The sequence below is a fragment of the Medicago sativa genome, chromosome 5 (assembly GCF_051527215.1).
Source record: "Medicago sativa cultivar Bolivia chromosome 5, Bolivia_mono, whole genome shotgun sequence".
Classification (NCBI taxonomy): domain Eukaryota; kingdom Viridiplantae; phylum Streptophyta; class Magnoliopsida; order Fabales; family Fabaceae; genus Medicago; species Medicago sativa.
This window is the reverse complement of record NC_140753.1, coordinates 67,644,232-67,716,320: the sequence shown is the minus strand read 5'-3', so window position 1 is coordinate 67,716,320 and position 72,089 is coordinate 67,644,232. Positions and strand designations below refer to the sequence as shown.

The window sequence follows — 72,089 nt, the reverse complement described above, 5'->3', positions numbered from 1 at the left end:
TGTAGAGCCAAGTTGTGGCGTTTCCCTGCTTCGGGGAGCTCATCGTCACCGAACCCCAAGTTGTTGCAGGCAGTAATATTACTCACTATCCCATCAAACTGATCCACAGAGACCTCGTGGTCAACATAAGCTTGCTCGAGTATCTTCATTAACACTTTCCTATGAGCCTCAGAGCTCATGAGCAGAGACAGGATGGATATCTTTGAAGGAGTTTGTAGCAGCTGGTCAACAATCTTATAGTCACTTTTCTTGATAAGTCTCAGGATTTCGTCCAGATTGGACTCTTCAATAGATTGGCCTGCTGGGCCGGTGTTCTTGTCAACAGGGGGAGCAACTGGTGGAGTTACCGTGGTAATAGGTGTCACCACCTTCTTTTGAAACAAGGGTGGACGGACTTTTCCACTTCTCAGAGTTGTAACTTCACTAGCAACATTATCAACTGTAGCTGGGGATACGAGAGGCACCTCCACTCCGTTCTCAATCATGGTTGCATTGTATTTGTAGGGAATTGCTTTGGTAGAGGTATAAGATACCGGACCAGGTAGCCTGATCACCAAAGGCTCAACATTCTTTACCTGAGATACACTTTCAACAGGAGAGTCATGGAACACTGGCAAAATCACACATACATCACTGGCAATCAAGTACTTGTCATCCATCAAGCTCTGGATATCATTTTGCACCACACAACAGCCCATAGGATTCCGAAGACATTCTGAACAATTATCATGATCATGTTTGAACAGAGAAGCCTGGCAAAGTTTGACATGTAATGGCACCAAAGGAGTAACGACATTGCGGACATCCAACATGGGATCCTCTTGAGGAACGGGAACCCTTTCAAAGGCCTCAATCATATTAACAGCAGCATGGTTCGGAAGCGGATTATCAAGGACATGAGGAACACTGTTCTCAAAAGTCAACCGTCCCTTTTCTATCAGATCCTTCACAATATATTTCAGAGCAAAACAAGCTTCAATATCATGGCCTTGAGCACCCTGATGGAATTCACATGTTAGGTCCTGACGGAACCTGGGAGGCAATGGATTAGGCGGAGGCTTGCCTGGTCTAGTGACGCAGTGCCCCTTAGCAAGTAGAGTTGGGAGCAGCTCACCATAAAGCATTGGTATTGTTGGAAAAGAAGGTTTGGGTCGGGGACCCTGTTGTTGCTGCCGTTGCTGTTGAGCAGGAGGTTGTTGTTGCGCTGGCTGAGGAATAGCATTGACGGGCATTGGTGGTTGACCCGGTGGCAGAGGATATTGCTGGTAGAATGGTGGGAAGAAAGGGTGTTGAGAGTATTGCATGTAGTGGTAAGGCAGAGGTAGTTGCATGGCTGCTGCAGACGGGTTACCAGACACCATCCCCACGTCAGATTCTTTCCTCTTGTGATGTCCGTTACCGTACTTCTTTGGTGCACTGTTTGAAGATTCACCTTTTTCTAGGACAATAATACCATCTCGGACAGCCTCTTCAAGACGGGTTCCCATTGTAACCATATCAGAGAAGTTGTTAGGAGCAGAGATTATCATTCTCTCCTTATATTCCTTCTTCAGAGTGTTCAGGAATGTCTGTGTTAACTCTTCCTCATCAAGTCGAGGAGAAACACGGGCAGCTGCCCCTCTCCACCTCTGAGCATATTCTCGGAAGGTTTCATCTGATTTCTGAGATAGGGCTTTAAGAGAGTCCCTGTTTGGCCTTAGACGGGTATTGAATTCATATTGACCTTCAAAAGCAGCAGCGAGTTCCTCAAAGGTATGAATGTTATCTTTGCTCAGACTAGTGTACCAATCTGCTGCATCATCTGTCAAGCTACTCTGAAAGCAGTGGATCATCAGTGCGTCATTGTCGGCATAGTTAGCCATCTTTCTGACATACCGGATAACATGGTTATGTGGGCAAGAAGTCCCATTGTACTTGTCAAATTCTGGCTCTTTGAATTTCTTAGGAACCTCAAATCGGGATACCAAGCATAGATCACGAGCTTTAGTAGGAGCACCATTGTTTCCCCGGCTAGCCTTGACCTCACGGAGTTCTCCAGCCAACTCCCTCAACTGTTTCTTCATAGCTTCCATTGCGGGATCTTGTCCACGCGGAGTATCAACATCAATCACCTGTTGCACAGTGTGTACAATAGGGTCGGTAACAACAGTGGTTACCTGAGGCATAGCAGTAGACACAGGAATCTGTCCTTGACCAGCAAAACCAGAGACACCAGCAGCAGTATTAGGAGAATAGAATGGTGGGAGTCCATAAGGACGGCCGTTGGGCATAACAAAACGAGCATCAGTAGCCACAGTAGATAGCGGGATAGAGGGAATCACCTCAGCAGTAACTGGAATAGAAGTGGCTGGTTGTTCCTGTGCAGCCATCATGGTGGACATAGCGTCATGAGCCTTAGCCAGATCTTCTTTCATAGCAGCCAATTCGGCCCGGAGCAGAGCATTCTCTTCTTCAAAGTTAGCCATCATCCTTCTCTTGTGAAATCTTGTTTGATGAATTCTGTCTGGTTGGTAGACTTTGCGAACACGAGCCACTTTTCAGACTGCGGCGGACAAAACCAGGAGGCAATGAGCACGAGAGAAGTTTTTTGTAGCCAATGAATGCATATGATGCATGAAATGTGTTAATGCATATGCAAAAAAAACTCTTTTTAGGTTATCGAAGGGTTTTAGACAAATTATAAACTTGTAAACATTACTAAACAACAATTAACATAAACGGGAAACACACAACCAACATATGGTTTTACAAGACAATAACAACAGAAAATGGCAATCCTCAAGCATAGGAAGTGGAATCATCGTCCTCAGAGTCGGACTCATAGCTGCAGTATCGTGCATAGAAGTCACGGGCCCCCCTAGCTCTCTTGGAGTCCCTCATAAGCAGTCTATCTTTCTCCTCAATCTCTCTCTTAGCTTTAGCTAACTCTTTCTTCAGTGTCAAGACCTCATGAGTCTGCTGCTCACCCTTTCCATCCAAAGTCATGATCAAGTTCTCAGCCTCATAGTATCTAGCTCTCCACTGATGCTTCTCCCGACTCTCCATAGCTAGATGCTCCTGATACATCTCCTGGGTAGGTGGGAGTAGAGGCAAGGGCCTGGTAGGAATAGATGCAGACACATATCTCATAGAGGGGTAAGGCGTACCAGCCTCCTCAGCTCGGCTTATCACCCACTGTGTATAGGCCTCATGAGCGATACCGGACCTCACACCCATATGCTTTACCTCTTTCTTCCGAAGCTTGGTCCAAGCTTGCATGAAGTCTTCTCTAATTCCGGTGGGAGCATTGGAGTAGTGAAAGAAGTAAGGAGCTGTAGCAAGATTGATGGGTTTATCTTTCATCGGGAAACCAAATTGTCGCAAAGCAAGCTCCGGGTTATAGTTGATTCCACCCCGGGTACCAAGAAGAGGTACATTAAGAAACTTTCCACCACCGAAGATGATTTCCTTGACCCTAGAAGCGGGAGTGAGTCAAACCACTTCATTAGGAGTGAGAGCCATAATCCTTTGTGAAATAGACCAATTCCTCGGATTGTCGTGGAAAGACTGCGGAAGGTGCGAAATAAACCACCTATAGAGGAGAGGCACACAACAAAGAATGTATCCACGACCTTTGCTGGAACGATCGTGAATAGCATGGTATGTGTCAGCTAGTAAAGTAGGAACCGGATTCTTGGAGTGGAAGATCATAATAGCATTCATGTCCACGAAGCCATCAAGATTCGGAAAGAGAATAAGCCCATAGATGAGAAGTGCAAGAATAGCCTCAAGAGTGTCCTGACAAGTGGTATTGAGGTTGGCTTTCCCAAGAAGATACTCTGAAGTGAACCCTCGGATATGTGCCTTAGTGACAAGATTCTTGGAGACATCGGTGGTCTTGAGATAGAGATCCTTAGCAATAACCAATGGAGGAAGAGGATCTTCAGGTCCTGAGAAAGGTATCCCCTTAGCAATAGATAAACCCATCAAGGAAGAATAAGCCTCTAGAGTAGGTACCAACTGAAAGTCTGGAAAAGTGAAGCACCGATACCCTGGATCATAGAATTGCACTAGAGTGTGCACAAGCTTCTCATCCACACTAGTCTGGAGAATAGGAAGTAAAGCCCCGTAACGGCGTCGGAAACCAGTCGGATCCTCAATCTTGAGTGCCAAATCCCTCAAACTTGCCAAATCCACTTCCTTGAACTTGTAGGACTTAGTCATCTTCATGCCTACAATGTTTACAAATTCAACTTGTCTAAGCCCTTCGATAACAATGCATGACAAAAAGTTTATGCATGTATGCATGTATGCATGATTATGTTCAAGTTCGGAGAAAACATGGTGGGTTTGGAGTTCAAAGTCGAGGAGTCATGGGTGGACACGGCGTCCGGTGAAGCTAGGGTTTTAGGATAATAGTAACCGGGTTCTAAAAAGGTTCCCAAGTTGCAACCTCTCCGACGTATCTCACGGTGTCACGAGACAACCCTCGCTCCATGATTATACGTGGAAGGTCTAACTTGAGTGTAGTATCGCGTGACAACTAAAACTCGAGACGACACTCGGTTTAGCCTCCGCACTACGTCCTAGAAAATGGCCATGGATGGGTTTGGTTATCTACGGTTCATAGCGTCATAGAACAATTAGAAGCAAAGTGCCTAAACGCGACGTACACGCGCCGACAACATCACCTCCAAAATGCCTCAGCTATGTGGGATTGATCGCATAATCCAAAACACGAGGCAACCCCCGGAATGAATTGTCGATTATATCCCTCCTAAATCCTAAGTTCACTCAGCCCGGGTGCAGGACTTTTGATATTCTCACCCCACACGTTTGCAAGAATTTAAACATTTATTCACATAAGAAAGCAAGTAAAGGAAGCAAGTAAAAACACAAGCGCAAGCGTGGAAATAAAGACTAGGCGTAACTCTCGAATCTCCCCAGTGAAGTCGCCAGCTGTTTTATCTTGGTTTTCGGGTGTCAAACATTGATTACGTTTGAACCTTTTAAACCGGTGATATCTTATTTTTTCTTGGGAAGGGAAAAAGTAAGCAAAACCCTTGAGAATCGAGGTCCGGGAGTTGTTTTCGCTACGGGAAGGTGTTAGGCACCCATAACGACTATAGTAACCTATAGGAACCGTCTTTAATTTCTACGCGCGCGCTTTATTTTTAAATGCTATTTTGAAAGATGTTATTGAACCTAAGAGTTATTAAATGAAGAATTGGAGGGAGAAGAATGTTTTTGGATTTTTATTTTAGTTGAATTGAAGGAATTTTGTTCCTTGCCTACGTACCCGTTTAAGGGATCAAATCCACCGTAGTTCTCTCTCAAAAAATGTTTTTTGTTTTTGTTGGTTGATTTTAAGTTTGAAAATGGAGTTTGAAGAATAGAAGGAGGCCTCAAGGGCATGAGATTGGAAAATAGTGAGGTTGAATTAGTGAATTGCAAAAGAAGTCAAAGTTTGATTATTTTCATTGAAATTTGATTAAGAAAATGGAAAAGAAAATACAATGGGATATTGGATCCCAAGGTTTATTTGGGAAAGGTTTGAGTGAAGTTGTTCACATTTGTTTGGAAAATTGGTTTTTTCTAAGTATAAGTCCTAGGCATTCATCTAAACATACAATCCTAAGCATACATCTAAACATGCATATTCTAGCTATATAGTGGTGTGTGTGCATGTGTCGGTGCTTGTGTCGGTGTACATTATTAGAGTCCATTGTCCTTTACATCACACCCTAGATACATTCTATGGCCTCTTTGCCAAGAAATTAAAAGCATGAAAGAATATTACAAAATTTTCTAAGTGTTTACATTCTAACTTTTGGTACAAATTAAGTTGCAAGAAAGAAAATAGAGATGAAAATGGGATGCAATGATGATGCTTATGGTGAATATGAAATATGAAAGGAAAATGGTTAGTAGCATAAGGCAAATATCAAAGAAGTGAAGTAAGAGAAATATTAGAGTGTAAAAGGTAGAAAATAAGTGCAAACATGGCTAAAATTTGTTCATAAAATGCAAGAACCAAGTGACTTATAATTCTCACATTCCAATTACATTTTGAAGGTTTAGAAACAAGCTTTGGAATGGGAATTAAGGCTACATGATTTGCTTGACATTTTAAAACAAATTTGGAGCATATTTACATTATTTAACTACTTAATGACTTGTAAGCTAAGTAACCTACCAAAATTCACAATTATGCAACAAAATTAAACACAAACAGTAGCTAAAACCTTATGAAATCAAGTGGCATAGGTCACTAAAATTTAACAAGCAATTTGGATTGAAATCAAGCAAAAGTTTCACTTATTTTTTAGCCTAAAATATGACAAGAATAGCAAGAAAATTAATACTTTGTTTTTTGACCAATTTTAACATATGAAAATTATCACAAAATGCTACAAAAATATCAAGAAATCTACATGAATTTTTTAGGAATTTTTTAAAGGGTTTTTTGGACTAAAAATGACAAGACAATGATTAATTCTAACAAAAAACAAGGAAAAAGCTACATATATTTTTTAACAAAATTTATCATGCAAAAATGTCATAAAAACATCAAGAACATCATCAAGAACCTATGGAGAGTTAATTGGAATTTTTTTTAAGATTTTTGAACATGCAGGGGGTATGAACAGCAGAAATTAGCAAGAAGCATGCAGAGATGGGGGGCGCAAAGAGCAGCATATGCACAGACATGGGAATTGGGCTTAAAACCAAATGAATGGACCGGGTAGGGGTAGGAAACGGGTTGGTCCATGGGGTGAACCGGTTCAGTGGCCTATATAAGGCCATGAACCGGTTTTTCCCTCATTTCTAACCCTAACTTCTCTCTCTACATTGTGGTTTAGTGAGAGAAGCTCTCACCCAACCTTCATCTTCAACCTCATGACTTTCTGGAAAAATATGAACACCGATGAAGTTTCCGGCGACGGTTAGGTTTCCGGTGACGGAACCACCGTGCCGGAACTCCATACTTGACTATTTTCGAAAGCTTTTTACACCGATGTGTTCGTTTTTCCTTCCTGAGTTTGAAGATCTACTTCGTTTTTTCTAAAACTCATTGAATCTTTGTAGATCTACAATTCGAACTTACGGTTTCAAGCTTTTCAAATCTTTTCGAAATCTCTTGAAATGAGGCTCTAATCTGGACTATTTCCTCTACTGATTATGAACATGAACTCGTATTTGTAAAATAAACCGTGAATCTTCGTGGATTTGTACTTTAGGGTTTCGGTTTCAAGTTTTTTGAACTTCTTTCAACCTTTTTCAACTGAATGAGTCTCAAGGCTTATTAATCCACTGGATTCACCGTTTATTTTTTGTTTATGGACCTTTGATGAAGATTTGAGGTGAAACGAAAAGGTCTTTTCGAAGTTACCTGGATTTTTTAGTGGAGATTCGAACACAGATTCTTGAGAAAGCTTTTGAGTTTTCTGATGCTTCTTGCCGTTCCAGAATTCACTTCGTTCTTTCTTCTTCTCTTCGCGCTATCCAGACTTCGTGATCGTGCTTGAATTCGTCACTGTAGGTGATGGATTCGCACTAGAATTGCGAAGCACAGTTCAATGATGAGAATCCAGCAATGGATTCACTGAGAATCGTAACGAAATCCATAAGTCTGCCTCGAATTGTTGATTCAGGAAAATTAGGGTTCCTATGTGATTTTGTGCATTCTTGCGTTCCCTGTGAAATTGAAACTGTTTTGAGGACTGTGAGGATTCTGTGGGATTGAATTGCGTGTGAATTGAAGGATTTGATGGAGGATTGAAGAGATTAGGGTTCGGAGAAGATGAATTTCATGCGAAGTTCTTGATGAACTTCGAAGATTTTCTTCAGATTTCTGAATCTTGATCTTAACTGACAAGAGAGAGAAAATTGTGATGTGTTTGTGTGAGTTGGCACTGAATGAATGGGTCTGTTGGCATTGACTGAGATGACTGGGCTTTATAGCTGACACTTGTGCAATTTGGACAAATAAAAAAATGACATGTGGCATAACTTTGTAACAAACTCTTGGACAAGTGGACAAATGAGGAACTGACATGTGTACAGACCTGATGACTTGGAAAAAAGGACCAAAAATGCAATTTTTAGAAGTTTAGGACTAAAAAATAAAAATAAAAATAAAAATGAATTAAAAAAATGATAATTGGAAAACAACGTAAAGTGAAACGACTAAAATTGACAAAACGGACTAAAACGAACAAATGGCCTAAATGAGGTACTTTAAAGTACCTCTCTGCCGAAATTTCGTGTGAAATGACTAAAATGCCCCTAGGGCTAAAAACGACTGAAAAAGACTCAGATGCAGATTAAAATGGATTTTTAACAAGGGATTGAGACAAAAGCCTATTTAAACCAATTTGAAAGTCCCATAGACAATTTTTGAGATTTAAACAGTGACTTGACACTTGAAATGACTAAAATGCCCCTAGGGGCAAAACTGGCATAAAAATGACTTCTCATGCAAATTTTGAAATGGATTTTGACATCGAATGAAACAGGGACTTATTTTAACCAAATGGAAAGACTCAAACAAATTTTTACAAAACTGAAAGTAATTTTGACATAGGAAATGACTAAAATGCCCTTACATGTAAATTTTGCAAATAACATTGAAATAAAATGCAAGGAAAGATGCAATTGATCAGAGATAGTTCAAATGACTTGAAATGCAAGAAAAGAAGAAATTGATTAGTATTTTTAGGTCCAAAATTAGGGTATAACAATAAACATTTTCTTACCTTTCATCCTAGCCATGGAGTGGACCATCTCTTGAGCCACAATGATGTTATGATGAATGCTACGCCCCGGAATAAATCTATATTGATATGGGGAGATAATACTATTCAAACAAGGTTTAATCCTGTTAACAATAACTTTAGATATAATTTTGTAATCCACATTACAAAGAGAAATAGGCATAAATTGGGAAACAAATTCAGGTTTATCAATTTTAGGAATCATAACAATCAAGGTAATATTAATAAAAGAGATAAGAGAAGGATTAACCCAAACCTGGTTTACATACTCAAAAGGGAACTAGCCACAGTCTCCTAACATTGTTGGAAAAAAAATGCAGGATAACCATCTTCTCCAGGAGATTTATGGGGACCCATCTCAAAAAGAGCTTTCTTGCATTCTAAAATTTGGATAGGGGCGCTCAAATGATCATGTTGATTTTCAAGAGAATTTGGATAAGTATTCCAAGCAACAACATGTTCTCGGTCAACCTTTCTTCTGTGAATAGATCAATATAGAACTGGCGAACAAAAGCTTTCAAGCTCTCAAGCTCGTCAACCCAATTTCCAGTACCATCTCTCAAGGACAAGATCTTATTCTTTCTTCTTCTAATTATTTTTTTTAGAATGATAATATTTAGTGTTTCGATCACCATCAGTAATCCATTGATTGCGCAACTTCTGGAACCATAAACACTCTTCTTGATAAAGCGTAATCTCCAATTGACCCTGGAGATCTTTCTCTAAATTATCCAAAAATTTACTATACCCATAATGCAGACTATTTTGAATACCATTTAACCTGGCTAAGAGCTCTTTCTTCCGCTTGAAAATATTTCCAAAGGTATCCTGATTCCAGTACTTTAATTGAGTAGTGAAGTTGGAAAGTTTGTGGATCAAATCAGGGTTAACGTTCCAATTCTTTGCCACTAGTCTACTAAAATGAGCATGAGTAACCCACACAAACTCAAACCTGAAAGGACAAACTCCTCCACTGTAAGGCACACCCTCAGAAAGAATCACTAAAGGGTGATGGTCTGATTGAACTCTGGGAATGACCTTGGCGAAACCTTCATGGAATTTAAGACGCCAAGCCACATTGCAAAGAACACGATCAAGCCACCTTGGCGAAACATTCATGGAATTCAAGACGCCCATTCCACTTTGGCCCTCTCCATGTAAACTTTGTTCCTATAGTGTGAACCTCTAACAAATTACAGTTATTAATCCAATTAGAAAAATTTGAGCATCTTCTGACATCCACTGGCGCACCCTTTTTTTTTTCATCACTACATGCAATCTCATTGAAATCACCCATCATTATCCAGGGCTCTTGAATACTACTAGCAATGTCATGCAACTTAATCCATGTATCACGTCTCTCATTCTCCTGTGGACTAGCATATACCACTGTAAGTAACCAAGGATCCATGTCCCTCTCTTGCACCCGAGCATGAAGAAAGTGAAAATCCTCTTGAATAACAGTCACCTGCAAGTTCGCCTTGTTCCAAAGCAACCATATCCCTCCGGAGAAACCTCTAGCTTCAGAAAGTAAATAATTTTTGAAACCCAAGCTCTTAATAGTTCTCCGAGCAATCATACCACTACAACGAGGCTCTTGTAGCTCTTAATAGCTCTTTCTGGTTGGTTTTTTTATTGATAGAAAAAATATATTTAAATATGCATTTCATCTATTGATTCATGATTTTAACCCACTAATCTACTTACTATATATAAAATATAAATCCTTATGATTTTACCATTTTGCCCTTAAGAGGGGCATTTTTGTAATTTCCTATTGATGGGGTGTGGTTAGTGCCACCTCATCATTTTTAGGGTGCATTTCCCATTTTGCCCCTCACCATTTTTTTTAATTATTTTATAATTTTTATATTTTTAATAACTTTTATAATTTTATATTTTTAATAACTTTTAACTACTTTCCAATTTTTATTTTTTTTAACTATTTTTCAATTTTTCACCCAAATTCAGTTGCTTCTACATTGCCGTTGTGGGAGATTAAGGTATCGTTTGACCCGACTTTTTTTCCAACTTCTCTACATTTTTAAGGAGAAGTTAGGTCGAACACACTATCAATTATTTTAATTTCAATATTGTTTAATCATCACAACCTCACAAATATTTTTATTCACACTGTCATTTAATGATACCAAATACTTTCATTTCCTTTCTTCAACCTCGCAAATATTTACACACACACATTAACGTTTAGAGTAATATTTTATGTCTGTCTGTCTATGTTTTTGTTACGCTGATGCATATAATTTTTTTTAGTGTTGCATGGTTGAGTGCTACCTCACCGATTTTTTTTCAACTATTTTTCAATTTTTTCTCCCAAATTCAGTTGCTTCGACACTGCCGTTGTGGGAGATTAAGATACCGTTTGACCCGTTTTTTTTTACTTCTCTATATTTTTACGGAGAAGTTAGGTCAAACACAATATCAATTAAGTAATTACTAGAACGGGAAATTTTTTTAATGCATAAAATTGAATAGAATGAGCTTTGGCCAAAAGTTGTTGAATGCTACTTTAAAAAACTACTTCTCGACAATATATTTCACAAGCACCTCTTTTCAACTCACCTTGGGAACCTTTTCTTTTATTTTTTAATATTATATTTCAATATGTTTTCTTTTCATTTAACTTTATTTTATTTTATTTTTTTGAACTGTTCCATATAATTTTATTATCTTTTTTTCAAATGAATTTTATTATCTTTTTATCACTTATATATTTAATTTCAATATTGTTTAATCATCACAACCTCACAAATATTTTTATTTACGCTGTCATTTAATGATACCAAATATTTTTATTTCATTTCATCAACCTCGTGAATATATATACACACATTAACGTTTAAAGTAATATTTTATGTCTGTCTGTCTGTTTTTTGTTACCCTAATACGTAGAATTTTTTTAGTATTGCTTGGTTGAGTGCTACCTCACCGATTTTTTTAACTATTTTCCAATTTTCAAATTTTTAAAAACTTTTGACTATTTTCCAATTTTTTTATTTTTAACTATTTTCTAATTTTTTCTCCCAAATTCAGTTGCTTCTACACTGTTGTTGTAGGAGATTAAGATACCGTTTGACCCGGTTTTTTTTTCAACTTCTCTACATTTTTAAGGAGAAGTTAGGTCAAGTACAATATCAATTAAGTACTTACTAAAAAATTTACTTTTTTTTAATGCATAAAATTGAATGGAATGAGCTTTGGTCAAAAGTTGTTGAATGCTACTTCAAAAAACTACTTCTCGACAATTTATTTCACAAGCATCTCTCTTCAATTCACGTTGGGAACCTTTTCTTTTATTTTCTAATATTACATTTCAATATGTTTTTTTTCTTCCATTTAATTTATTTTAGCCATTCCATTTAATTTTTTTAAGGAGGTTCCATTTAATTTTATTACCTTTTTTTCAAAGAAATTTTATTATCTTTTTATAACTTATATATTTAATTTAAATATCGTTTAATCATAACAACATCACAAATATTTTTATTCACGCTATCATTTAATGATACAAAATATTTTTATTTTCTTTCTTCAACCTCGCAAATTTACAGACACACATATTAGCGTTTAAAGTAATGTTTTATGTGTGTCTGCTTTTTTGTTACGCTAATGCGTATAATTTTTATAAAATTTTGATTTTAATTAAAAGTAAAATTGTAGATGTCTTTTCTTCAAAAAAAAATATAGATGCCTAAAAAAATTATACTTATCTTTTATATATATATATATATATATATATATATATATATATATATATATATATATATATAATTAAAAGTAAAATTGTAGATGTCTTTTCTTCAAAAAAAAATATAGATGCCTAAAAATATTATACTTATCTTATATATATATATATATATATATATATATATATATATATATATATAATGCACTTTTATATCGTAACAAACTATGCATATCTTTTTCTTATTCAAAAAAACTAAACATTGCTAAATAGAAAAGGTATTATTTTCTATTTTGTCAGCATCAGATGATAGAATTTTGTATAAGTTTGATAATGACCCGAAAGATGTCTTTTCTTATGTAGTGGGAATATAGTTGATGTAACACTATGGGAAAAATACTCTGTAGCTATATCATTTACCATATATTTACCATGAGTTATTTGCTTCCATTTTGTAGTCAATGACAACCCAAATATATGTAACAATTGGTCAAGTTCGAGGCTGCTCATCAACCTACATCATCCGGTTGTTGAGAAGTTTAAGACTTAGTAAGTTTGCATTATGATTTCACAATACAGTGTTAGAGTAACTTATTATTTCACAATCCGATTTGATTGTTTTATGACCATGTTTCTTGAATTGTTGTCGTGACCTTAACACTTCTTAAGCTCAGAGTCAAAACTTCAGTTAGAACTTAAGTCAGAGTTCGACTTCTTCTCAACGTACTTCGTATAACAATTTTTCCAAACTGTCTCAGGTTAGGCCAATTGCTGAATTTAAAACTTAGTCAATGTCTGCTTTTTTTACGCACAAATTAAAAATACATATTTGCATTATTCTTTATTTCATGTGCATAATTTGTGTTAGGAAACATACTGCATCAATATTTGGAAAACAACTAAATTCAATCCTAACCAGTTTGGAATGTATTATGAGAGTTTTCTTTATTTCATGTGCATAATTTGTGTTAGGAAACATACTGCATCAATATTTGGAAAACAACTAAATTCAATCCTAACCAGTTTGGAATGTATTATGAGAGTTGCACCAAATGTTCGAAGACATCAATGTCAAATGGTGCTAGCTATATACGCACATGCAGAAGTGATGCTTAATTTCCATTTGTTTCAACAATGTTAATTGGTCAATGGGGTACATATAATGTACATGCATGCATTTATCTAGACTTTATAGGAAGATAATAGGAAGATAAATTAGAAGTCATGCTACATTTTCTTTAACTTAAAATTTGTTATGCTACCTTTATTTTATAAATTATATGTAACTATATTCGCATACATCTTATCCATGTAAATATGCATTAGACTAATATTGCAGTTATTTTCATGTTTAGCATTTCCCAAACGAGGTGTCAAGAACAATTTTGAAAGGAAAGCGCAGAACAATCACTCTTATTGATGACCAGACACAGAGATAATATAACTGTCATCTCATTACCGCCGATAGAGCAAGCTATGAAAATTACTTGGGTGGGCAGTGGTTCAATTTATGCAGATAACGAGTGATGGAAGAAGGTGGTAAGCTCATCTTTGATCTCAAAAAGTCACAGAAGAACTTGCAAATTCGAGTTGTTCCAAAGTAGATCTTTGTTGTTGAACTATTTGAATTACTACTATTTTGACGTATCGCTTTGGACTGTAGTCGTAAACTCTCTTGACTTTGAGATGTCATTTGTTCTTTTCATTTTGTCTAATGTAAATATTGGCAAAAATCTCTTTTTGGTTAGTCTATGAAACTTGCAATCTTTTTTATAAACCTAACTATTACGTAACGTTAATCTGCACATTGTTGGTTCCTTCATTGGTTCCAATAAGTATCATGCTAATTGTAATGTTGTTTTCCTAATCTCTTGAACAAAATAAAACATGCTCTTTTCCTATAGTAAATCTTTATAATGCTTTGGTAAATGTTTTAGAAATGTACATATATATAACTTCTAATTAACACTGCAATTTGTTTTGTACCTAGCACTTCTCAAATGAGATATCAATGACATTTCTAAAAGGAACACGAAAAACAATCACACTCATTGACAAACAAGCTCAAAAAAGGTATAAGTGTCGTTTGATAACAGCAGAGAGAGCAAGTTACAAAAAATACTTAAGCGGCCAATGGTTCAAATTTTGCCGAGAACATATGTTAGAGGTAGGTGATAAATTAATTTTTGATCTAGAGAAGCCACCTAAAAATATGCACGTTCAAGTCGTTTCCAAATAAATATTTGGTGTTCATGATCCGCACTTTCAACAGATCACCTTAACTCTAATCCTAGACTAGATTATATTCACTCACCGATGCTACTTCTTTGCTTGATTTCATTTGATGTAAATATGGGTATCAATCATTTTTTGGTAACTCTATAACAACAACACTCTTTTTTATAATTTTGGATAATATGTAAATTCACACATCATTGGTTCCTTTATTGGTTCCAATTGTTTTCATCCTAAATATTATGTCAATTCCTTGTCTCGACAAATATTTTCAAAATATTAAATTTTTATAATTTTTTACTTTAGATAATTAAAGATATTAACAGTCAAAATTGTGCATTGGCATATGTAAAGTGGTTGACTTGAACATGTTTTTTGAAACGGAGGAAGTAGAAAAGAAGGCCATGTGGCACCATACATTAAGAGAGTGTCTAGGAGAGAGTGTGTGAACAACTGTCCTTAACACTCCTCAATAAATATCACTGTCTCTCTCTCTTTAAGGTGATAAAACATTAGCAATTCTTGGCATTAGTGGCTGTGTACAACCCAAGTAAAAGTTTAACATATATACATCAGCCATACTTTAACATATAAAATATTTCTTTGTAAAAGTTTCCATTAGCAGCTGTGTAAGGCAAGTTTTGAGGTGGGGGCAATTCATAAACACGATCACTTATTAGTTTTAAAAAAATTAAAGTGGGGTCAGCTGCCCCCAATGCTACATACTAACATAAATAATGTAAATCCGTCCCTGGTTGTGAGAGAGAACTGCCCCCAATACATACATACTATAAATCCATCCCTGGTTGTGAGAGAGAAAAATAAGTAAGTGGATATGTGTATTTATTAAATGTTTTAAAACCAAACCAATTTAACAGAAATTTTAAATCGAACAATTCAAACCGAAAACTTCAAAAAATTGTGTTTGGTTTTTATGTGTTCAAGTTAATTTTTCATTCAACCGTACGGTTTGGTTTGTTTTGTTGTTTTTATTTTACCACCCAAACTCACTTAATTAGGGTGTTAAATTAGTAACTCAGTCCAAACACTCGGCCACCCAAACATTAGACACTTTACATGTTTCTTTGTAACACTTAGAAACCATGCTCTCTCCCTCCCTCCCTCCCTCCCTCCCTCTTTCTCTCTCTCTCTCCCCGACCGTAGTGTTTCTATGTTATGTTATTTAATAGGCCAAATACCTCCCCGGGCCCTTTAAGTTTCATGTTTGTTTCAGATAGATCCTTTAAGTTTCTAAGGTTTCAGAGAGATCCTTTAATAAGTTTCGAGTTTGTTTCGAATAGGTCCTTTAAGTTTCTAAGGTTTCAGATAGGTCCTTTCTATCAACCTCCGTTAAGTCAAAGTTGATCTGTCCGTTAAGCAAAATTTGATATGGTTGGGGAAAAAATTGATGTCAAGTGTCAGAGAGAATCACCTCACCCACTTAACGAACATATCAGCTTTGGTTTAACAGGCATAACAACTTTGGCTTAACGGAGGTTGACAGAAAGAACCTATCCGAAACAAACTCGAAACTTAAAGGACCTATCCAGGGGCGGATGCATGTAGGAGCAATGTGGGACTATAGCTCCACATGCTTTCCCCCCCCCCCCCCCCCCCCCCCCCCCCCCCCTTTTTTTTTTAAATATACCCTCCGGTCATTATTATAAGCAAAAGTTTACACTTTAGGTTCATTCAACAATTAATGATATATATGGTCTTTGTTGTAGGTCACATACATCATTCAATGAATGAATCTAAAATGCAAACATTTGCTTATAATAGTGATCGGAGGGTATATTAAACAAAAGACAGATTTGCGAGCTGCTTGCCTGAGAGTTTCTTCCATTTCACTCTCTCTCTTTCATTTTCTATTCCAATTTCCTTCCTGTACCGTAACTAAACACGCCCCTTTCTCTCTTAAATTGCAATCTCTCTCAAAGGTAATAAGTGGAAATGGTAATAAGTGGCTGGGTCAGAAAAGCAATTTTCTTTGAGCATAATGATATTTTTTGGAGATATATACAGTCCATTCTGCCTTATTCTCCACTACTCCTATCTCATACTGGGTTACTGAAATATCTTTCAATGAACATAGGCTATAACCTGAGATAATCACCAAAAAAAATTATGACAGTTTTGAATAATAATTTACAAAAATTGTGGAAGAAAATACTACCTTGTGAAATGAACATAAGGTAGAAAACTATACTAAGAATTGTAATGGTTGAACTAGCCATCTTTTATTGAACAATTGATAATGCTGCTATATCAAATGTGACAAAGAGTTCTATGAAGCTGTTATAATGTATCCCGATATATATGTATTTTGTATTTGTTTATGATTTAATGACTAGTGATATTCTTGTTACTTACTTGTAACAATGATTGTGTGTTTTACTTTTATAGGATGAAGAAATTTTTTCCCGTGCTTTCTAGAGACAAAGCTAGTTCTTCGGCTAGTCAAGAACCATCAAATACTCGACATCCAAGTGAACCACAAAATGAAGTTACACCTAACTCGGCCAATGAGGGTATTCAAGTTGTTGATTACAATTTGTTGGAAACGGATCCAGGACTTAGGTCTCCAATTTCAAGCTATCATCCTAACATCCAAGATGAGGTACGTAAAGCTTACCTTAAAAAAGGTCGTTATAAACCTAGCAATTTCGTTTACCCTTTTGGTCTGATCATGGTAGACAAAGACGTAGATTTTGTAAGAATTGGTTTAATTTGTATGATTGGATTGTATGATTGGATTGAGTATAGTGAATCTAAGGACCTAGAAATTTTAGCTCCACGTATAATGAAAGTCTGGATCCGCCCCTGTGAAGGTGAGAAAAAACACAAGAAGGGGGGTTGAATTGTGTTTTTGGAAAATTCTTCGTTTCTCCTAAAAACTGAACACACTGATCAGAAGCTAAGTGAGACAGCTTCTGAAGTGATAATCAGAATCTAAATGCAGCGGAATAAATCAGAGAGAGAGAAGAAGAACGACACAAAGCAATTATACTGGTTCCTTCCACAATCCGGAAGTAGTCCAGTCCCCCTTGCACTTCCAAGGAGATTTCACTATGAGTAATATCTGATTACAAATGCTCAAGCACACAAGCAAGAGACTTCCAATGCTCAAGCACACAAGCAAGAGACTTCCTTTGCTCAAGAACACAATCAAGAGACTTCCTGCTCAAGCACAACTGCAAGAGACTTCCTAACTAAACAAAATTACACAGAAAATTGTTTAAGGTTGAACACTTGATATACAATCAGAGGTGCTCACAATACAAATCAGATACAGACTCAATGGACTTAAGAATTTCTAAGATATGACTTTGAGACACAGAAATTCTAAGTGAATGCAGAACAATTTCAGCAGAGGTTTGGTACTTGTGAAAATCTTTTTGAGTCTTTCGTTCAGCGTTCTTGCATTACCAATTCTCTAGGTCTTCACTCCTTTATATAGAGGTGTGAAAGAGACGTTGTGAAATTGCCAGCACACCAAAGAGTCGTTGTTGAAGCTTGATCTTTCACCAATGATCTTTTGCCTGATTTGGTTGTTGTCCTATGAAGAACCAATTTGAAATCCATTCCTTATCCAAAGGAACATCTATGCAGGCGAGACCGTATTCTGGAGCTGTTTTCTTGTCTTGAAGTGCAGACACAAAACAGAGTAGTGGAGAACGTGGTTGTACAATTCGTACAAAGTACAATGTCAACGCTTTCGTCCAAATTGCAAACACATGCCTTCAAACACCTTTGAAATGACCGTTGCAAACTCCACTAATCCTTTGTTTGTGTTTTCGAATCCAATAGACAGCTTTTGCATTGATGATTCTTCAATTCTTGATTCTTTGCAAATCCAGTTGATATTCAGCTTCTGGTGAAATGGCTTCTGATGAGGCAGCTTCTGATGATGCAGCTTCTGATGAGATGACTTCTGCAGCTTCTGATGATGCAGCTTCTGATGATGTGACTTCTGGACCTCTTGTCTTCAGGAGCACTATTCTTCAGGAGCAGCTTACTTCAGGAGCGCTATTTCTTCAGGAGCAGCTTGACTTCAGGAGCGCTTTTTCTTTAGGAGCAAGTTGCCTTCAGGAGCGTCCAAGCTTCAAATTTTTGTTGTTTCCATAGCTCTTTATTTGCTCATTCAGAACCAATGATGATGTAACTTTATAATTATGGTCCTGTACACTTGAACAAATATTAGCTAATCCAATTTACAATTTTTAATACCTTGTTATCATCAAAACTCTTTAAGGTTTATTGTTAAACACATTTTGTTCCAACAATCTCCCCCTTTTTGATGATGACAAACAAAAGTATTTAAAATTGATCAATTGTTGTTAATCTAATTAACAAGTTGACTTTGGGGTTCTGAGGTTTGTAAGCTCAGAATCTGAGGTTTGTAAGCTCAAACTCCCCCTGAGTCTGATAGTCTTTAAGGTGAGGTTTGTAAGCTCCCCCTAAGTTCTATCCAGGTTAATTAAATTCATTTTGCGCGCAATAATTATTATCAGAGCTTAAAAGCAAAACTGAATCAATGAAAGAATTTACTTATAGATAAGAAGAATGGTTCAATTAACTTTACTTGAATTTTGATACTCCTTCGTTCATTCATAGCTTATACCAATAAGGTAAAAACATAGAAGTTTTTCAAAAATTTCAAATGCCATTAATGGGGCTCAGAGCCTTTAAATACTTGTCACATATACTCCCCCTTTTGTCATTATCAAAAAAAATTAAAAAAATCTAAGCACAAAATACAAAAAGATATGAGAAAAACTCAAACGTGAGAGAGTATACTAAGCAATGAACTAAATAAATCAGAGCAAAAATCATGTATATTCAATTGTCAGAAGCAGCTAAACAGTCAGAATCAGTAAGCATTCAGAAGCAAAGAGAATTAAAACAGAATGGTTTCAGAAGCAAGGACTAGGAATTCAAAACAAACAACAAACAAAAAGAAAAACACAAGGGTGTGCAACTAAGTGTTGGTTTGATGTTGTTTCTTCATCTCCTCCATTTCTTCAATCTTCTTCTGCAACAGTTCTTCAAGCTGTTGTTGCCTCTGGAGAAGAGCCTGTTCCCTTTCCTTAGCTTCTTGCTGCTGCTGTGCCATCTGTTTCTTCAGAAGCTTACACAACCTTGCTTCTCTGGTCAAGTAATCCGTTTCTAAAAAGAAAGGCTGGTTTGCCAGGAGCAGTGTAGAACTTCTTATTCTGAGACTCTGATTCAGATGCTCCATTAACTTCCTGACAGAAGCTTCCTTACTTCTGATGCACTTAGCCCTTAAGCTTTCAATTAGCTCAGTTGCCCGGTTCTGAAGTGATGCCCAGGAGTCTTCATATGCACTTGTGAGATCAATTGTCCTTCGTTGATCCACAAGATTAAGCAATTGACTAAGGATTGTCTGAAGCTCAGAATTGATATATCCAGATTCCAGGATGTTTGTGGGTGGATGTTCAAGGATTTCAAGATCAGAATCACTGATTTCTAAGTCTTGAATAGGGTTAGGAACTGGAATGGTAAGGTGTGTTTGTGTGTTAGAAGATGAGGGCTGGTCAGAATCAATGTGTGTGGTGGAGGTTGAGGCTTGAACATTGACTAGAGAGATGTCAACATCCATGGGAGTTGGTTCAGGAGAGTGTTCAGGTAAAGGTTGAAATTCAGTTTCAGATGGTGGTTGTTGTGGTGAAGTTGATGTTTGAGTGTTGAGTTGGGGGTCAATGGTAGCTGTTGGTGATTGTGGGGGTGTTGTGGGTTTATGTGGTTCAGGTGTTTGTTGATGAGGGTTTTCTGAAACAACATTTTCAGAAGCAGCTGCTTCTGGAGTTGTTTCAGAGGCTTTTTCTGAGGTGGATTTGTCTATGGGTAACTCACCTGAGTAATGGAGAGCAAGATTGTCTAAGACAGAAGTGTCTTCTATTGGTTCAGGTACAGATGTTGAAAAAGGTGAAATGGGGATAGAGGTGACTGGAATCTGAATTACCTGATCTGCAGGGCCAGCTTCAGAAGTGATCTCTTGTGGATCAGCAGCTTGAGGAACTACTTCTGAAGTTCCCTCTTCTGGAGCATTTTCAAACATGAGCATCATATCGTCTTCCTCATTGTCTTCAGTGGGCTTACCAGCAATGGCTCTTACTTCAGCCAATTTATCTTTGTAGAACCTATCACAATCTTCCAATCCCAAGGCCTTGAGCTTTTCATCTCTTTGATGAGTGTATTGTGCTTTTAGATCCTTTTTGTCTGCAATAAGTTCAGAAGCACGTTCATCTGCCATCCTTTTCCTTATTGGAGTCATCTCAACCATAGGACTCACAAGTTGAAGGGGAGCCTTCTTCTTCTTCAGCTTGGGATCAGCCTCTTCTTTTTCCATTTCTTCGAGAGCTTCCTCCAGCTGCTCTTGAGTGATTACCAAGTCTGCCTTACCTTTTCTTCTCTTCTGAGGAATAGAAGCAGCACCAATCTTCTGCATCTTTCCTTTAGTAGGAGCAGCATCAGATTCAGAACCAGTTCTGGCCCTTTTTCCTTTAGGTGCATCAGAAACAGCAGCTTCTGACACAGCAACTGCTTTGGCCTTCTTGCCTTTTCCTTTAGCAAGAGCAGCTTCCTCCTGAGACCTCGCATCTTCCTCCAAGACGTACTCAGCTACTAATCTAGCTAAGTGTTCAGGATTACTTTCCTTAACTATGGAAGGAAAGTCTCTGATAATCTCAGATTCTTCTGTGGTCAACTCCAACCATTTCTCATCTTTAGGAGCTTCTTTGAAGAACTTCATAGAGTGTAAGCTCCTTCTACTGATAGTCCTTTCAGCAGTAGAGACTTTGAAACATTTATCAGAAGCACTCCTTGTCCTTTTTAAGAACTCCAGCACCCTTCCTTGATGAAAGATTTCAGACGGCAATCTTCCATAGGGTACTTGTTTTCTTCCTCTGATAGTGCTTTCATTTATGGCCCAGCAGAGATGATCCATTACATATCTTGGGAAGTTTATCTTTTCCAAAATAGCCATGAAGTAAATTGCTAGCTTCTGTTGATTGTTGGGTTGGTCAGATCCTCCTGCTCTTTGAAAGAAGCAATCATTACTGAATTTCACCAACATCCTGTTGTGAATCTCCATTTCAGAAGGCTTTGCATCCTTCTTTCCACCCAAAAGAGTGTTGTAGTAACCTTGTAGCAGGACATCTTCCTTCCTGACTATTTCTTGGAATCTTCCCTCTGCATGCCTTCTACAAGCTTTAGCTATAACTTCCTCAGTGATGGTTATAGGAATGCCCATCACTTCAGACCTTATTTCTAAGCTGTCAAATGATGTAGGATTCATATCCATGACCATTTTCCCTTTCTTTGACCCAGCTTGTTTGCTTACAACTTTTGCAGGCTTTTCATTGTACACTTCAGCTTTTAACCAAAAGTCCTTGACCAAATTCACATATGTTGGCCCATTTAGCATTCTGAAATACTCAGACAGCTCCTGTGTTTCTATTAAGCCTTCCATGTTTACTTCGTACTTCTTGAGTGAAGTAAAATCCACTGGTGACTCTATTTGGACTATCAAGGATTCCCATGGAATATCCATAGTCTTTTCTTTGTAGATGGACCCAGATTCTGATACGCTTTGCTTGTTTGAAGTAGATTCTGAAACTTTTCGTTGCGAGCTTGATGATGCCATTTGATGATTGACGAAGATTTGAAGAAGATGAAGATTTTTAGGGTTCTAAGGTTGAGAGAATGCGCTTACTTCGCAAATGGTTTGAGAGCAAATGTGTTTGTTGTGAGTGAGTAGTGTGTGAATTGACAAAGTGTTAAAAGTAAAACGATTGCAATTCAAAAGAGACAAACAAACATAACATTAATGACAAAATTGGGGGCGCGTGAAAAGTACTTTCAAAGCTTTTAAATCATCATTGCCCTTTTAGTTATACACCAACACATACAGGCCACGTAAGAAGTTCACAGAGTAACTACCAAGTTAGTGGGCCAGAAGTTACTTTAAAAAGTAACTCCTAACGTTTCCACTAATCCAACTATTCAGAAGCAACAAATCCAGCTTCTGGACTTCAGATGCTGATGTCATCATCAGAAGCGAGTTTTCCTCAGAACCTCAATAAAGAGCTTCTGATGGACTACTGCTTCTGAACTAACTTCAGAACCTAAAATCCTATTCAGGAGCAAGCAAACATTTAATCAGACACGAAGTGCATGTTCAAATTTTTCTTAATAAAATCAAATCTTTCAACAGTTAAAGGCTTAGTAAATATATCAGCCCATTGATTTTCAGTATCAATGAATTGTATATCTAAAATTCCTTTTTGAACATAATCTCTGATAAAATGGTGTTTGATTTCAATGTGCTTAGCTCTTGAATGCAAAATTGGATTTTTAGACAAACAAATAGCAGCAGTATTATCACAATAAATGGGAATACTGTTAGCAGTTATCTGATAATCTTCCAACTGATGTTTCATCCAAAGTAGTTGTGTACAACAACTTGCAGCTGAAATGTATTCTGCTTCTGCTGTAGACATAGCAATAGTTGTTTGTCTTTTGCTAGCCCAGGATATAAGATTATCACCCAGAAATTGACAATTGCCACTGGTTGATTTTCTTTCAATCCTATCACCAGCATAATCAGCATCACAGAATCCAATTAGCTTATAATCTAAGGATTTCCTATAAAGGAGTCCAAGATTAGTTGTTCCCTTCAAATACCTGAAGATTCTCTTGACAGCAGTCATATGAGATTCTCTAGGATCTGATTGGAATCTTGCACACAAGCATACACTGAATAAAATATCTGGCCTAGATGCAGTGAGGTATAACAAAGAACCAATCATACCTCTATACAGCTTCTGATCTACTTTAGCTCCTTCATCTTCTTTGCTCAGGTTGCACGTAGGATGCATTGGAGTGTTCATCACTTTACAATCTTCAAGTTTGAACTTCTTCAGAAGCTCCTTTGTGTACTTTGATTGATGAACATAGACTCCATCTTTGCATTGATTGATTTGAATGCCAAGGAAGAACTTCAGCTCTCCCATCATGCTCATTTCAAATTCATCCTGCATTAACTCAGAAAATTCCTTGCAAAGAGATGCATTAGTAGAACCAAATATTATATCATCAACATATATTTGCACAACAAGAATATCTTTCCCAAGGGTCCTTCTGAAGAGTGTAGTGTCAACCTGTCCTCTCTTAAAATCATTTTTGATTAAGAAATTACTTAGTCTATCATACCAAGCTCTGGGAGCTTGTTTCAAGCCATATAGTGATTTCTTCAATTTAAAAACATGGTCAGGATATTTAATATCCTCAAATCCAGGAGGTTGCTTAACATACACTTCTTCTTCTATGACACCATTGAGAAATGCACTCTTGACATCCATCTGATATAATATTATGCCATGATTAACTGCATAGGAAAGAAGTAACCTGATTGCTTCCAATCTTGCAACTGGAGCAAACGTTTCAGTGTAATCAATGCCTTCTTGTTGACTATACCCTTGTGCAACAAGTCTGGCTTTGTTTCTTGTTACTTCACCTTGCTCATTCAGCTTGTTTCTGAATACCCATTTTGTTCCAATAATGTTCTTGTGCTGAGGTTTGGGTACCAGATCCCACACATCATTTCTTTGAAATTGATTCAACTCTTCTTGCATAGCTAGGATCCATCCATCATCTGAGAGTGCTTCATCAACTGTTGTAGGTTCAATCATTGAGATTAGTCCAATCATTGACTCTTCTTGTCTGAAATGTGATCTTGTTCTTCTTGGACTATCTTTGTTTCCAATGATTAGCTCCTCAGGATGTGAAGACTTGTGTTTGAATGTGTTTCTGGGAGGATCTTCTTGATGTGAGCCATCTTGTGCTTTATCAGAAGCAGTTTCATCTTGCGCTTCTGATGTGGGTTCAGCTTCTGGACTATCTTCAGACTCAGCTATCTGATCAGGTTCTGGAGTAGCTTCAGGAACCTGTATCTCTGCAAAACTTTCACCCTGCTTTGAAGTTTTATCTTCAAGCTCCTTGTCATCAAATTTAACGTGCATAGATTCTTCAACACAGAGTGTTTCTGAATTATACACTCTGTATGCCTTTGACCTTTCAGAGTAACCTAAAAAGATTCCTCTTTGGGCCTTGGCATCAAATTTCTTTAGGTAGAGCTTGTTGTTCAGAATGTAACAAGTACATCCAAATTGATGAAAGTAAGAGATATTGGGTTTTCTTCCTTTAAAGAGTTCATATGCTGTTTTCTCCAAAATAGGTCTAATATAGATCCTGTTTTGAACATAGCATGCTGTATTCACTGCTTCTGCCCAAAAATGTTTTGGTAAATGGTTTTCATGAATCATGGTTCTGGCCATTTCTTGTAAAGTTCTATTCTTTCTCTCTACAACTCCATTTTGTTGTGGTGTTCTAGGAGAAGAGAATTCATGGAAAATTCCATGTTTTTCACAAAAAGCTTCAAATGGCTCATTTTCAAATTCTCCACCATGATCACTTCTGACTTTCAAAATTTTTGATTCTTTTTCAGATTGAATTTGAGTGCAGAAGCTACTGAATACATCACACGCAACATATTTACTCTTTATGAATTTCACCCAAGTCCATCTGCTGTAATCATCAACAATGACTAATCCATATCTACTTCCATATAAGGATGCAGTACTTACTGGTCCAAATAAATCAATATGGAGTAATTCTAAAGGTCTTGAGGTTGAGACAATGTCTTTGGTTTTAAAAGATGATTTCACAATTTTCCCTCTCTGACATGCACCACAAAGTGCATCTGAATGATAGTCAATGTCTGGTAGCCCTTTCACAAGTTGTAACTTACTAAGCTTAGAGATTAACCTCCAGTTAGCATGTCCCAACCTTCTGTGCCACATCCATTTCTTATCATTCACTGATAGTAGGCAGATCACCTTCTGATCAGCCAGTTCAGAAAAATTGATTTTATAGACATTGTCAACTCTCTTTCCCTTGAACACAATGGATTTGTCTTTCTTGTTGATTACTGTACAGTTGGGTTTTTCAAAAAGCACATCATAACCATTATCACAAAATTGACTTATGCTCAAAAGGTTATGTTCAAGACCATCTACCAACCATACATTATTAATTGAGGTAGAGGAATTACCAATAGTTCCTGTACCTATGATCCTGCCTGACTGGTTGCCTCCAAATTTCACATTTCCTCCCTCTTTCATTGTTAGGCTGAGGAACATGGACTTGTCTCCTGTCATGTGTCTTGAGCAACCGCTGTCTAGGTACCATGATCTTTGCTTTGGCACTGCTCTTAGACATACCTGCATCATTGACATTTTTAGATTTAGGTACCCATTGTTCTATGGGTCCTGGAAGGTTAGTACTTAAGGCTTTACTCTTCACTTCTTGTACCTTGTGCTGTGAGTTGGGTTGCTTCTGATTAACCATCACCTTAGGTTTTGGTACTTCAGAAGCAGCAACTGTCTTCTTCTGAAACTTAGACTTCAGAACCCCAGATTTTGGTTTCACCAGACTCTGAGGAATAGGTTCTGATCTTTTCAGGATCCTAACCTTTGAAGTTTTGGAATCAGATTTGATCATAGCCTTTGACTTAGAGTTCTTTGGCTTTGAAGTAATCTTAGCCTTAAAACTGGAAGCTTCAGGTTCTGATTGAACAACAGTTTCCAACTCAGCCCCTTCTGGTACAAAGAATGTTTTCAGACCTTCCTTGATGCATTCACAACAAGACTTTAGATTGGTTTTCTCCAGTTTCACTTCTGGAAAACCAATTCCTCTGCCATTGTTCTTGTAAATGCTATAAATCATAGAAGCCACTCTGCTTCTGTCAATGCCAGATATAATGAAGTCTTCAAGAGCAATTTCATGATTACTTAAAGGTTTTTCATTACACTTTTCTTGTAGCTTCTGACATAAGAACCTGAGCTGGTCTTCATATGTTTTACACATGAAGTCAAAGCCCCTAAGTCCCTGTTCAGAAGCTTTCAGATCCAATAGAGTTGATTTTTGCTGTTGTACCAAATCAGCATATTTTTCTTTTAAATCCTTCAACTCATTGGTTCTTACTTCAAAATGTGTAAGAAGTTCTTTAAGTGACTCAACAAGTTCATCTCTGGGAATTTTGGAATATACCTCATTTTCATCTTCTGAGTCTGAATCTGATCCAGCTTCTGAAGTTGCTGTTGCTACCAACCCAACAGCTACCTTTGCATCTTCATCAGCTTCCTCTTTATCAGATCCAGATTCACTACCCAAATCATCCCAGGTTGCCATTAAACTCTGCTTAATCTGCTTCTTGAGTTTGCTTGGTTTGAAGGTAGACCTCTTTGACTTGTCCTTTGACTTTTCTCTTTGAAGATCAGGGCATTCAGCAATGAAGTGACCTGGCTTCTTACAGTTGAAGCATCCCTTCTGATCTTCTTTCCTTGAGCTTCTGGAGTTACCCCTTCTGGAGAGAAACTTTCTGTTCTTCTTGGCCAGATATTGAAGTCTGTTTGAGAGCATGGCCATTTCTGCAGCATCTGGTTCAGAATCTGAACTTGACTGTTCTTCCTCTTCAGATTCAACCACTTTGAGAGCTTTTGATGACTTGCCTTTGGATGGAAGAGCTATTGATTTACTCTTCTTAGTAGACTCATGTTCATTAAGACTTAACTCATGAACTTTGAGAGAACTAACAAGATCTTCGACACTTAAAGTGTTTAAATCTTTAGCTTCCTCAATGGCAGTCACTTTTGGTCTCCATCTGGCAGGTAAGCTTCTGAGTATCTTGCTTACATGATCAGAAGCAACATAGCTCTTCTTTAGAATCTGTAGACCAGAAACTAAGGTTTGAAACCTTGAGTACATCTCCTCAATAGTTTCATCATCCTTCATTTTGAATAACTCATACTGATGTACAAGCAGGAGAGCCTTTGCTTCTTTGACCTTCTTGCTCCCTTCATAATTTGAACAGAGAGAAGCAAACATAGCTTTAGCAGTGGATTTGTCACTCATCTTCATGTATTCTGCTTTGGGTATGGCAGTGACAAGAGCTCCTCTGATAATATGATGCTTCTTGTAAAGTTTCCTCAGTTCTGGAGTATGTTTCTTTCTATCCACAGCAGCTCCTTCTTCATCAAGGACTAAACTACCAACGCCGTCTTCCAGAATATCCCACAATTCTTCATCTAGGCTCATGATGTAACTGTAAAAATTGGTCTTCCACCAAGAGAACTCTTCAGCATCTCCATTGAACTTTGGAATTTTTCCAACACTGGTTTTCTTACTATCACTATAATCATGTGAGACATTTTTATAGCTAGTATCACCATCAGGAGGAGGAGTAGTCATGTTTTTCTCAGATCTTTGACTGTTGCACGGTTAAGTGATACACAACAGACCAAGGCTCTAGATACCAATTGAAGGTGAGAAAAAACACAAGAAGGGGGGTTGAATTGTGTTTTTGGAAAATTCTTCGTTTCTCCTAAAAACTGAACACACTGATCAGAAGCTAAGTGAGACAGCTTCTGAAGTGATAATCAGAATCTAAATGCAGCGGAATAAATCAGAGAGAGAGAAGAAGAACGACACAAAGCAATTATACTGGTTCCTTCCACAATCCGGAAGTAGTCCAGTCCCCCTTGCACTTCCAAGGAGATTTCACTATGAGTAATATCTGATTACAAATGCTCAAGCACACAAGCAAGAGACTTCCAATGCTCAAGCACACAAGCAAGAGACTTCCTTTGCTCAAGAACACAATCAAGAGACTTCCTGCTCAAGCACAACTGCAAGAGACTTCCTAACTAAACAAAATTACACAGAAAATTGTTTAAGGTTGAACACTTGATATACAATCAGAGGTGCTCACAATACAAATCAGATACAGACTCAATGGACTTAAGAATTTCTAAGATATGACTTTGAGACACAGAAATTCTAAGTGAATGCAGAACAATTTCAGCAGAGGTTTGGTACTTGTGAAAATCTTTTTGAGTCTTTCGTTCAGCGTTCTTGCATTACCAATTCTCTAGGTCTTCACTCCTTTATATAGAGGTGTGAAAGAGACGTTGTGAAATTGCCAGCACACCAAAGAGTCGTTGTTGAAGCTTGATCTTTCACCAATGATCTTTTGCCTGATTTGGTTGTTGTCCTATGAAGAACCAATTTGAAATCCATTCCTTATCCAAAGGAACATCTATGCAGGCGAGACCGTATTCTGGAGCTGTTTTCTTGTCTTGAAGTGCAGACACAAAACAGAGTAGTGGAGAACGTGGTTGTACAATTCGTACAAAGTACAATGTCAACGCTTTCGTCCAAATTGCAAACACATGCCTTCAAACACCTTTGAAATGACCGTTGCAAACTCCACTAATCCTTTGTTTGTGTTTTCGAATCCAATAGACAGCTTTTGCATTGATGATTCTTCAATTCTTGATTCTTTGCAAATCCAGTTGATATTCAGCTTCTGGTGAAATGGCTTCTGATGAGGCAGCTTCTGATGATGCAGCTTCTGATGAGATGACTTCTGCAGCTTCTGATGATGCAGCTTCTGATGATGTGACTTCTGGACCTCTTGTCTTCAGGAGCACTATTCTTCAGGAGCAGCTTACTTCAGGAGCGCTATTTCTTCAGGAGCAGCTTGACTTCAGGAGCGCTTTTTCTTTAGGAGCAAGTTGCCTTCAGGAGCGTCCAAGCTTCAAATTTTTGTTGTTTCCATAGCTCTTTATTTGCTCATTCAGAACCAATGATGATGTAACTTTATAATTATGGTCCTGTACACTTGAACAAATATTAGCTAATCCAATTTACAATTTTTAATACCTTGTTATCATCAAAACTCTTTAAGGTTTATTGTTAAACACATTTTGTTCCAACACCCTGGACCTATCTGAAACCTTAAAAACTTAAAGGACCTATCTGAAACAAACGTGAAACTTAAAGGATCCAGAGAGGTATTTGGCCTATTTAATAATACCAACTATATTATATGTATCAAGTTATAATGCAAAAGGAATGTTGAGATTTTGGTCTTGTTCTGAGATTGAAACTTCTTTAAGAAACAAACGTTTGGTTCACAAAACAGCTCAGCTAAGAATACCGTAAAGAAATGAACTATAGTCAGGTTTATTATTTGGAATTGATCCATAGAATAAGAAAAGTTGATTACACTTAGTGTAAGATACACTATTATATAATGATCTTAACAAAGCTAACTAATCTTAAGCAACTTGCAATTAATCCTAACCAACTTGTAACTACAATAACAAACTCCAACTGACTCTAATCAAAGTGATACATCCATACGACACAAGCATTATCATGCATACAACAAATCATGACATCTATGAATGCCTTAGAATGGAAAAATTATCTCATCATTAACACTAGGAAATATGACAGGATAACAAGGGACTTGAAGTTGAAGAGAGAAGTTTCTTATTTCTGGTGTGAGGAACTCATAATAATTATAGTTCATATCAATCCAATCATCCATTGAAACGCGAATATCTCCTTCATGATAATCACAAACCCAAGCAAGCGAATCTTCAGGTGGGATTAAGGGTGTTCATAACCGAACCGATCAAGGAAAAAAACCACCAACCTATTAAAAAAAACCGCAAAAAATCGATATTTTCTGGATGTGTTTGGGCCATCTAGAGTAAGAACCGACCGGTTCGGTTCATAACTTAAGAACCGGACTGAACCAAACCACACTATGTCACATTATGTTATAATTGCATGATACTCTCTCCTCTCAAATTATATGACGTTTTGGACATTTCACACGCATTAAGAAATGCATTTAATTTTGTGTGAAAAAGAGATATTATGGATTGTTTTATAAAATTATTCTTAATAAATGATATGAGAAAGATAAATGAAAGAATTGAAAGAAGAGCGAGTAATAAATAGTCAAGAATATAATAGAAAAAAATAACATTAATGCTTCATTGATATTATAAATTTAAATGGACATATATTCTGGGACAGATTTTTATTGTAAAACGATTTATAATTTGAGACACATGGAGTACTTAACTCATGTTATTTTAAAGGGAATATTAATGATTTTTTGCTTTTAGGAGGTTTTTCTAGTGTTTCTAAGCACTACTATCGTCATAAATAAAATAAAATAGAAGTCCTCGTGAGCTTTGCTTAGTTTATATGGACAATGCATAATATATGCAAGGTCCGGGGTTTGAATGCCGACCACCATAAAAAAAAAAAATAGAAGCTAGAAATAAATGTTTATAGTTGGACGTACTTTATTGTAGTTTCACCTTATAAACAAACATAGACTTTAGACTATAAAATATAGGGGTGGTGGCGAAACGGGTCCAACCCGTCAGGTCGGTCCGTTTACCCCGTTATTTTTGACAGCCTGAGTCGAAGTTTTGAACTTGCTTTATATAGTGTGTAGGTCCATCTTAACTCTTTGAAAAAACGGGGCGGGGCGGACCAGACCTCTTAAATCTTTTTTTTTTTTTAGAATTATTTTATCATTTTGAATTTATTTTGTTTGTTGGATTTATTTTAGGATTTGTTTTATGTTGGCGACTTTTCCTTATTTCGCAATTAAGTATGATGTTGAGTTCGACAATTTGTTAATTATCTTGTTTTTACCATAAATTTATTTGATGTTTATTTTTTATATTTTTTTATGATAAAAGCAACTTAGCTTTTTGTTGTAATTAAGTTGTAAAAAAATGTATTAAAAAAAGTTGTTGATTTTTACTCTAAAAAAAAGTTTTTTGTTTGACGGACCGACCCGCCAATTCGTCTGTTCGCCACTAAACGGGATGGGATGAGATTTTAGACTTGGTCACTTAATTTGACTCGTCTCGGTTTGTCCCGTTTTGAGCTGGCTTATGCGGGCGGGCCCGTCCGCTTTGCCATCCCTAATAAAATAAATGAAGGGACATGACTCCAATTTAACCTTTCATTACTCAATAGTTGTTAATGACCAATTATCCTCGCAATTAGTTAACAAAATATTATATTCTATATTTATTATTTTATTAAGATATATTTTTTTTTTTTTTTTGCTATACAATGTATTCTATCTAATAATGTTCTTTTTGGTCCTCTTATATTTAGTGTCTCATGATCATTATATATATAATTTGTTTCTTACAGTTAGTGTCTCATGATCATTATATATATAGTTTTTTATTGTGTTCATCATATCTCACAAGATACTCTTAAGTAGTTGTCGTAATAAGGATGAAAACCAAGTTGTTTGTCTCTGTGTGCTTCTATGCACTACTTCTCATATTTCTTGTGGCAATTATGCCTTCCGAAGATAAACAATGTATATATAGGAAATAGTTTTTATATATGCACAATCGTTTTATTCTTTTATATCTAATAAGAAGTCTTTTATATTTTCAGCTGGTGAAACAAAAAAAAAAGATAAATATTGGGGTACATGGATATTTAAACTGGCTAGGCAGAGGTACAATATTGCTAGGAGGCGATAGAAACACAAACGAGTGTGGTGGTGGGAATTTTTTTATTTTGTTTATATTATATTCAGTTTAGGAAATAGAAAAATCAAATACTAACTATTGTTGTGCATACTGGTCGGGTAGGTGCTATCTAGAAGGGCAACGAAGGGGAAAGCAATGACGGATGTGGTGACAGAATAGAGGGTCATTGTGGAGAAGGGTATGTCGATGTAACATGGAATAAAGATCATAATATTAAGGGTACATGATGGCGGGCTAGCGGTGGAAAAGGGGGTGGCGGTGGAAAGGGTGGTAAAGGTGGAAAAGGTGGCGGTGGTGGATACAAAATACCCATTCCCGGTGTAGGAAAAGGAGGTGGTGGAAAGTTATAGAACATTTCGATGGTGGAAAGGAAACCAATGATGGAAAAAGGGTCGGTGGTGGAAATGTTATAAAATATTTTTACAGTAGTAGAAATGGGGGTGATAAACAAAAGGGTCCGCAAGTCCTAGCTCAACTGGCTAAATGCCGAAATTGTTAGGTCGGACGCCTTAACCGGGGTTCGAACTCCGACACCTCCACTCATGTTTGTGAGTTTATAATGGTTTTGCCATTTCGTCTACCAAAAAAAAAATGGAGGTGACAGTTAGGGACACCAGTCAAGTGTAGGGAAAGCCTCCATGGAAAACTAGACTACTATATTTGTTGTATGTATTCTTGCCTCCTCACACATATGTGTGTGTGATTTATCCATGTCGCACTATATTAATCTTGTTATAAATGTAAAATAAATAATGGACCCTGACCTCTCGAATCTTCATTCTTGGTCTTCGTAAGTCTTCACAAATCATTCTGTCAAAAAAAAAAGTCTTCACAAATCTTCGGATGTACTTGATCTGCATGATTTCTTCGTGAATTACTTCAAAAACCCCCTAAAATTGCTATGTTTTGGAAAAACTAGAATTACAAACTCAAATATAGAAAACATGACAAATGTTCTAAAATCATAGGCAATCGTTCTAATACTCCTCCTTTTTGCTGCTAAAACCTATTGAAAATGACTGAAAATGCTAAGAATAACGTAAGATGACCTGTCATCAACGCTTTATAGATTTTTTTTGTGTTTTAGTTCGTTTGATGGTCGTTGGTTCGTGTTTTTGTCATTTTTGTCGCATTGAGTTGTTGGTTAGTCGATACTTAAGTGTTGGTAGATAGATTCATAAGACAGTTTTTAAGATCCAGGTTCAGGTTTTTTTGTGCTCGTCTCTAGTTTGGTCATCGTGAACGTTCACACACTTTTTTGTTTTTGCAATTGTAAAACCCAAATTTAGGTTAAAATTTGAATGAAATATTTTGTCAATAGGAACTTTTATTCTATTTAAAAACTTTAGTGAAAAGTTTACAACTAAAAAAAACTAAATTTTACAATAAAATCTGACATCAAAATCCTAAAACTAACTCTCAACTTGATCCGATTCTGACTGAGACATGGATGGATGACGAGCTACAAATACTCCTCAGTCCTCCAATGTGCACTTATATACCTGGAAACGTCACCCTAAAAACATAGTGAGCAAAACTCAGTAACATAGAATTTAAGAAAAACAATCTAGAACGTTTCTCTTTAACTTAAAGACGAGTCTTATACTTATCATACTTTTAACCATTACAGGAATCTCAACAAAGGAATTAAAATGTAATCCTTTATAAAGTGAATTGACGTACTCAATTTCAATCTAAAATGTAATACTTTATTTAATTACATAACTCATGGGTTCCCGAACGTGAGATAATTCGAGAACTCAATAAAAAGCTGATCAGGCTACTGCAAGTTAAACTTTATTTGGCATGTATGGAGGATGGATTAACTCCTGCAAGTGACTGTCCTCGCTTGCCCTTCATGCACATGACCGCCTTGGGACAGAGCGGAGAGTCCGAATAGCTAGGAATGACCATATATTCTCACTTATAATATGTATAATATACTATATAATATATATACATAAGAAACATTCATACGCAAAGTATGTTTTTAATCCCCAATTTCAACCAATTACCTTTAATATTTCATTACATCAACTTATACAATTCAATACTTAAAAGGACAAGACAAAGCAGTCTAAATTCACATAGAATTTATATTTAGATCAACCATCACTAATTAGTATAGTATCTGTCATTGAATATCTTATAGGAAATCATAAAACATGAAAATATACATGGAATACTAAATCAGTACCAACCAGAATTTTTTGCAAAACTATCCATCAATTAAAACCATGAATGATATATAAAACGAAATCAAACATTTTTGTAGAATTTACTGGAGATAACCAATTAGCATACGAAAGCGATGCAGTTGGTCCCATATCAAAATTCCAAGTAAATAATTCAGGAAAAATCATACATTCAAACTGATCAACATAGGATTAATCCAAAATTGCAATCAATAAAAATTATAAACGGACAGTCATACAAAGTCTGAAAATTTTTCTAGATTTTATTGAAGGCAGTTAGCTAACATAAGAACATGATGCAATTGGTCCCGTCAAAATATATCGTTTCAATAAATTATGAAAAATCATGCACTGAACCTGTTTTGTGCAGAAATTTTCAGGATTCTAGTTCATCAAAAATAATTCTTTTTGTAAGCAACAAAAGTCATATCACAACAACATTCAATCAAATTAAAATCATGAATTAAAACCCTAGTTCTTTCAAAAAGCTCAATTCAATAAATCAATTACAAGCACACCCTGGAGAGGTTTTAAGGAGTTGATTCTATGTTACCTTGAAAATTTTAAACCCAAAGCTTGATTTTTCCTCTTCTTTTCCCCCAATTTGAAACCCTAGCTTCCATTCCCACAAAAACTCTTCTATTTCATCTTCAATTCTTCTTATCAATACCCACATGTTATACCATGCATGCAATAGAAATGAAGATATGGGTTATGCTAAGAGCGTTTACTTAAACAAAAACTATGGGAAATTAAAGTTTGTCTTACCTTCTTGTTCCTAGTTTCTTCTTGCCCTCCTCTCACATGTAGGCTATGGTTTCAAGCTTCTTTCTCTCCTCCTTTCTATCTCTCACGCCCTTTTTTTTGCCTCTCCCTCTTCTTCTCTATCCCTGCATCACGTTTCTCTCTTTTCTCCATTCTTCCCTTTTCTTTTCTTTTCCCGTTCCCATCTTTCCCTTCCTCTATAATTCTTTATTTATTATTTCACAAATTACTAAAATGTCATTGTATAAATCTAACAATTTCATCTGGTTTCTTTCTTGGTTTTTGGCTACTTGAGAGTTGGGCTTGGGACACTAACATTCTACTTGGAAGATTGTTGTTGACACTTTAGGTTTGGCTGAAAAACACAAGTTAAAGACGAAAATGTTCGTCGGCTGTTAACAGCCGTCGGTTAAAAATTCATTAGCAGTTAACTGCCAATGGGGTTATATCGATAAATTACTGGTGTTTTTCAGCTAAACACTATGTGTGAACATCATTCTTCTTCTACTTGGTCTAATACTCAACCACTAACTCATAATCAAAATATATATATGTATATATATATATATATATATATATATATGTTGTTTTTCGATTTAAAAATTATACCGAACGAAATTACTGGGTGAGTCACGATCAGGTCGCTTTCTTTAAGACGTTTCGCGGCACTACCCTAGTTTGTGCAAGGTAGACTATCAACCACGCCGTCTTCAGGATAAAACAGCCCAGATCACTGTTACGAGTATACACTGCACAGTATATAGTCGCTCGAGAATTACACCTCAAAATATGGTTCAATCGTTTGATCGAAGCCACTCGATACGGTACGTAACCGCTCTATTCAAAACCGAAAGGGACAGAAAGGAGTAGAAGCAGAAGAATGATTCGTTAACACAAATAGGAGGGAGAAGAGAGAAACCACACAGGAAGCATCGACTGTGAGATTTGGTGTGAATAATGAGTGGGGCGAGCTCTCCTTTTATAGGCAGAGTTCGTAACAAAAAATCGCGTGACTTGGGGATTAAGTCTGCTTAATCCTTAAGCAAACGCGTTTTACGCGTGACTTGGGGATTAAGTCTGCTTAATCCCTAAGCAAACGCGTTTTGTTTCTTAATTGGAAATATCCGGAAGTTTCTGGATCGGGTCGGATTGTAACACATCAATTTTTTACGCGTACGCTTTCGTATAATGAAAAATTAATTTAACATTTTTCAAGTGACAAAAAAATATATCAATTTTTTAACCCACGACCCAAGCCCAAGCCCGGCCCGGCCAGTTGGACGGACGGCGTCGTCGTCGCGCGCGTGATATATATATTTTGTAAGCGGGCACACCCTTGGAGGTCACCCCACCCTTATATAAACACTTACTAGTTGGGGTGACTCTCCAATGTGGGACATTTTTAAGTCACATACCCACACACTAGTTTCTCATAGTGTTTTCTTTCTTTCCAATTTTTCTCACTAGAATTAACTAGTGTTCCAACAATCCCCCACTTGACTTCAAAATGATTTCGAGAAATAACGTAAAACGTTTCCATAAGATTTGCTAATATACAAAGGTGTTGCCAACAACTTGAACCAAAAGATTTCCATAAGATTTGCTTACAGCATTGAACTCTATCTCAGACATAGAATCCACACACAAACCTTTTCATAGGTGTATTCTAAAAGCCCGTGCGTATTTATAAGGCCCTGCACGTGTATCCCGGTTTTAACGAATGCTCTAGGAATTCTGCCTCGTAATTCCATAGGACCGGCCTAAGTTCCTCATTCGTATAGGTGAGTCTATCAAGGGTACTCCTGTAGCTGTGTACCCCACTCAACATAGAGTATAGATCTCATTAAGAGTTACTATTACCTCATCCTTCTTTCGCTGCAGGATCATGCTTTCTATATTCTTTCTCTCATAGCATGTTCTACCACTTCATGACTTGTTTTTACCCATTGAACCTAAATCTTGGGATTTCCAGTCATATAGGTCGGGTTACCATCATTCAGTGGGCTATAGACATTAGTCCCATCCTACTGGATGTTTCTCGGACTTTCTCTCTATTAAGTCCTTTCGTCAAAGGATCAGCTAAGTTTTCATTCGTACGTACAAAATCAACTCTCACCGCTCCATTAGAGATACACTCTCTAATCCTGCTGTGTTTTCGCCTTATCTGTCGTCTCTTACCATTGTAATAACGATTCTTAATCTTTGCAATAGCTGCGGTACTATCGCAATGAATTAACACAGCCGGTAACGGTTTCTCCCATAAAGGGATTTCAGGTAGCAAGGATCTTAGCCAACTTGCTTTTTCACTAGCAGTAGCTAGTGCTATCATCTCAGATTCCATTGTGGACTGAGCCATAATGGTCTGCTTCTTAGACTTCCAAGAAACAGCTCCTCCAGCTATGCTAAATATATAGTCACTGGTCGCTTTGGAATCATCCGACAAGGTGTTCCAATCTGCATCATTGTACCCTTCAAGTACAGCAGGATATTTTTGATAATGCAGTCCTAATGTCATACTCCCTTTCAGGTATCTCATGACTCTCTCAATAGCATGCCAATGCTCCTTGCTTGGCCCACTTGTAAATCTGCATAAGAGTCCCATGACATAGGCAATGTCGGGTCTAGTACAATCAGTGGCATATCTGAGACTGCCAATGATGCTCGCATATTCAGTTTGTCTAACACCATCTCCAGTGTTCTTAAAAAGTTTTACACTTGGATCATAGGCTGTGCTTGCAGGTTTACAATCAATGTAGTTGTATTTCCTTAATATCTTCTCAACGTAATGAGATTGATCCAAGGAAATTCCTTTATCTGATCTAGTAATCTTGATGCCGAGAATTACATCAGCTTCTCCTAGGTCCTTCATATCAAAGTTGTTACTCAACAGTGATTTCACAGAATTTATGGTAGGAATGTTTGACCCAAATATGAGTAGGTCGTCTACATATAGACATATGATAGTGCAAATGTTTTTATCATACTTGTAGTAGATACATTTGTCACTTTCATTCACTTTGAACTCATTCGAAATCATTAAGTTGTCAAACTTTTCATGCCATTGCTTAGGGGCTTATTTTAGACCATACAGAGATTTGTCTAACTTACATACTTTGCTTTCCTAACCATGGACTACAAAACCTTCAGGTTGTTCCATATAGATTTCTTCTTCCAACTCACCATTTAAAAAAGCAGTTTTCACATCCATTTGGTGTACTATCAAGTTATAAACAACAGCCAAGGAAATTAGTACCCTTATGGATGTGATTCGAGTAACTGGTGAGTAGGTATTGAAAAAATCTATATTTTCTCTTTGTCTGAAACCTTTGGCTACAAGGCGTGCCTTGTATTTATCAACAGTTCCATCAGGTTTCAGTTTCTTTTTCAAAATCCATTTACAACCTATTGGTTTGCAGCCTGGAGGCAGTTCAGTCAAGTGCCAAGTTTCGTTAGACTGCAGAGAATCCATTTCATCATTTATGGCTTCTTGCCATAGGTCAGCATCCAAGGAAGACAGAGCTTCCTTAAGATTTGATGGATCCTCTTCTAATGTATTGACCACATATTCAGGTCCATACTCTTTAGCAGTTCTTGCTCTCTTACTTGTTCGAAGTTCTGTTACAACAGTTATGATGTTCTTATCACTATCCTTAATCACCGGAGTGTGATCAGGTGTAGTGTTCATATTTGCGCCCCCACTATTACCCCCACTATCTCTTGATAGAAAGGGAAATTTCGTTTCATAGAAATCGGCGTCATTTGATTCTATGATCACCTTAGCTTTTAGGTCATAAAACCTATATGCTTTACTGTTCATGGCATACCCAATGAATACACATTCATATGCTTTACTTGCTAGTTTGACTCTCTTGGGATTAGGAATCCTTACATAGGCTAGACAGCCCCATGTTCGAATGTAAGACAAATTTGGTTGTCTTTTCTTCAAAATTTCATAAGGAGAAATTTTGTTCTTAGTTTTAGGTACTCTATTTAGCACGTAGCTAACAGTTAATAAAATTTCCCCCCACCAATGAGGCGCTGCACCAGAATTAAGCATGATGGCAACTACTAACTCGGTAAAGGTTCTATTTTTTCTCGTCGTTCATCTTATAGTTTAGGTACCGGCTCACAACAAATTTCTTTGAGCCAGCCTCTTCAGTGTTATATTTATTCTGAAGAGCATCCCAAACATCCTTAGCTGTCTTATGAATCAGATGCATATCATATAGATGATCCGCAAGACAGTTCAATATGTAATTCTTGCACATGTAATCCTCTTCTTGCCAGAGGAGTATATCCTTTTCAGCCTGTTTCACCTTTTCATCATGTTCGGCAGTAAGCCTTTCCAACTCAGCATTTGCTGCAGATATAGAAGCATCTATAGCCACTGTTGTCTTACCGTTACTAGTCGTTTCCATAGGAACCGACATCGATGGTATCACAGGTAAGTTATCCTTCAAGACGTGGGCAACCTTTTTCGTAGTTAGAAAAAACATCATCTTTGTTTGCCAACGCTTGAAGTTACTATCGTGAAACTTAAACGGTTTGTTGAAGTCGACAGCTGTTCTAGAGACAGTAATTCCGTTGTTGGTATTCATGGTTTCAGAAACGTCTTAAAATTGTTGTTTTCGATTTAAAAATTATACCGAACGAAATTACTGGGTGAGTCACGACCAGGTCGCTTTCTTTAAGACGTTTCGCGGCACTACCCTAGTTTGTGCAAGGTAGACTATCAACCACGCCGTCTCCAGAATAAAACAGCCCAGATCACTGTTACGAGTATACACTGCACAGTATATAGTCGCTCGAGAATTACACCTCAAAATATGGTTCAATCGTTTGATCGAAGCCACTCGATACGGTACGTAACCGCTCTATTCAAAACCGAAAGGGACAGAAAGGAGTAGAAGCAGAAGAATGATTCGTTAACACAAATAGGAGGGAGAAGAGAGAAACCGCACAGGAAGCATCGACTGTGAGATTTGGTGTGAATAATGAGTGGGGCGAGCTCTCCTTTTATAGGCAGAGTTCGTAACAAAAAATCGCGTGACTTGGGGATTAAGTCTGCTTAATCCTTAAGCAAACGCGTTTTACGCGTGACTTGGGGATTAAGTCTGCTTAATCCTTAAGCAAAGGCGTTTTGTTTCTTAATTGGAAATATCTGGAAGTTTCTGGATCGGGTCGGATTGTAACACATCAATTTGTTACGCGTACGCTTTCGTATATCAAAGTTTCTGGATCGGGTCGGATTGTAACACATCAATTTGTTTCGCGTACGCTTTCGTATATCAATTTTTTAACCCACGACCCACGACCCAAGCCCAAGCCCGGCCCGGCCGGTCGGACGGCGTCGTCGTCGCGCGCGTGATATATATATTTTGTAAGCGTTCAGCCGTTCACAAAAATGGGTACCCCAAGGGCACACCCTTGGAGGTCACCCTACCCTTATATAAACACTTACTAGTTGGGGTGACTCTCCAATGTGGGACATTTTTAAGTCACATACCCACACACTAATTTCTCGTAGTGTTTTCTTTCTTTCCAATTTTTCTCACTAGAATTAACTAGTGTTCCAACAATATAATATATATATAGTTTTTTGTCAACAGTCTAAAAAAAGAGTTGGGGATGTTACACTCTCCCCACCTTTTTAAAATATTTGTCCTCAAAATTGCTCAAACTATAATCTGCACAACAATCAATTACCTTTACTTACGTCATTAACTAATACACAATGTTATATCTAGGTAGTCAATCCCGGATGGCAGCTAGGCATGGCAATGGAGCGGGGTGGGAACGGGTTTTACATTCCCCGTCCCCATACCCGATTCTTATATACTTACCCGTTACCCTACCCATACCCAACGAGGATGAGAAATTGAACCCCATCCCCGTCCCCGACGGATTCGGGTATCCCCGCCTCATCCCCATCCTCGCATTGAATAATTTTTTTACATAGAAAATAGAAGTTTTTTTTGCAACCCCTAGAGAAATATTGTAATGCATTATCCAACAATATGTTCACTTTAACATTTGTTAGACCAATTGATTTAGTTGCTCCTTTAAATATCAATAGTAGTTTTTATAACACGGCAATAACAAAGAAAATAACGAGGCATATCAACATAAAGAAGTTTTCTGCATTCGGGACGGGTTTGGGTATGGGTTCGAGGTGGGTACCTATATACCCGTTACCCGTCCCATACCCGTGTTTTGAAATCGGGGAAAACCCAAACTCATACCCAAACCCAGTCAAAACGGGGAAAACCCGTCAAATTGTGTTTAGTTCGGGTGGGTAACCACGGGTATGGGTTTTGTTGCCATACCTAATGGCAGCCATATATTTAGTTAAGCAATACATTTAGCACGTTTGATAATATAAATCTTAACGTTGCCATATTAATAATTGATATGACACACATGCAAAATGTATAATATATAAACATCAGCAGGACACAAACAATAATGAATGTGATCTTCACATACAATGTGCATAAACCAATCAGTTAGGGATCTATACTCAGAATAACAGATACTGAAACTATTATTTCACTAATAAGACAATTTACAAATAAACAACAATTGAAAAAAAAATACAACATGGCACGCAATCACAAACTTGCATAACTTCCCAATATACGAAGTTGCATCACATGAACCCACTAGCAACAATGGGAAATAAAAAAATATAAACAATGATTAGTCCACTAATCATAATTCACCTTTAAATGATAATTCTACCAATAATCTGATGTTAAATAAATTCTCAAACTTTCAACATGTACTTGTAAAGGAAGGAAAAATGATCCTGTTAAATTACTATGGTACACTCAAACTCCAATTGGAACTATACCAAGGTTGAACAAATGGGCATTTTAAATTTCTAACATGCAATTCTTAATAATCAAGATTCCTAATCACAAGGCAGATAGGTATGCTAAGTTTTTAAACAAAACAATTGATTTCAATAGTAAAGCTATATAAAATACTAGAAGGACAGAGATACACAAGTATCAAAAACTATAAAGATATAAAGCTTTATACATATTACACTCATAACTTAGAAATCACATATTATTAATTTTTACTAAGATTCTTTCAAAATCAAAGTTCCAAGGGGTAAAAGTAGGATAAAGTCTTATCATCTTTCCAACATAGAAGAAACTAAATCAATTTTCTTTTGAGTTGAAATACTTACCCAAGCAAATAGCTAATAATTCCAAGGGTGTTATAACGCAAATGCCACAATTTAATCAAAATTTTGCAAATTATATGCCCTCGTTGCCGGACAAAAGGCCGGCTTTGGCAAGGCTTTTGTTTGAAATATTTCACTGTTTTATAAGTCCTGAGACAAAGGAATGAATTAAGAAATTAGTTTGTTATTATAATAATAGTGTTATTTTTAGTCTCTTTTAGATTATTATTTTCTCCATTAATGAACAACTAAAAAGTTGTTCATTACAAAAAAAAAATGACGTAGCTAGGTATTGCACATAATTAAGGGAAATTGATAATGACGAAGCGCTCAAAGTGAGTTTTTGCATGGCTCCTTGACAAAGAATTATTTTCCTTGGTTCTCCAAGTTAATTGAATGCAATTAGAGAGAATAAGTACATTTACCTTTAACCCAAAAAAATGAAGGTTTTTTCTAGATTACCTTTGAAAAATGGTGGGTAATTTACCCGCCAACCAATGAAAATGAGCTATTTATTGGTGGGGTCAAGATAGTTCATGGATACCACTTAAAAAATATGAATGTTTATTGGTTGAGGTAAATTATCCACCATTTTTTCATTGATACCTTAGTTGTCACCAAAAATGAAACCATTGGCTTTTTTATTTCACTGAATCGTTACCAACATTAGGTTAATATTTGGTTGTTACGTTCATTTTTCAATTACAATTGAAAGCACGCAAAATGTATAATCATCTATATATAAAATAAACTACCATTTATATCTTCATCAATTTAGTCTTTTTTTTTCACTGTTATTGTTTGTGTGACTCCAACGTTCTTCTGACGATAGCAAACTAGATATTGGGTGCATGGAAGATCCATCAAAATTTGCTTTCAGATCAATAATTTTTGTCATGATAGTATAACTCTCTCTTCTTCTACTATTGCTAACAATTTAAAATTAGTTTTTTCTTAATATCCCAATAGGATTACCAAAAACATATTTTATAGAACATGTAGGAATGAATAATATGTTAATATATTCACTATGGGTTTCTTTATGTTTTACAAAAAATGAAGGTAATTCCGACCAAAAAATTCCGAGGAAACCTTGTTTCTCGCTAAAATAAAGGTTTTCCGAGAAAAAATTGAACGTGCTCCATCTTCTCTCTCAACTACGACACCATGCTCTCTCTCACCCATACCTCACAAAACCTTCATTTTTTAGCAATTGAAGTTTTGCATGTATCTTTTTCTTCTCAAATCCTTCAATAGAAGCTAAAAAGAATCAAGGTAAGTAAACATTTTCCATTTTCGTTTTTTATTTTTTGCTAAGCCACAAAACCCTTTTTCCCCCAAAATTCCATTTTTGCCTTTTAATTGAATTCCTTTTTTCCCTATTTGATTTCGTGGTAACAAGAATCGCATGTTTTGTTTGTGTTTTTGTTCTTTAGGGGAGGTTTGATCTGTGTTGTTTTGCTGGCCGAATTTTGTCCTGCTGAGATTGTATTTTTAAGCGTTTACTGTAGCAGGAGGGGTTTATGTAGTTTTGGTAGGTGCTGTTACGATGGGGGCGTGAGGATATGCTTTATTCTCCTGTGTAATTTTGAGCTCATCCCACTATCTTTGTGGAAGCTCTTTTCATATATATAATATGCTGTTAAAAAAAAATAACATGATCTCCATTGTTCATTATGTATGTTGTTACACACTTATTCCATTTTGTTCATTATCTGTGTTGTTGTTACAAACTTCTTTGATTTTGTTTCGATTATGTTCAATTTTGTGCATTATCTATGTTGTATTGTATTCAATCAAGAATAACCTCAATTTTTTTATGTTTAAACATGTTTTTATTTTACTTTGGTACACATCATGTTTTTATTTTTATGTATTGTGTAATTGACGCAAAATTTGTGATAAACTGAACAATAAGTTCCTGCAAGTGTGAAAGTAGTGAAAATTTAGTTTTTTTTTTTTTAGTGTGAAAAACTAGTAAAATTATGTTGTTTGTTGGGTTATTTGAAATTTGTTGTTTGAAATTTGAAAATAAAATTGGCGCTTTTTTGAAATTTGAAAATAATATTGGTGGTCTTTTAAATTTGAAATTCAAAAGTTTTGGCACCCATGAAAATAATTATAATTTTTTTTTTTAAAATTAAATACATTCCGAGGACAAAGTTCCTCGGAAATACTAGTCACTTTAGTGACATCCTTTTCAGATGTGTCAGTCTGCGATGCAGCTGTCAAATCACTATTTCGAGGACATTTTTCCTCGGAAACAAAAGTTCCTAGGAAATTTCCTCAGTGATTGGATTGCAACCAACTATTTTTTCAGGACATGAGTTCCTCGGAAAAAATTGGCATTCCGAGGAGATATGGACGATTACCAAGGAGTTTTGTGCCTCGAAATTTAAGAGCTTTCTTGTACAAGTATGTTTGGCCAAGCTTAATATTAATTTGTCTTCTCCTTTTAGGCAAAAGTTAAGCCAAATCACTAGAAATATTCAAAATATAAGTATCTTCTGATATAGACTTTGTCTATTGAGGAAAAGTAAAATAGCCTTACCTATCATGCACATATTTGTTTTTTTTTTATTATTATTGGATCAACAAGACATATCATATCTCATTTAATTTGATCCAAAGGGGATATATTGATCTAATGGTAAAACTTATTTGTGCATCATTTTATAAATGAAAGAATGTATGAGAATGTTCTTTTGAAAAAGTCACTGAGAGCATCTATCTTTTTCGGAGATTTTGGTGATCAAGATATATTATCTTTTTTTTACTGTACAATGTATTCTATCTAATCAAGTTCTTTTTGGTCCTCTTATATTTAGTGTCTCATGATCATTATATATATATTGTTGTGAAAGTGACTCAAAATTGGAGTTTGGAGGCCAAAATTGATGTTTGCTGAAAGTACAAATCGGTGGCCGATTTGGAAAATCGGTGGCCGATTTTGGCTGCCTTTTGGGAGGCTTTCTGTTCGGGAAAAATCGGTGGCCGATTTGGAAAATCGGTGGCCGATTTCGCGTGTTGTTATTTTTCAGAAACGTATTTTTGGGCCAGATTTGTTACAATTTTATGGGAGTTTCTTTTACTATAAATATAGGCCTTGTATCAGACTATTTTGAGAGAGATAGAGGGGGCTGAAACAAGGGTTTAGAAATCAAACTAGGGTTTGTATAGAGTTTGTCTCTTGGCAACAAACTAGGGTTTGAAGGTTGATTCACCTTGGGAAACACTATTAGGATTGAGTCTCTTGGTTACGGGAAGAGGCTGGGATTTGGGTAGAATTAGGCGGGAGACTTATTCTTGTAACCCATTGAAATCTCTTTTGTAACGTTACTCATCATATAGTGGAACGGAGGGCTGCTCTCTCCCCCAGACTAGGTCAATTTGGACCGAACTGGGTAAACAGATTCTTTTGTGTTCTCTCTGCTTTTCTCTCGCTGTTTTTCTACTTTTGCTTGTTTAATTGTAATTCACTTTGATATTGGTTGCTTAATTATCCCTTGCTCCACACATCAAGTTTGTTATTGGTGTGTTTTCTCATCGAATCCGCAACAATTGGCGCCCACCGTGGGGCAAAGGTCAAAGGATAATCAAGTACCATGGGTTCGAAGTGGGATATTGAGAAGTTTACCGGAGATAACGATTTTGGGTTATGGAAGGTAAAGATGGAAGCGGTGTTGATACAGCAAAAGTGTGAGAAAGCTTTGAAGGGTGAAGGTTCGTTACCGGTCACCATGACACGAGCGGAGAAGACCGAGATGGTGGACAAGGCCAGGAGTGCCATTGTCTTGTGCCTCGGAGATAAAGTTTTGAGAGAAGTAGCAAAGGAACCAACCGCGGCATCGATGTGGGCAAAGTTGGAATCTTTGTATATGACAAAGTCTTTGGCTCATCGGCAATTCCTAAAGCAACAACTCTACTCATTCAAGATGGTGGAGTCAAAGGCCATCATGGAGCAACTTACGGAGTTCAACAAAATCCTTGATGACTTGGAGAATATTGAGGTGAATCTTGAGGATGAAGATAAAGCTATACTCTTGTTGTGTGCTCTACTTAGATCTTTTGAATCGTTTAAAGATACCATGCTCTATGGAAAAGAAGGCACTGTTACCTTGGAAGAAGTTCAAGCGGCTTTGAGAACCAAGGAGTTGACTAAGTCGAAGGACTTGAGAGTTGATGAAAACGGGGAAGGCCTAAGTGTTTCAAGAGGGAATGGTGGAGGTAGAGGTAACCGAGGAAAGAGTAGTAACAAGACAAAGTTTAAATGCTTTAAGTGTAACAAGATGGGTCACTTCAAGAAGGATTGTCTGGAGATTAATGGTAATTCCGTACAAATTGTCTCTGAGGGTTATGAGGATGCAGGTGCTTTGATGGTGTGCTGTTTGGAGGATGAAGGTGATGTTTCTCACCTTGGGGGTGATGCCTGGTAGAGCGGTGATCGTCTGGAGAGACGTTAAACACTCAACATCAGCCTGGAGAGGCGGTGGTAAGAATACTCATGATCTACCGGTTGAGGTGGAGGTTCAAGGAAGACATAGTGGGATGTACTCATTTGCTAGTTGAGAGGTTGGAAGCTCAGCTTTAGGTGGAGTTGAACACACCGGGAGTGGTACGACTATGGAGGACCTTGGGTGCTATGCTCTAGTGGTGAGCAAGGGTTTTCTTCATGAAGACGGAAGGCATTCCGGAGGTTGAAGAATGTATAGCACGGCTTGTGGAATTACCCTAAAAGTCCAAGGGTGATTGGATGCAAGGTGATCTTCAAGGAAGCGGGAGATGTCTCGTATTGAAGAGGTATGGTGTAGTCTTGTAGAACTACCTGAAATTCCTAGTGTAGTTTGGATACAAGGATCTTCGAGAAGGCGGAAGACATTCCGATGGCTGAAGAGGTTAAGGTGTGTACTTGTGGAACTACCTGAAATTCCTTGAGTAGTTTGGACACAAGGATCTTCAAAGGGGCGGAAGGCATTCCGATGATTGAAGAGATTAAGGTGTAAACTTGTGGAGCTACTTGGTGTAGTGGGAAGCAAGGGAAAGAGCAGCAAGGTGTTGATGTTAAATGGGCATCATCACTAATTTGGAGTCAAGGTGGAGATTGTTGTGAAAGTGACTCAAAATTGGAGTTTGGAGGCCAAAATTGATGTTTGCTGAAAGTACAAATCGGTGGCCGATTTGGAAAATCGGTGGCCGATTTGGAAAATCGGTGGCCGATTTTGGCTGCCTTTTGGGAGGCTTTCTGTTCGGGAAAAATCGGTGGCCGATTTGGAAAATCGGTGGCCGATTTCGCGTGCTGTTATTTTTCAGAAACGTATTTTTGGGCCAGATTTGTTACAATTTTATGGGAGTTTCTTTTACTATAAATATAGGCCTTGTATCAGACTATTTTGAGAGAGATAGAGGGGGCTGAAACAAGGGTTTAGAAATCAAACTAGGGTTTGTATAGAGTTTGTCTCTTGGCAACAAACTAGGGTTTGAAGGTTGATTCACCTTGGGAAACACTATTAGGATTGAGTCTCTTGGTTACGGGAAGAGGCTGGGATTTGGGTAGAATTAGGCGGGAGACTTATTCTTGTAACCCATTGAAATCTCTTTTGTAACGTTACTCATCATATAGTGGAACGGAGGGCTGCTCTCTCCCCCAGACTAGGTCAATTTGGACCGAACTGGGTAAACAGATTCTTTTGTGTTCTCTCTGCTTTTCTCTCGCTGTTTTTCTACTTTTGCTTGTTTAATTGTAATTCACTTTGATATTGGTTGCTTAATTATCCCTTGCTCCACACATCAAGTTTGTTATTGGTGTGTTTTCTCATCGAATCCGCAACATATATATATATATATATATATATATATATATATATATATATATATAGCTTTTTATTGTGTTTATATCTCACAAGATACTCTTAATTTGTTGTAACAAGGATGAAAACCAAGTTGTTTATCTCTGTGTGCTTCTATGCACTACTCATCTTTATTATGGCAATTATGTCTTCCGAAGGGAAACAATGTATATATATAAAATAGTTTTCATATATGCACAATTATATTGTTTTATTCTTTTATATTTAATAAGAATTCTTTTATATTTGCAGCTGGTGAAACTAAAAAATCAAAGATAGATATTGGGGTGCATGGATATGCAAATTGGCTAAGCAGAGGTACAGTATTGAGAGGCGGCGATAGAAACACAAACGAGTGTGGTGGTGGAAATGTCATAAACTTTCTTGACAGTCAAAAAGAGGAGACAATGGAAACGTCGTACACTTTCCCGGCAGTGGAAATGTGGTAAACTTTCCTGCTGTAGGAAATAGAGGTGGCGGAGGAAACGTCGTACACTTTCCCGGCGGTAGAAAAGGGGGTGGACGTGGAAACATGGGAGGCTCTAGTGGAAATGTGGGCGGCAATGGATAGAGAAATGTGGGATGAAGTGTGGGGCAAGTCTAGTTCCATAGAGAACTAGCACAGTTACATGTAAGATGTATCTCATGTTGATAGTATTCAATGTTGTAAGAAATGTAACACAAAGCATCAACCTTTTAGTTATAGCATGAAGGAATAATATGCACCACACATAATTAAAAGTATTAGGTTACATTTTTGCTTAAAATTTCATTTTTATTTTCCCAAGTGACTGCACTAGGTTACATGTTTTTGTGAAGGACCAAACGGTACTTCACTCTTAATGTCAATTTCGAACAGGGAAAACCTTGAAATAGAGAGTAAAAAGTCATATATGCCTCATAAATTGTTTTGCAATCTGAAATCGGACATTTTTACCTTCTTCACATATGACGCAAATGCCACAATTTAATCAAAATTTTGCACTGTTTTATAAGTCCTGGGACAAAGAAATGAATGAAGAAATTAGTTTGTTATTATAATAATTTTAGTGTAGTTTTTAGTCTCTTTTAGATTATTATCTATATATAAAATAAACTACCATTTATATCTTCATCAATGTAGTTTTTTTTTTTTTTTTTGCACTGTTATTGTTTGTGTGACTCCAACGTTCTTCTGACGATATATAGCAAACTAGATATTGGGTGCATGGAAGATCCATCAAAATTTGCTTTCAAATCAATAATTTTTATCACGATACTTCCCTCAAAAAAAAAATTTTATCACGATAGAATAACTCTCTGGAAAGCTTCAAGAATTTTTCAAGAAATAGTTGACAAATTTTAATTGGATGATTTATTTGTCCACTTCCTATTTTTCAGCCACACCTCCTTGAATTGTGGCAAATAGTGCATTGTGATTGACTATTCTTTATTCTTGAAGAATTCTTGATGTTATTTTTCTAGAAATATAGCATTTTCTTCTATTATTCCTAACAATTTAAAATTAGTTTTTTTCCTTAATATCCCGATAGGGTGCACTACTCTATTAATATATCATTTAGGATTAACCAAAACATATTTTATAGGACATGTAGGAATGAATAATATGGTAGTATATTCACTATGGATTTTTTTATGTTTTACAAGTATGTTTGGCCAAGCTTAATATTAATTTGTCTTCTCCTTTTAGGCAAAAGTTAAGCCAATCACTAAAAAAAATTCAAAATATAAGTATCTTTTGTTATAGACTTTGTTTAATAGTGAAATTTATTTGTGCACCATTTTATAAATGAAAGAATGTATGAGAATTTCTTTCGGAAAAGTCACCGAAAGCAACTTTCTTTTTTAACTTTATCAGTTATTTTTTCGAAACTTCTCCCCTTCAATACTTGATATTGTCATTTAAACATTAACACCCAATTTTCTTTTTCAAGAAAATGCTACTATCACATGAATACAAATGGCAATTGGTGCTCATTAAAAGCATCATAGTGTTTCATAATATTTTACTTTTAATATTATGAGTTGAGGGTTCGACCTCAGAATTTTATGTATTTAGTGCATGTGAATTTCGTCGTTAGGCTCTTGAAACCAAAAAAGAAAGAGCTGAATTCAATTATGTGGTTAATATTAAGAGAGCTCGTTAAACAGTCAAATAAGATCTATGAACTCAGAACCATAGTCACATAATTCGCTAACTTGCTAGCGAACCGCGAATTGGTTCGTGCGAACCGGTTCGCGGTACTTTTGCGAACCGGTTCGTCTGAATTCTCTGTAGAATTCGCAGCAGACAGCGTACCAGATAAATGAAAGAGCGAACCAAGAAAAGATGTTGCAATTTCCGTCTTTCCAGTATCGAATTTCAACATGAAGACTTGAGAAAGATACTGAAGACGTAATTTCTGGTTGAATGAAAGATTCAGGAAGAAAAAACAAGGAGTTAATAAAAAACATGCATGATAGAGGAAGAAAGGAGTGTGCTGTCTCTTGATGAAGATGATTACTTTTGTTGGAGACGAAAGGTTCAGCAGCAAGAGACTTCAATTTTATTTTATTTTATTTTTGAAAGAAGAAAATCATTTATTTGGAAGTGGATTTAAGCTTACTTTTTCTCTCGATGAAGGAGAGAATGAATTTAGTATTAAAAATATTATTTACCCGATTCATAGGGAGCTGAAACAAACAATTAATATATTGTTTTGGGAAAAGCTATTAAAAATACATTAATTGTTTTGTGAAAAATCAAGGGGAATTGCTACATTTATGATTTTCAACTACCATCGTATTTGACACATCCAGCTGCAATATTCCCTTAAAAAAATATTATATTATTTGCCTCAGAAAATGTATATAATGATAATAATATTTTTTAAATTTTATATAGTTATTAATATTCTACCTTTGATAGCTTACACTATAATTGATAGTATTAGTACTACGAACCGACGCGTACCGAAGCTGCATACCCCCGTACGTACCGAATTCTTCTTATAGTGCGTACCGCGAACCCGTACCCGTACCGCGAACCGAAGAGAACCGCGAATTATGTGACTATGCTCAGAACTAAATTTGCCCATGCTAGTGTTGGTTCGTTAGGAGATAATGTAAACTCACACAAGTTAACATGTTATTGGAAGAGTATAGTCTCCAATGTACCATATTAAAGTAAACTCATTCTCACTTCGCTCTGTCTAAATAAAGCCTAAGGTTTGACCAAAAATACTAGATCTATTAGCTTGTTTGTTGGTTGCTTGTGGCTAGAGCTGTCAATTTCTTAAAAAAATGAAAAAAAAGTGGTTACATATTATATCAATTTCTTAAAAATATGGCATGGTATAGATCATATGGAATGAACAACAATTTGTTCTTCACAATGGTTATCATATTTCTAAAAAAAAAAATGAAAATTTGTTGCCATTGTCTGAAATCTTGCTTACCGCGGTTAACAAACATTCCCCAATTAACCTTTCATGGCACAATAGTTGTTGATGGCCTATTATCCTCACAATTAGCTAGCAAAATATTATACTACTATTCTATATTTTTTGTTGATCAAGATATATTATCATTTTTTTACCGTATAATGTATTCTATCTAATCAAGTTCTTTGTGGTACTCTTAGAGTTGGTGTCTTATGATCATTATATATATAGTTTTTTATTGTGTACATCACATAATTTGTTGTAACAAGAATGAAAACCAAGTTGTTTATCTCTGTGTGCTTCTATGCACTACTCATCTTTGTTATGGCAATTATAGCTTCCGAAGGGAAACAATGTATTGGGGTACATGAATATGCAAACTGGCTAGGCAGAGGTACAATATTGCAAGGCGGCGATAGAAACGAGTGTGGTGGTGGAAATGCCATAAACTTTCTTGACGGTAATAAAGAGGAGGACAATGGAAACGTCGTACACTTTCCTGTCATGGGAAATGTGGTAAACTCTCCTGCTGCTGGAAACAGAGGTGGCGGAGGACATGTCATACACTTTCCCGGCGGTGGAAAAGGGGGTGGACGTGGAAACATGGGAGGCTCCGGTGGAAATACGGGCGTCAATGGATAAAGAAATGTGGGATGAAGTGTGGGGAAAGTTTAGTTCCATACAGAACTAGCACATTTACATGTAAGATGTATTCCATGTTGATACAATATTCAATGTTGTGAGAAATGTAACACAAAGCATGAACCTTTTAGTTATATCACACATAATACATTAATATGCACCACAACTTTCTTCTTGTTGATAGTGGATATCTTAAAGATTTTACTGATTGAATAAGGAATAATAAGTTACATTTTTGCTTGAAATTTCATTTTTTTGTATTCCTTACATGTTTTGTACTGATACTTCACTCTTAATAATGTCACTTTCGAACAGGAAAAACCTTGAAATAAAGAGTAAAAAGTCAAATATTCCTCATAAATTGTTTTGCAATCTGAAATCGGACATTTTTACCTTCCTGGGTCAAAAAAAATTATTGTTTGTAGTGGGTTCGTAAACCGCATAGAAACCGTGTACTGACCCTATTGCAAAATCAAGCAAATAAACTATTGTAGGTACATACACACTATATGTTATTGTTTAATGTACTTAAAGATATAAAATGGGAAATGATATGTTTACTCAGCAAATGAGAGGGGTTATAACACTGTTAATGAAAGTTATTAATTAATAGCACATGCATTATTATGGCAGCACAAACGGATAGACTTAACCAGACATTAGGAGTAGCTACCCCAGAAGAAATTAATGGCCAATAAGGGCAAAGAAATATGATTCATGTAGTGCAGCCTCATGTTCAAACGTAGGCCATGCATAATTATAATGAATATGATGATATAAATAAGGCTTAATTACATATTTGGTCCCATAATTAATTTTCAAGTTTCGTTTTGGTCCCCAAATTAATAAAAGTTTCATTTTAGTACCTTAATTGTATCTCCGTTTGTCAATTTAGTCTCACTCTGTTAATTCAAAGGTAATTGAGACATATACTTAAATTGGCGTTCCAGTTTTTCCAAAGGCAGTGAAGGGCAATGTTTCATTAGGTCATCCCATCTATGAATATTAGGACACTCAACACACTCTCCTTCCCCCCTAAGTAGTTCTACAAACGGGGAGCCCTATCAGAGTCTACCTTACCTAAGGGTCGAGGACAATAATTTTATCTAGGTTTATTCCCGCCCCTCAGTGCTTGTTTCCCTAATTACTAAACTAGTTACATCCTAGGTTCACTAGATTAAGGGTCGAGGACAATGGTTTTATCTAGGTTTATTCCCCTCGGTGCTTGTTTCCCTAATTACTAAACTAGTTACATCCTAGGTTTAGCAGATTTTACTCAATATTAGTAATGTTAGCTCATAAGTACTTACTACTAAGGTCAACTCTCTTTCGGTATCTTTCGCTAGTTTACTAATCACTTACTTCCTAAACAGATAGTTACTAGTATAAGGAAATAAATATCAAGATATAAGCTTCTAGAGAGTAATAACAATGTTAAGCACTGTCACAACCTAAGTATCTAATTTAGGGTTGCACCTCACCAAAATAAATTAATCATAATAAAAGTTAATAGAGAACAAAAAATATACTAAAATAAAACGACATTAAATTAAATAATTATCCAACAAAACTAAACAGAGATTCATCTTATAACCCTAACCTATAGATATCTAGTTACACATGATAACTAAGACAAAAATACAAAAAGATAAAAACATACCCTAGAAAAGATAGGAGAAGATAGATCTCCTCCATTGCTCCTCGAATAGCCTTCCTCTTGAACTTCCCTAGTTCTGAGCGAGAAATTATGAATAAGGAAGGTTGTATTTATAGGGAAAGTTTCCACCTAACTTGGGCTAAAAACACGGGATTCCAGGGGTGAAAAAGTCACAAAAAAGATACTTTTTTCGCAAGGAACCATGCGCCCCGCGCATAGAGCCATGCACCTGGCGCATGTGCCTAGGGCTTTCATGCACCAGGCGCCCCACAACGTGCGCCATGCACACTTTAGTTGTTCATTTTCCATTTCCATGCGCCAGGCGCTTTTGCCATGCGAATGGCGCTTAGTGTGTCACTTTTTTATTTTTCGATAATCTTCGCATGTTGAGGTGTTTTCTTCGTTGTTAAGTTGTCTTGGACATTGGGAACTGACTTCCTCCCTAAGTAAAGTCTTATGAGGCCTCCTGAATCTTCATTCTTCATCTTCCCAAAGCCCAATAATCTTCTGAGGTCTTGATTTTTCTGATTTACTTAATTTGTTCGTGTTTTACTTCAAAAAGACCCCTAAAATTGCTATGTTTCGAGAATAATAAAAATACAGACTCAAATATAGAAAACATTACAAATGTTCCGAAATCATAGGCAATTGATATAATACTCCTCTGGTTTGCTGGTAAAGCCTACTAAAATAAATTGAAAAACAAGCTAAGAATAATGTAAGATGACTTGTGATCAACGATCAAATAAGATCATATGAACTTAATTTGCCCATGTTAGTGTTGGCTCTTTAGAAGATAATGTAAACTCACATAAGTTAACATGTTATTGGAAGAGTATAGTCTCAAATATACAATATTAAGATTAAACTCATTCTCACTTCGCTCTGTCTAAATAAAGCCTAAGGTTCGACCAAAAAAACTAGATCTATTAGCTTGTTTGTCGGTTGCTTGTGGCTAGAGCTGTCAAATAGACCAGTCCAACCCCACTCGCCTTGGTTCGGTGAGCCAGCTAATATAAATGGATTGGAGTGGGTCGACCCACATGATTGATGGGCACCAAAATTGAGTCCAACCTAATTTGTAGTGAGCTACACGGTCCAATGGGTCAGCCCGACCCGTATTTCAAAATGTATATTTTTTTCTTCAAAAAAATAGATGCAATGAAAAATAAAGCTACATATCACATTTTTTTTAATAGAAAAATATTACATAAATTATTATTCATCAAATAAATCATATGTCTTCGTAAACTTGGTTAAATGTTATATAAAACGCATATTAAATCAACATCCATAAGGAATAAATAGCACAAAAACATCGATGCAAAAGTATAAAGTATTTATCACAACTCACAAAGCAAATCTCATGGACAATAAAATTCAGCCATACATAACAAAATAATTCAGTCTTACATAATAAACTTATTTTATAAACTATTTTTTTAGTAAATTTTAAGGACCGACGTATGGCATGGTATAGATCATATGGCATGGTATAGATCATATGGAATAAACAACAATTTGTTCATCACAATGATTATCATTTATTTTAAAAAGACGAGAATTCGTTGCCATTGTGATTTGCTAGTTGTCATTGTCTCGATTCTTGCTTACTTTGGTTAACAAACATTCCCCGATTTAACCTTTCATTGCTCAATAGTTGTTGATGACCAGTTATCCTGGCAATTAGTTAATAAAATATTATATTCTATATTTTTTGTTGATCAAGATATATTATCTTTTTTTCTGTACAATGTATTTTATCTAATCATGTTCTTTTAGGTCCTCTTGTAATTAGTGTCTCATGATCATTATATATAGTTTTTGACTTATTGTTAGTGTCTCATGATCATTATATATATAGTTTTGATTGTGTTCATCATATCTGATAAGATACTCTCAATTTGTTGTAATAAGGATGAAAACCAAGTTGTTTGTCTCTGTGTGCTTTCATGCACTACTTCTCATATTTTTTGTGGCAATTATGCCTTCCGAAGGTAAACAATGTATAGATATAAAATAGTTTTCATATATGCATAATCGTTTTATTATTTTATATTTAATAAGAGGTCTTTTATATTTGCAGCTGGTGAAACAAAAAAATCAAAGATAAATATTAGGGCACATGAATATGCAAACTGGCTAGGCAGAGGTACAATATTGCAAGGCGGCGATAGAAACACAAACGAGGGTGGTGGTGGGAATTTTTTCTTTTGTTTATATCTAATAAAAAAGAGGCGTAAATATGTGATTAGTCCCTACATTTTCACCATATTTCGGCACTGATTCCTACATTTTTTTTTGTTTCACATTGGACCCTATGATTTGTAAACGTTTTGCTATTGGTCCTTCCGTTAAGTCCAAGTTAAAAAAAAAAAAAAAAAAACTAACGGTGTGCCACGTTGCCCATCGTTGCATGCCACATGGCACACTAAAAGACAAAAAAGTATTTCAACTTTTAATTATTATTTCATTCATTATTTTTAAACTTAAAAATATCATTCGTCTTTGAACTTTCAGTTTTTTTTTTATATTGGTCCCTGCACTTTTTAAAAAACTTTGAATGATATTACTATTATACTTTATTATTATCTTGTTAATTATTTTTATTGAGATTAATTATAAAGAAAGAAAATAGAAAAACCTTTTTAAATGATTAAATATGATTTTATAATTATTCTTTTAAAAAATAATTGGTCCACATGATTATGTTTCTTTAATGAGAAAAAATGATTTTTTAATTATTCTTTTAAAATTATTTTATATTTTTTATTATTCTCAATAAAAAGCTTTAATTTTTTAATGAACAAAAATGATTTTTATCAAAAAGTGCAGGGACCAATATCAAAAAGTATCGAAAGTGGATGGCTTAATGATATTTTTAAGTCAAAAAATAATGAATCAAATAATAGTAAAAGAGTTGGAATATTTTTTTGTCTTTTAGTGTGCCACGTGGCGTGGAATGATTGGTTAACGTGGCACATCGTTGGTTTTTTTTATCTTGGACTTAACAGAATGACCAATAGTAAAACTTTTACAAAGTATAAAGACCAACGCCAAAATATGGTGAAAGTGCATGGATCAATGACATATTTACACATAAAAAAATATTTATTTTCAGCTTGGGAAATAGAAAAATCAAATACTAACATTGGAGTTGATTGTTGTGCATACTGGTCGGGCTTAGGTGCAATCTAGAATGGAAACAAAGGGAAAAACAATGACGGGTATGGTGATGGAATAAAGGGTCATTGTGGAAAGGAAAATACTTCCATGACATTGCTTGGGTGCCATTGGTGCCATTGGTGCAATCCTGGCCGTTGATGTGTGTTGATGGGTGTGGGGATGTGTGTGTGATGTGTGTGTGTGTGGTGGAGATGGCACCAATGGCACCAATGGCACACAACTATGGCACCAAAGTGGAACCCGGAAAGGAAAAGGGTGTGTTGACAATGCATGGAAGAAGGAGCGAAGCTGGGGCACAGGATGGTGGGGTAGCGATAGAAAAGGGGGTGGCAGTGGAAAGGGTGGTAAAGGTGGAAAAGTGGGTGGTGGTGGATTCAAATTACCCATTCCCGGTGGAGGAAAAGGAGGTGGTGGAAAAGGAGGACGTGATGGAAAATTATAGAACTTTTCGATGGTGGATTGTATTTTTCTTTTGTCTTTGGTTTTTAAGGGTTTTGGTTTGGTTGTCTCTCTCGTATATTTTTTCCCTTTTTTACAATAGACTTTTTCTGAAGTACGCGACATAGGATAAGAGTCTTTTGGGGCGTCCACCTACTTGAGATGTCGAAGTTGTCTCTTGATGTGAGTCCTACCTCTTGACCTATTCAAAAAAGTAAGGTATTATGTGTGGAGAGGTTTTTTTTTTAATAAAAGAAAAAGGAAATGACATCAAATGTCATTGAGACATTGTTTAAGTAATCGAAAGTAGTAACTTTTGCATTGAAATATGTGTATTTGTTACTTTTTCTATATATGTTTGATTTGTGTTTTCAAAAGAATATTTTTATTTATATTTTCTTTAAACAATGTCCTTTTCACATTTGATAATTCTAAAAAAATGTATGGAGAGGATTTGTGAGATCCTAAATTATCCCCCAAATATTTTTGTTGTAAACTAAATGTCCTTTTGGTTTGTTTTAACCACACGACAGGTGGAGTGCCACATTAGCCTTTACTATTATGGTTCAGAAACATCCAAAAACCCACTTATGTAAAAAAAAGCCGATAGAAAGACTAATATGTCCCAATTTATTTTAAATTTTTAGGCAATGTCCCGATTTATTTTATAGGAAACTAAAAATTTCAAAAAAAAAAAATTCCCAAGTGACTGCACTAGGTTACATGTTTTGTACTGATACTCCACTCTTAATAATGTCACTTTCAAACAGGAAAAACATTGAAATAAAGAGTAAAAAAAAGTCAAACATGCCTCATAAATTGTTTGCAATCTGAAATCGGACATTTTTACCTTCTTTACATATGTTAATTACTGTTAGCAGTGGGTCGGTAAACCACACAGTAACCGTGTACTGACCTTATTGCAAAATCAAGCAAATAAACTATTGTAGGAACATATACAAATCAAGACACACTGCATGTTATTGTTTAATGTACTATAGATATAAAATGTATTCATCGTACAACAAAATACATAAAAAAGGCATGTTTTAAATTTTTTTATCCCATATTTTAATTTACATATCCATGTAATTAATGGCATGATATTAATGTAATGGCATCACATGCAGTGACTAGTACACTAATTATTTGCTTCCTCAATTATTGATATTGCAAGCTTCAAGTAATCCACGATAAGATCGAATCTGCCAATTCCCTTCAAGCTATTATATTTACACCAAGCAAGATTACTTGTCTGAGAAAGAATATCAATCTACCACTCCAAAAATAATCAATCAATATATTTTACACATTTTTGAAGTTGTTGTACCCGGCAATGGAGGGACATGTCAGTGCAAGTTTAATAAAAATGCTCCTAGAGACAAGTGTCATATACAGTCAAAAATAGAAGCCATGGTAGGTTTAATATTCGTTCTCATTTGTTTTCAGATAAATAATTTTTCTAATGTTAATCTAATTTGCAAAGATTAAACTCATCTCGTATATAATAATAACTTCATTTGCCACAGAGGATAGATTGATCTAAGTGGTGGTAAGTGGTGACAGGTTGGATATGGAGAAAATTCTTTTGGAAAGTGAGAACACACCTTGTGTGTTTCACCTAGGTCAAAATTACTCACTATTAAAAACGCTAAAAACTTCATACATATAATATGGTAACTAAAAAAACTTGAGTGGTCCAATGTGAAAATCTATGGAGTATGTCTAATACTTCGATATTTTTTACCCTCAATTTAATTATTTTTTTAATCTGCCCTTGTATGTAAGTGCATGATATATGCACTTTTTGATGCATTCGACTTTCTTGACATTGATAAATTGTGAGACTCAGCTTATCTAACAGAGGCTGATAAAATAGTTGGATTTTCCATTGATACAAGTTAGTATTATTTAAATTCAAGTTCAAAATTATTTTCTCCTTGTTTGTTCTCTAGTCTAAATTTGTTACTCCCCCGATCATAAATTATAAGATTCTTTTGCAACAATTACTTGTCCTTAAACATGACCATTTGAAAATTTAATTTTTAGATAGATTATTATTCTTTTTACAAATATATTTCTTTTTAATACTATACATTTGTTTTTTAATATGAAAATTGATATTAAATGTATTTATACACAAAAAATATTTAATAATAGTTATAGACAAGCTATGTGCAATAAGTACATTACCAAATTTTCTTAATTTGTACTGTATATAAAGAAAACAATTGAGTAATTAGCCAAATACCCCCCTGAAATTGCAAGTGGAGTCAATTACCCCCTGTAGTTAACGAAATATCAATTACCTCTCCGAAATTGCTTAACAATGATCAATTTCGTCCATCCGTCCATTTCTGCCGTTTGAATGGTGACGTGGCCGCTAACTGGCCAAATGGCACATCCACGTCAGACAGTCGATTAAGACATGTCATAGGGGGGTTTTTGACCAGTTTTTTTTTAAAGGTTTGTTTTGTATCTGCAACGGTAACTTCTTCTTTGCTATGTCAATAACCATAGCTTCATCTTCTTCCTCATTCTTCTGCATCTCAATTCAGCATTCTTCCTTCTAAACCGTTTGAAAATGATGGGTGGTGGATTTGGATATACAAATCAAAGGAAAATGAAAGAAACAACAAGTTCTCATTCCATGGGTGAAAGCATGAACATTATTACCCTCAAATGCCACTGTGAACGAGTATCTGTGATCAGAGTTGCTGGAACTGAAAATAATTTTGGTAGAGAATTTTTCTCATGCCCATTTCCAAAGGTAATTGAACCCTAATTTTAGTTTTTCCATTTTTTCCCAAATTCATTTACCCCTTTCTGTAATTTTAGGGATTTACCCCATTATTATACCTAAATATGAGGTTTATTAAGTTGTTGGGTAATTTTGATATGCTGGGTAACTTTGATTTTGATTTTCAGGATCATAACTACAATTGTAATTTTTTTGTATGGGTTGATGAGGCTGAGGTAGGCATGGCAACAAAACCCATACCCGCGGTTACCCACCCGAACCAAACCCAATTTGACGGGTTTTCCCCGTTTTGACTGGGTTTGGGTATGGGTATGGGTTTTCCCCGATTTCAAAACACGGGTATGGGACGGATAACGGGTATATAGGTACCCACCCCGAACCCATACCCAAACCCGTCCCAAATGTAAAAAATTACTTTATGTTGATATGTCATGCTATTTTGTTTGATAATTGTCATGTTAATAAAAACTACCATTGATATTTAAAGATCAACTAAATCATTTCGTCTAACAAATGTTAAAGTGAGCGCATTGTTGGATAATGTATTACAACATTGCTCTTGCGGATGCCAAAAAACTTCTATTTTTTTAATAAAAAAAAATTATTCAATGCGGGGATGGGGATGGGGCGGGGATACCCGAACCCGTCGGGGACGGGGATGGGATTCAATTTCTCATCCCCGTTGGGTATGGGTAGGGTTACGGGTAAGTATATGAGTATCGGGTATGGGGACGGGGAAGGTAAAACACGTCCCCACCCCGCCCCATTGCCATGCCTAGGCTGAGGCTTTGGGGCTGCTTAATGGGACACTTGATCAAGATGTCTGGAAGGCTGGACTGTTGAGGAAGAAGGATAATTTGAATAAAAGAAATGCATGTAATGATTGTCAAAATGGTGGTGATGGTATTTGGAAGGCACATTTGATGGAGAAAATGCAAATTTCAAGTCAAGATAGAAATAATGAAGAGGTGTGGAAGAGAAGGTTGCTGGATAGAATTGATGCATTGATGAATGAAGTCAAGTTATTGAAGTACATGATAGTATTGTTGTGTATCTTGGTAGTTTTCATTAAAATTCTTGGTTGACAATAGTTATATGAAATATGTATTGTTGTTCTAAGTATTTTCATATGTGTATTGGAAACAAATGTAAGAGGCAATTATGCTAAGTTGTTTGTGTTGTTATTGTTCTAAGTTGTTTGTGTTGTTATTGTTCCAATAAGTGCGTGTCGAAATTTACCCCCTGCCAGCAAGTCCTGACACATCAGCATCAAATAGCCACATCATCACCTTTAACAGAACCAGTTAACAGAAGGACGAAATTGACTGACGTTAATCAATTTCGGGGGGGTAATTGATATTTCGTTAACTACAGGGGGGTAATTGACGCCCCTTGCAATTTTGGGGGGGTATTTGACTATTCACTCGAAAACAATTTCATTCAGCTCTTTTGGGCTGACTTTTTCTCTTTTCAAAAATGCCCTCAATTTTAAATACAAATAACACATGTAACAAATAGATAAAAATAAATTTAAGTATTAAAAAAAATGTAACAAACACGATATGAATATATATATATATATATATATATATATATATATGTGTGTGTGTGTGTGTGTGTGGTTTTTTTCCTTTATCATTTAAAAAGTGTAACAAACTAGATGAGTATATTTATATTTTTTTCATTATCCCAATTATACCCTTAAACAATTTTTTTTTATAATAAAGATCATTGTTGGTGTCATTAAGAAAAAAGAATTTAGATTATATTTTTTTGTTATATTGTTGGTGTCATTGAAATAAATAATCAGGATTAGTTTGGTTTGTTATAGCTTAAAAGCAACAAACATTTATATTTTTAGTTTTAATCCAAATCAAAATTTCGTAAAAAAACATCATTAATAATTTTCAAAGGTAGCACAATAAAAAGAGCGGAAAGGCAGACACGTGAGTTCCCGTCTTTTCGCTAGCATGTATAAAGAAATGTCAAGGAGTCTTGCAAATACGAAAGAAGTATTTATCAAATAAAAGAAATAACTATTTTGCTGAAACACAAAAAAAAAAAAATTTGTTATCTACTAAACTAAATATAAAAATACATGTCCGTTCCAATTACCATTTTGCCCTTATTGGGGGCATTTTGGTAAATTAATTAATTGGACTCCTCTTCCTATATATATGTGAAAAGAAAAAAAAACAAAAGAAAAGAAAAGGGAGAGAGAAACGGGGAACGGGAGAAGAAAGGGGGAACGGGAAAGGGGGAGATCCATTCTCCTCCGTCGTAAAAATCGGCGGCGCCGGTGAGGAAGAGTAAGAGAGAGACGGTTGTCTCCAATTTAAAGCCATGCATGTGTAATTCTCTCTTCCATATCGCGGGTTTGTTCATCAGAAGAAGAAAAGAAGGAGAAGAAGGAAACGAGAAAAGAAGGGAGGATGGAAAAGAAAAGAAGAGGAAACGAGAGAAGGGGGAACGGGAGAAGGGGAAAAGAAGACAGAAGAAAGAAGAAAGAAGGATCGGGGAGAAGAGAAGGAAGAACAGTGAAGAGAGAAGAGGATTGGTTTGTTTGAGAAGAAGAGAAAGAAAAAGGATTGGGATTTTTAATTCAAGGTGATTTCTTTATTTTTACAGAATTTTTTTGGTTAGGGTTTAATTTCTTTGTTTTCTTTTGATCAATCTGATATTATGCATGTTTAAAGTTTTGTTTTTACATAATTTTTTTTTTTGGTTTCAATGGTGATTAGAGTTGGATTTCTCAAGAAAGTTGTTTTATTGATTTTAAGGGTTTGATTTTTTGGTTTTGTTTTGTTGAAGTTGTTGGCTTTGTTGTTTGTTGATTTTGTGTTCACTTATTTTCTTCCTTTTCCTCCCCAACCGAACCCTAAACCCCAATTTTATATTGTGTCAATTTGTGCCTTTTAATTTATTTGTTGCATGTCTGTAACATTGAAGCTTCTGGGTTTGTTGTTTGGTGTACTTTTTTGGAATTGGTTTTGAATTTGTGTTATTTTTGTAGCATTTATGTTTTATTCATTTTGTCTTATTTTGACATGATTTTGTATTTGATATTTCTATGTGAAATTGAGCTTCAGTACGCAAATCAGTCCATTATTTTGCTTCCTGGAAAATTCTATCCAGGAAGGGATGGAAATCCAGGGAAATTTGCAGTGAGAGGGTTGTTCCTTGCTGTTCCTCGAGGGGAATGCTTCGGTATGCTTGGTCCTAATGGTGTTGGGAAGACTTCATTTATCAATATGGTTAGTTAAAAGTTGATTTTGTAATATATATATATATATATATATATATATATATATATATATATATATATTGTAAATTATACCTCCCGGAAAATATATTTGAAGAGGGTTCCTTCAAGCTTTGAAACACATAAGAGAAAGGAATAAGTTTTGAAACACCTCACGAAGTTATCTTCCTCTGAATGAATCAACAAGATGATTGGTCCATACATATAATGGACATCTGATGACACACACTAGAATTCAACGAATCATGTTTCATCCTTTGAATTGTTTTCTCAATTTATAAATCTAATCAACTTATGTGTGCTTATAGATGATTTGTCTCACAGAGCCAACATCTGGTGCGGCATATATTCAAGGCCAGGACATAAGAACTCATATGGATGGAATATATACTAATATGGGAGTGTGCCCACAGCATGAGTAAGCTGAAATTTCCTACAATTTTTTATGTTTATCTTGAAATCATATTTATATCAATTGAAAGAAGTTTTTAATTTTTTTCTCATGATTCTATAGCTTGCTGTGGGAAAGCTTGACAGGTAGAGAGCACCTACTTTTTTATGGAATACTTAAAAACCTTACAGGTTCAATCTTGACTCAAGTAAGTTCATACCATAGGAATTCTTACTGTTTGGCATATTAAGATTTAGGAGTTTACTTATGTTAGGAGTTTCGTAGTTAAGTATTACAGTAAATTTTACGCTCTTTAACATGTTTCTCAAGCAATTTTTATAGCTTATTTTTCTGTTAAGGGCATGGATCAATAAAAGATGGCTGTATAAAAGATGATTTCAGTATAGATGCATTTTGAACTACTTTCTCTTTAGCTTGCCTTTGTTTGACAGGGAAAATTTTAACTATTTTGCATCCATTATATTATTACAGGCAGTAGAAGAATCTTTGAAGAGTTTGAACCTTTACCATGGAGGAATTTCTGATAAACAAGCTGGAAAATACAGTGGAGGGATGAAGTGGATGCTTAGTGTTGCAATTTTATTGATTGAGGACCCCAGAGTTTGTTTTTCTTTTCAACCAATCTGATATTATTTTCTTTCTTTTTCACGAAGATTAAAGTTTTCTTATTTTGTAAATGCCAATTCAAATATAGGTTGTTTATTTGGATGAGCCAAGTACTGGATTAGACCCTGCTTCAAGGAAATGGCGAAGGAGCATATGTTCCGGAGTATGCAAAGACCCTTAAACACTTGCAAGCTGCTGCCAGAAAGGAAGTCCTTCCACTTCCAGGTGCTAAAAAAGATCTGGAAGATCCTCAAAATCTTCTGGCTGAGGGTATTATTGATCGTGCAGCTGCAAATGAAGCGGCTGAGAAAAAGCAGAAGGTATTAAGAACGGTGCATCAGGATTGTTAAATGAGTGGAGGGTAACATTTTATTGATATGTATAGTAATTCCTTTTCAATGGCTGTTTTGTAGCTGATGAAGCAGAAGCAGCGATTCCGTGAGGAGTTGAAGAAAGAACTAAAGGGTGAAACATACACTTCAGCAGGGTCTGCCGTTGAAAAAGAAACATCTACCGCAGTCATTCAGACTGGTGAATCAACTAATAATGTTCAAGCTAATACTGATGATGTTGCTGAGATGGGTAAACATTTGTTGTCACGTAGAAAGAGGAAGCTACTTGAAGCTATGCAGGTACACTTTTTTTATGAAATTCTTAGTCATATTAGTTATATTGCTTGTGTATTTTGTTTTATGAATTCTGAACTTGCTATTTTACCAATCACACTATTCTATTTATTATTTAATCCATATTGGTTGCCAAGTGGCAGGTTTGTCTGGTAGTTATATGTATTCTCTTTGAGGTTGTGGAGAGTCCTGTTGATTCTGCACTAATCCCCGATGGAGCGCCATTATCTGTGTTTCACTATTTTGAAAATGTTAGAAACTTTCTGGTGGCTGTCCAGGAAATTGGAATTCCTACCTTTGAGGCATCTGATCTAGAACAAGTATGTAAAGGATCAAATTTTTATCATTGTTTCAAAATATTTGAGTAAAAATGGTATCATGGTGAATTGAAGATAGGAAAATAACATATTCGGATCAATTGTGAGTATTGGGTTTTTGTTGATTTCCTTTTTGATCAATTGAGGTTGCATGTTTTTAGGAAGTTGTTCCTTTTATTTTAAGGCTTTGATTTTTTTGTGTGAAAATTGAGAGCAACCAAATCATATATTTTTGTTTGCTTTTGATATTGTGAAATTGTCTGATATCTATATTGATTTTATAGTTTGATTTTTGGTTTTGGTGTTTTTTTACTGCAGTGAAAGAAATTCCTAGAGAGATTTACACAGTGTGGAATAGTGATGACATTGTGAGGAATGTGCAAGTGCTGCTTATGCATAAGGTGTTTTTGTAAGGAATGAATAAAATCTAGCTGGTGTTTTTTTTTTTTGCAAACTACCATCAGTTCATCATACTCATTTGTGTTGAATATAATAAAGATATATGACTGATATATGGTTTTTGTTTGTGAACATCTAGGAAAGATTCAAGCAACTGCAAAAAAAGCACTTGGAGCCTAAAATTCGAAAATTGGTTCAAGAAGATCCACTTATGTGATTGAAAATGTGTTGGTTACTCACAATGACTTCAAGTACCAAACTACTCGACATATGTTTAAACTCAACTTAATTGATAGAACAAAGTTTACAAAAATTGATGAGAGTGTTATACCTGTTAACCATTTCGACTTTGTTTCTTTTAAAGATATATTACAATCTAACAGAGAGGATAAGCATGTTGGTAAATTTTCAATTAGATCGAATACGTGTTTTAATTTCATATTTTTGGTCGTCGAATAATGCTGCGGTTTTAATTTACCTTTGCAGATGTCATTGGTCATATTGTTGAGAAGGATGTGTTAACGGAGAAAGATGTTAATGGCAAAAAGAGTAAGCTAATTGACATAACCTTGGAAGATACTGAGTAAGTAGTAGTCACTTAATTTTTTTACTCGCAAATGTGTATGTTCCATATGTGTTTGACCTGCTATGGATTTTGCTCTTCATTACTTCTATTGAATGTTTCTGAGCTTTATTATTGTCTCCACCTCATTGCCGCAACTTCAACTTTCAATTTTTTGAAGTAAATTTTTTTCTCTTTTTTGGTTCTGACAGTAGCATTAGTTTAGTAGAAGCTGAATTGGAAGAATGGTAGTAAAACACATTATTATTTTCTCTTTTCTTTTTAATTATGTTTTCTTTAAAAAAAAATAATTGCATATTTGTTTTTACGTAGATTAGATTTATGTGCCGGTAAATGAGACTCATCTATGGTAGTTGAGAATTGCAAAATGATACCCCTGTTTAGCTTTACCCATGGTGAAAAAAATAGACTAATTATTGTTTCGAAAAATTTATTAAAATGATAAGGGTACTTCTGGCACCAAAAAAAGGAGATACCAATATGAAGCATATGAAAGAGTTTCAAAATTCAAGCATACCCAATTCAGAGAAATCAAAGTTTTATTTCTTTTGTTTGTTTTCTGAATATGCATGATTTTGATATGGTATTTATTTGTTAAGTCAAAATTATGAAACAAAAAGTGCATTTATGATGATTATTGAAGTTGTTGAGGGGTTAATTAAACTTTTGATTGTTATGATGAGTAGTACGCAAATTTTTCATATAGTGTTTCATAATTTATTATATGGCCTAATAAGGCTGATTTGGTTATGTGGTTGTATTATTCTACTAGGGAATGTCTTATTTCTCAAAGCCTACAAGGTACATCTTCATGGAAATTCAGAAGATTGATGTCAATTATTATCTTGAGGTACTTTTTGTTGATCATAGCTCATAAGCAGATGATTTGGATATACATGTCTGCTATTAATGTGTGATTAAGTTAGATTATCTGATAATATGACAATGATTATATAGTTTTCAAAGTTTACAACAATTATAACATAAAAAGTTAGACAGATTCTTAAATTTTTACTGTAGTAGTTTCCCTATTGAAGTTGATTAAAATTCATCGTTATTCTTGCAGACTCTAAATAAACTCTTTATTATTAATGCTGGTTCTGGCTTTAAGATGTTGTGGAAAGCGGTGAAGGCATTCCTAAGTAAACGCACATTAGCAAAAATTCATAAATTGATTATGCAAGATGCTATATCTGATGCTGCTGTTATCACAACAGGTAAGCTATTATTGAAGCAAATTGTGAAACCTTTGGTTCATTTCATCAATTCATAACCTTAAGCTGGATGGAAGGTATGCTCAGAAATTAAACCACCATTGCTAAAATTTACATATACATTTCATGCTATTAAATCAACACCAATTTCATTTTTGTAGGCAGCTTCAAGTTGGCTATGCGAGCTGATATTCTCCTGGTTGGTTCAGTTTTATTTATGTCTCTATGTATACGATCATAGTTAGGAATGGAACTCTTCTTATCTTCACTTTTGTACCGACTTTAGAAAATTTTCATGTGCAGGTAAAGCCCGGTCTTCCTTATCTCGATATCATAAGGTTACTCAGGGATAATTCCCCACTGCCAATTGCAGCATACCGGGTGCCTCTCTTACCCATTCTAGCTCTAGGCCAAATATTTCTGCTGAAAAGTTCATCAAATATTCAATTGATACTGCATTAAGCTATATACTCATAATAGAAGTCTGTCGATAATAGGAAAAGGTAACCCTTGTATTTAGAGCTGGGGCAAAAGTTTTATGGTTGCTTCAAACAGCTATTGTTCTTATGCTTGGTACCAAGTTCATTTGCGGGCCAAAAGTTTTATGGTTGCTTCAAACAGTTATCTTCTTATATGTCATCAAATTTGAATCCAATTCTTTCCAAAAATGATTGATTGGGAATTTGTTTGTGTAGTGATCATATATTCCTAATTATGACAGCGATTAGCATTCATATTTGATTAGTTCACTCATGGCCCAAGGTGTTATCTCATTGGCTAATCAAGCCCCTGCGGAGGTAACTAAATCAATCGTTAGTTCAGTTTTTATATCACATTTTCCTTCCATTTTGCTTGATTGCGTACCAATTTTGTTATTATATTCTGTTTGTAGGATTTTATTGGCCTTGAGTTTGATCCAAATATTCTCAAGGTTCGTCATGAAGCTGTAAGGATGAAGAATTGGCAGTTCCGTCCGACGAGGATCAAAATGCATGTGCATTATGTCGAGAACCTTTTAACGTGTTTTACAATGATGAAACGGAGGACTGGATGTGCAGAGAAGCTGTTTATACAAATATAGCTATTATTACGCATGATGTTATTATTGCAAGTGGACTTTTGCATGTGCTGGTGTTCTTCAAGCCGGAAATATTTATTCTTTTGTTTTCATCATTATATGCAGGGCACCTATGAAGAAGGCAATCAAAGAAAACAAACGCGGAGCTGACTAAAGTAGTCCACTTTTGTTCATTGTAACTTACGAGTTCCGGGTTAATGTATGATTTTACATTTTTTTAGAGCAGAGCCAAATCTTCTGAAATACATGGCCTCTGGCCTAAATTATGTACATGTACAGTTGCTCTTGTGTAGTATGCATATTTTATTGCAGTCAAAAACTTACATTTAACCTGCAAATGTAAATGGTGTATTGATGAATGAACAAATGAGAATACCACAGATATTTGATGTTTTTTTTCCCTCCTCTGAGTATTTTTGCTGGACATTTTATTTTACTGTCAATGGCTGTTTTGTCTTGGTGTTATTTATTTACTTTTGCTCTATTGTTTTGTTGTTTCATTGAATGAAAAAAAATTCTAAGCTCTAAGATGGAGTCACCAATGTGCAATATAACTCAGAAAATAGTAGTTCGCGTTACACTATAATCTTTAACACTCTGTCCTTAAAGAAGAGATTTAGTTAATTCGACAAAAACAAGACAAGTTAGTTTGAAAAATAGGACTATCTTAAATTGGGAATGCTGTTTTTTTTTTTTTTCATTTTGTGTGATGTGAATATTGGTGTTAATCCCTTTTTGGTAACTGACAATAGCGCTGGCTTTGATAATTTTGGCTATTATATAATCGTAATTTGTACATCATTGGTTCCAATTAGTTTAATATTAATTATTGTGTTGTTTTCCTGGCCACCCATTAGATAGGCGTTTTTCTTTTTAACAGACTGATTTTCTATTTTCTAATCTTATGGATGAAGCCACTACTTTTCCAATGCACGTTTAGCCTTCTCAATTGTTGTCTTCGCTGCAACTTGCTTTGTATCTCTCTCTACAAAAAAAGTCCTTGATCTTTTCATTTGTTACTCGTGATAAACCGTTTTGAACATTTCATTTTCTAACCTGTGATGCAGGAGTACTCTAAATATTGTGTTATGGTTTGTAATTATCTGTCATTTCGCAATCTGTCCGTGCGATATAATATTTTGTCAAAAAAGTAGCTAACCCCCGTGCGAAGCACGGGTTTGTAACTAGTTTTCATAAAAGTTGCTTGTTTTTGTAAATTTTTTTAAGAAGTTAAACTAATCCACCCAAATTAAAACTAGAGAGAATCAAACATAAGACATTGACAAGGAGCACACTCTATGGTCTCAAACCAACACTACTATATCAACCTAAGCGGGTTTCGTTATGTTCCTTTTTAATTGTCGTTCAAAGGTTATTTACCCCAAACAAGAAATAAAAATCAATAAATTATAGTATTGCTTTTAATTAAAGCAATTATTTGTCTTTTCGTAAAGAGAAATGTTAACTTGTGCCCTTAAGGCACAAGTTAAGAAGCTAAAGATAGAATATTTTTTTTGGAAATTGTGTATTCAACATTACAAAAGTTTAAACATTTATACTTTCAATACAAAATTTATTGTTTGTTTCCTTTTATAGTTCCTTAACTTGTGCCCTAAGGGCACAAGTTAACATGACCCTTTTGTAAAATATTCTTACGCCATTTGTCTTATTAATGATAAGTGTTTCATTTGTAATATTTCTCTATTTTGACTAGATTACCACTTCTATTACTTTAGAATATCAATGAAACATTGATTATTTCTTCCCACTAATACATCTTTGAGGAGTGTTATTTTGTCAACAAAAAAAAAATCTTTTAGGAGTGTTATAGACACTCTCTTTCTAACACACTCTTTTATTGGGTAAAACTCATGTGGATCTCGCACTTTAGAAATTGATTTAACATAGGTGGTGAGACCATCATGAATTTCACTAAATAAAAAAGAGTCAGCGTTAGAATGATAGTGTTTCCAGCATTTATATATATATATATATATATATATATATATATATATATATATATATTTATTTAGCCCTAGAAACATGAGGTATTCTTCTATGATCACAAGTATATATGAATCATGCTTGATCACACATGCAAAATGAATAAAAAAAGAAATTGATTAATTTTTTTAATATTTTAAGGGTAAATATATTTATGTGTGTGCATAAACATTACCCCTAACAACACACTCTTTCCAAAATATAATTTTCAATTGGTTGAAATGCAAATGGATCTCACTAAATCACACGTGGACCCCATATAATTTTAGGGGCACCATTTAATTAAAATTAAACCAACTAGAGAGGGTGTGTTTTTGGAGAAAAAAACAGTAATAGTTAATAGTAGTACTACTTTGAACTCTAAATATAATTATATAGAACAACATTTTAAAAGAAATTGAGGGACTATTAATCTATTATAGTATATTCATATGAAATACTTCAATTTAAAGAGGTATTTATAAAATAAAACTTTTTGGTGATACACTGTACCCTACCCTACCAGAAGGTACACAGCTAGCAAGGCATAAAGATGTGGAAGAAGAAATACACATACATGGGAAATACTTGGGTGACATAATGTCACCGTGACATTAAATCTGGGTCACACAAAGGGTTGTGTTGTGTGACTCAGATGTGTTGTATGGATGACATTAAATCTGTGCCACACAAAGGTGTGTGTTGTGTGGCCCAGATTTAATATCACGGTGACATTATTTCACAAAGTACTACTCCACATACATAGAAAGAATTAAAGAAATAAACGGCAGACGTACAAGATGTAATTAAAGTATTTGGTTTGGTGGTTCTTTGTTTCATTGAAAGTTAATTAATATAGCTAAAACTAAAACCATTGACTGAAATTTGAGAGGGAAGACAAATAGATCCACCCCAACGTGTGAAACAAAAAGGCCTTCTTTTATGGCCCACCTTAAGGAAAATTAAAACCCTCTTTGAAAACAACATCAACGGGAAATCCTCTAACTCTTCATCTTCTTGGGAACAAAACAATCTTCTTCTATATACATCTTCCCTTTCTCTCTTTTTCCTCACTCTAATAAGTATATTATTTTTTGTATATAAACTCAAACATAGTGATACCCTTTTTTGTGTTCTTTCTAAAAGCATTGAGAAACTAGATGGTCATGGACATGAAGGACAAGAGGAAAATATTGAAGGATTTTGCAAAGATTCATTTTCAATTGTTTGAGGATGTTTTTTGTGACTTTGTTGGTACGAGGTATGGTTTTGAAGACTAGGATTGATCTCATTTGTGGTGGAGAATTCATCACACTACAGGCGTACAT

At 35.6% G+C, this 72,089-nt stretch overlaps 2 protein-coding genes, 3 long non-coding RNA genes and 2 pseudogenes across 55 annotated transcripts; 5 read left to right on the top strand and 2 right to left on the bottom strand.

Annotated features, from left to right (window-relative positions):
- Positions 1-9,344: 9,344 nt before the first annotated feature.
- On the bottom strand, positions 9,345-10,335 carry LOC146924299 (uncharacterized). Its single transcript, XM_085711841.1, has 2 exons — positions 10,033-10,335; positions 9,345-9,926 (listed from the first exon to the last, which is right to left on the bottom strand). Exons 1-2 carry the CDS (start codon positions 10,333-10,335, stop codon positions 9,345-9,347), a joined length of 885 nt encoding a protein of 294 aa, XP_085567967.1.
- Positions 10,336-31,825: 21,490 nt separating this feature from the next.
- On the top strand, positions 31,826-32,957 carry LOC146924298 (uncharacterized; annotated as a pseudogene). Its single transcript, XR_015010092.1, has 3 exons — positions 31,826-31,999; positions 32,087-32,185; positions 32,277-32,957. The product of XR_015010092.1 is annotated as an uncharacterized LOC146924298 (transcript).
- A 526-nt stretch (positions 32,958-33,483) lies between these two features.
- On the bottom strand, positions 33,484-35,320 carry LOC146924297 (uncharacterized). Its single transcript, XR_015010093.1, has 2 exons — positions 34,923-35,320; positions 33,484-33,690 (listed from the first exon to the last, which is right to left on the bottom strand). It is a non-coding gene; the product is annotated as an uncharacterized LOC146924297 (long non-coding RNA).
- A 7,653-nt stretch (positions 35,321-42,973) lies between these two features.
- Positions 42,974-48,568, top strand: LOC146924296 (uncharacterized). The gene is made up of 3 exons (XR_015010091.1): positions 42,974-43,604; positions 43,766-44,744; positions 48,428-48,568. It is a non-coding gene; the product is annotated as an uncharacterized LOC146924296 (long non-coding RNA).
- Positions 48,569-55,525: 6,957 nt separating this feature from the next.
- LOC146924295 (uncharacterized) lies at positions 55,526-57,847 on the top strand (annotated as a pseudogene).
- Positions 57,848-60,076: 2,229 nt separating this feature from the next.
- LOC146924294 (uncharacterized) lies at positions 60,077-61,474 on the top strand. Its single transcript, XR_015010966.1, has 3 exons — positions 60,077-60,290; positions 60,449-60,496; positions 61,067-61,474. It is a non-coding gene; the product is annotated as an uncharacterized LOC146924294 (long non-coding RNA).
- Positions 61,475-62,483: 1,009 nt separating this feature from the next.
- LOC146924293 (ABC transporter A family member 8-like) lies at positions 62,484-69,178 on the top strand. Of its 50 annotated transcripts, none has more exons than XM_085709321.1 (17): positions 62,484-62,888; positions 63,417-63,535; positions 63,852-63,961; positions 64,058-64,142; positions 64,427-64,555; positions 64,650-64,881; positions 64,975-65,193; positions 65,331-65,507; positions 65,823-65,905; positions 66,043-66,299; positions 66,390-66,486; positions 67,259-67,336; positions 67,553-67,628; positions 67,704-67,777; positions 67,862-67,899; positions 68,004-68,497; positions 68,593-69,178. In XM_085709321.1, exons 2-6 carry the CDS (start codon positions 63,491-63,493, stop codon positions 64,740-64,742), a joined length of 462 nt encoding a protein of 153 aa, XP_085565447.1. In that variant the 5' UTR covers positions 62,484-62,888; positions 63,417-63,490; the 3' UTR covers positions 64,743-64,881; positions 64,975-65,193; positions 65,331-65,507; positions 65,823-65,905; positions 66,043-66,299; positions 66,390-66,486; positions 67,259-67,336; positions 67,553-67,628; positions 67,704-67,777; positions 67,862-67,899; positions 68,004-68,497; positions 68,593-69,178. The 50 variants fall into 50 exon arrangements, with proteins under 50 accessions (XP_085565447.1, XP_085565448.1, XP_085565462.1 ...); XM_085709322.1 differs by having other exon boundaries at positions 63,371-63,535; positions 66,043-66,154; XM_085709336.1 differs by lacking the exon at positions 67,704-67,777 and having other exon boundaries at positions 63,868-63,961; positions 66,043-66,154; positions 67,553-67,703.
- The last annotated feature ends 2,911 nt before the right edge of the window (positions 69,179-72,089 follow it).

Bases quoted from the DNA above. Each gene is read 5' to 3' on its own strand.
- LOC146924293 (XM_085709305.1), top strand. From the start codon at position 63,329: ATGATTTTGTATTTGATATTTCTATGTGAAATTGAGCTTCAGTACGCA. The intron at 64,143-64,426 runs GTAAGTTCATAC...ATATTATTACAG, and splicing joins CAGGTTCAATCTTGACTCAA to GCAGTAGAAGAATCTTTGAA. The intron at 64,556-64,649 runs GTTTGTTTTTCT...ATTCAAATATAG, and splicing joins TATTGATTGAGGACCCCAGA to GTTGTTTATTTGGATGAGCC.
- LOC146924299 (XM_085711841.1), bottom strand. From the start codon at position 10,335: ATGATTGCTCGGAGAACTATTAAGAGCTTGGGTTTCAAAAATTATTTA. The intron at 9,927-10,032 runs GCATGTAGTGAT...TTCACACTATAG, and splicing joins TGGGTGATTTCAATGAGATT to GAACAAAGTTTACATGGAGA.